The sequence below is a fragment of the Humulus lupulus genome, chromosome 2, assembly GCF_963169125.1.
Source record: "Humulus lupulus chromosome 2, drHumLupu1.1, whole genome shotgun sequence".
In the NCBI taxonomy this organism is placed as follows: domain Eukaryota; kingdom Viridiplantae; phylum Streptophyta; class Magnoliopsida; order Rosales; family Cannabaceae; genus Humulus; species Humulus lupulus.
The window spans coordinates 162,667,216-162,739,304 of NC_084794.1; the positions used below are offsets into that span (position 1 = coordinate 162,667,216).

At 42.5% G+C, this 72,089-nt stretch overlaps 1 protein-coding gene across 5 annotated transcripts; it reads right to left on the minus strand.

Annotated features, from left to right (window-relative positions):
• Positions 1–20,609: 20,609 nt before the first annotated feature.
• LOC133818671 (uncharacterized) lies at positions 20,610–44,201 on the minus strand. Of its 5 annotated transcripts, none has more exons than XM_062251690.1 (12): positions 42,850–42,928; positions 40,846–41,558; positions 40,688–40,747; positions 38,064–38,878; positions 37,834–37,965; positions 36,976–37,709; positions 22,196–22,280; positions 22,012–22,110; positions 21,870–21,911; positions 21,551–21,694; positions 21,275–21,457; positions 20,610–21,192 (listed from the first exon to the last, which is right to left on the minus strand). In XM_062251690.1, the coding sequence occupies exons 6-12, from the start codon at positions 37,194–37,196 to the stop codon at positions 20,869–20,871; spliced, it is 1,098 nt and encodes a 365-aa protein (XP_062107674.1). In that variant the 5' UTR covers positions 37,197–37,709; positions 37,834–37,965; positions 38,064–38,878; positions 40,688–40,747; positions 40,846–41,558; positions 42,850–42,928; the 3' UTR covers positions 20,610–20,868. The 5 variants fall into 5 exon arrangements, 2 of the variants coding, with proteins under 2 accessions (XP_062107674.1, XP_062107673.1); XM_062251689.1 differs by having other exon boundaries at positions 21,816–21,911; XR_009886022.1 differs by lacking the exons at positions 20,610–21,192; positions 21,275–21,457; positions 21,551–21,694; ... (3 more) ...; positions 40,688–40,747; positions 40,846–41,558 and adding an exon at positions 30,872–32,046 and having other exon boundaries at positions 32,132–37,709; positions 42,850–44,201.
• Positions 44,202–72,089: the final 27,888 nt, after the last annotated feature.

Here is a 72,089-nt window from a genome sequence, read left to right on the forward strand (position 1 = left end):
CATTCATGTGCACTATGTCAATAGTAAACGGTCATTCGTGTGCACTATTTACAAAAATAGTCTTACTTGTCTTTTATTACCATTTATTAATAAGATTGTGTTACATTTACCTTGTCATATCATATCTTGCTAACTATTACCAAAAAATCCGAATAATTTATTTTTTATAAAAAGTGTAGGTTTTTTTTATATATAATTCGATTGTTAGTTTAATAAAAAAAAATCCAACCTAATTGACCTGCTTTTTTTATAAAACATAATCCAAACTAGTTTTTTTTTTCAAAATAATCCAACTATTACAAATCTATTTTCTCCACAAAAGTAAAATTATTACTTATTTTTATATTAGAAAAATAATATAAATAATGAAGACAATTACACAATAAACAAATATAAAAAATTAAAGATTATTGAATAACTCATTTAAAATATTACCTAACTATTATTGTTTATTTTATTTTTGTTTGAATGAAGTTATGTTTTACATTATAGTCATTCAAATAATTTTAAAACTAACTCAAATTATTAAATGAATGAATATTCATGATACAATGATGGTGAAGCTTGTAACATATTGCATTTGAAAAAGACAATTTTTTTTTATGGAATTTTTTTTTTTTTGGTCTGAAGACATATTTAGTCGACATAAGAAAATGAATTTAACTTCTATGATTGGGAAAAGAGTTTACAAGCACAAATATATAATACATGCTTCCTCATTGTACCCATTATGCACTTACCACTTTCAACCAATTAAAATCTATAAAAAAGAGTCGCACGGGTGCGGGTGTTTCGTACGCCCGCACCACAGATTTTTCGTATATATATATAGGGAAATTCTTTAGTGCGGGCGTACGGAACGCCCGCATATACAGTTTTTAATATATATTAGTTTATATATATATATATATTAGTTTAAGTTTTGTGAGACGGTTTTAAATTTAGTTTGATTGTAGTTAGATTTTTACTGTCAGATTGTATCAATTAGTCATTGTTGTTGTATCAATTAGTCAATGTAGTCAGATTGTATTAATTAGTCAATGCTTCTACTATTAATATTAATTAGTTTATGATATATAACCTCTGCTTTTTTCTTTGTTTTTTCAAAGTTCACCCGTGACAGACAAAAACGTAAGTTAAAGGCCAAATATATGTATATGTATAGATTAGTAGCTTTCTCTCTACATACGTTCAGGTAATAATTAAGATCAATTAATCAGAACCTTGAATTTTACTATATTTTATTTAAATAATGACTTATTTTATTTATAAACACATGGAATAATTTTTCAAAGTGGCATCATAACAATATTATTCTGCAGACTGCAGCGGGGAATGATAAAAATATTAGCTACCAATAATATCTATGAAGCTTAATTTATTTGAAAGTTAATTAAAGCCATTTTTTTTTACTTTATAATCATATATAATACTCATGAATAAAGTAATATTCCAGTTAGGATTTGATTAAATATTCCAGTACTAAAATTATTATTAACGGTTATTTTAGAATATTTATAATAAGATGGAGATATTTCAGGCCAGACAATTAGTAGAGAAATAGTATATATATAATTATAGAGAAAAGAATACAAAGTAAACGCTAGCTATAATATATAGTTTTGATTTTTAAATAATATAATGGTACGTACCTCAAAATTTTGATGAAAAAAAAATATTATTGTTAATCAGAAGTAAAACCCTATAAATGCATCTTTTGGTTATTATATTCTTAAATAAAAATTTTTGAAAAAGTAAGCTACATTAAGCTCCTACTAATTCAAAACCCCTCCACCCAGAAATAATATTATAATAATTACATGTTTTCATCCTTTAATGTTCACTTCATTAAATATATATATATATATAAATCTTAGAAAAAGCTCTGAAGTGATGTTGATTTAAAAAAAAAAATACCCTATATATATATACCTAAACACTAACCACTTTCATTCAATTTTGAAACCATAAAAATATCTATTAACTATTTTGTTTTACTTCAATAAAGCCAGCCGAAATCTCCTCTTCATAATAGTAAAATAATATATATTTTTTTCAATACCAATAATTATCTACGCCAACAACTTCTTTTACAATTATCTTATTATTATTATTACTACATGCACGTGATTCCCCATAACACATTCTCACCAAAATAATATAAACCATTGATTCATATTTCAAACTTCTAAATATCTTAACCATCTAACTATTTAGACTAGCTCCAAATAACTCAATTCAAATTGAATTCTGAATATCAAAGGAAATATATATATATATATATATTCCACTATTAATTAACTTAAATACTAAATACCATCAACTTCTTTGAACATAAGAAAAACAATCAACGTATTCCCATTTTAGTCAACATATATGTATATAGTCCATTAACTAGATTTTAATTTAATTATCCTTAATTTATCTATAATAGATATTAACAACTATCTTTAAACTTAAGGAATTTAAATAATTAAATAGAGTATGTTCTAAACTTCAGACAAATACCAATTTTTTTGATAACCTAGTTCTATGGTAATCTATGCAATCATCTCACTTTTTTCTAAAATTAATTAAAATAATACCACAACTAAAAGTATTATTTTAAATTAACACTATTAATGAACATGTCATAACTAAATAGCAAACAATTAAATAACTGAGCTACTTGGATATTACACTAAAATATAGGCTATTATTAATATAACACTAGAAAATAAAATTAGTTAGAGTTAAACACTTAACATCTTGTGTAGAAAAAGCCAACTTCCAATTTTGGACTTTTACCGACTAAGTGAGTTCCAATGCTATTGTTTCATATATTGTAAAAAAATTTGTTATATCTAAAAAGTGTTATCATTGATAATATAAAACATTCTCGTAATCTATAAAAAAAAACTTGGATATTTATTTAATTGTTGCCCATGCTTATTTCTCTCATCTTTTCACACGTGATTGATAGGTCATTCATGTCCACTATTACAAAAGTACAGTTGTCATTCAAATGCACTATTTTAATAGTAAGTGGTCAATCGCTAGCACTATTTAAACAGTTAATGGTCAATCATCTTCCTTGTCTTTTTCTCTGAGTCAAAGGTACTATTATCTACTATTGTCCATGTCATTTTCTATAAAGTTCACTCCTCCCCAATGATCAAAATTAGTATATTTGATAAATAATTAACTTATTTTATGCTGTCAAACAAAGAATAGCATAATATTACAAAAATAGATAAATTAATATCAATGCATTTTTTTTCAATAATCTCACACCTTCTTTAATTATTTTTCCTATAATACTATTCACAGCACTCCCATCATTTTAAATAAAAAATGATCCACCAACTAGTGATCATGCAAAATGAAAGATAATTCTTGAACTCCCCCGACGTGCAATATTGCAATAGTCTATGGTCATTCGGTTCCACTATTTATATGAAAATTTATTTCTTATCTATTAACAAAGACTATCATTCCCAAGATTTTGTACTATTATTATGATATTATATGTTTGTCTTGATATTTGTGTTTCTCCTCATCTATGATAAATATAAGTAACTATTTAAGTTGTACAATGGTGTCATCCTCGCATGCACTTAATATTATTTGTCCTCTTCTATCTCATGAAGATCAATTTAATTATATACTATTTAACTTGTGCAGTGGTTGCATTCCAACCATAAAAAGTACTTACACGTTGTAGTACTTACCCATGTGAGTTGTGAATTGTCAAAATATAATAACAAGTTAAAAAATAATTACCTATGAGTCATTTCCGTGAAGTTGAAACAAGAATTAAAATAATGTATTTTTTTACAACGTTGTTGGGAAGAAGTTGGAAACGAGTGAAACATTACACATAATTTATGGTCCACGTTTATAATAATGTAAAAAAATCACAAATTTTAGTAAATCATTTTAAAAGTAAATAGATTTTCTAACTTGATTTCGAAAACAATAAAACATAATATTAATATATTTATTTTGCAAAACCCATGAAATCATCTTTTTTTCATAACTTGTTTAATTTTTTTTCAACAGGACACATTCATTGCTAATCTAGGGTAATATTTTAATATAAATACGATATAACAAACATTTAATAGAGAACAAAGATTCCATTAGAGATAAATCATTGCTTAACAAATTACATTAATATTCTAAGAAAGAGAAGGGATTGAAAAACATATTCTGAAATATGTAGTTCAATTCTCAAACAACGGAAATAAAGTATTAATAAAGACTACTAGATGAGCCACTAAAGTTGGCTAATTAGTTGGTTTAGGGTGATAATATCTCCCCCCATATCATCCACCAACCTCTCTAGAGAATATACACGATCTTTTAACAAGTCAAAAACACGTTGCATCTCGTTCAGCTGACCATTAAGTTGATTCACCGCAACTTCAATTTCTTCGTGCTTCAATTGCAGTTGGTCATAATCAAACTCCACTTCTTCCGCGGCCCCGCAAACACATCTTTCTGCATCAGCATACCCATGACAATGGGGAACATCGGGGCAGTTCTGGTTGCATTGGTTGTTGGTGTCCATAGATGAACGTTAGGAAATAACTAGCAAAATATTTAATAAGAATGGTTGAATGTTTAGATGGATGATTGTGGTTGAAAAGTAAATGTAGGATTTTTGTATTTGTAGGCAAAGTCCTTACCATGCTCCCAACAACTCCCCATGGTCTTGTCAAGTCATGCCATATATAATAATAACATTAAACCTCATGCACACACGGCAATTTAATGTAGTGTAAGGATGTGTTCGGAGCATATAGGGAGGATATACTTCAACATTAATATGAATTAAATTTTTCAAGATTTTGGGATGATTAGTTTTGCATGTAAAGTAATAAATATATATTTGGCACTGGAATGATTACTTAAAATAGAAAAACAATGAACTTAAAATGGTAGAGGCAATCACCATAGCACATAATAGAAATAGTTCATACTTAAAATACCAAAAGTCTACAAACCACAGAAATTAAAAACTAAAAATATTGTAAATAACATAATCATAGTATGATATATATCTCCCCCTTGCCATCATTTTCGTAGAACGTTGTTCAGAGTGTTCACGTTGTGCCCAAGTCTCTGTTGTTTGAACTCTTGTTTGGATATAGCACTCTTCAAATCTGCCATTTCCTTTTCTGTCGCTGCATATTTTGCCATTATTTGTCCGGAAACATGCTCAATCTGCTCATGAAGAGTGGACTGAAGAACCATATTTCCATACAATCTTGTGCAAGCATCACAACGCGTACTGACCATCGGGTGCATATACTCGTCCCTACCACTTCGCTGATTCGTTCCATCGGTCGAAGCTGCGCTCGACTCTCCGACGATTTCCTTTCCGTTGCGCCTGTTCATATCCTATCACTTCTGAGTTTTCTCTAGTAATGGGTTATTGTAAGAAGTTTGAGCTTTATTGGGTTGAGGCAACTATTGTTGCTTCTTATATCGTAATTTGAAAAAAATAAAATATTCCATCAAAATTATTTTGATATATTTTAATAATTTTAAAAATTTGTCATAAATGCAGAGATAAATTAGGTGTCATAAAAAAACTACATCCACCATTGTCATAATCACACATTTATGTTGAGTAGTTGAGTATTGAAGTTGTAAATTTTGACCAAATTGGAAAGCGTGCAATTGGGATGGGTGATAGGTAAAAGACAAAAGTAATATTGACTTTCCATCTCCAACCATTCCACCAAAAGTTAACCGAAATAACTTATCTTTATTAATATATTATTTATTTAATACTATTTAATATTATGTGAAGTATTATTAAATGTAACTAAAATCATCACAATTTCTATGAGCAATTAAATAATTTAATAAAATTAAAACTATTAATTATTGAACATGACATAAGTACTGTAGATTATTAAAATTGGATATGTCCCTGTTATCCCCATTTCCTGTCGTGGGCCCGGGACGATGGTCCAGGGCCATGGTCTGGGTGATTCGATATGGGCCCAGCACAGGCCTGCTTAGTACGGGAGTAACCAAGGACGACGGTCCAAGTGTGTTTCCAGACTCGGATGGTGTCAAGGAAGATGATCCATGACAGTCGCCCAGAAGACGTATGGCCAGTTGGGGATACGGTCGCGGTATACGCAAAACAATCCCGGAGCCTGGTAACCGGTCCGGGGCTATGGTAAACGAAGATTGACGAAGGTAAACGAACCCGGGTCATGTCCTCCAGGTTGGCAAGAAAAGGCATCCATGACCCTGAAGCCGCCCCACGACTCGTGGGGGTTGTCCCACTTTTCACCTGCGAAAAAGGCCACATCGGGATTGCACGCCACTAGTTCAGACCTGCGCTTCCAGTACACTGACTAGCTTTCTCCAGTACAAAAGGCCTACTAATTTGGAAATCACATCAGTTGTACTCACATTTTGCTACTTCCAAGCAAATTACTCACAATTTTAAAGATTTTGACTGTGTCTAGTATTACTTATAGTACTAACATCTCCAATATCTCATTTACTCACTCAACATCCCTTGTAATGAAGAGAACAATAGAATTTATAGTCACTATTTGCAACCTCCGAGCTAACAACCTACGTCCACTTAGTGTTATTATTGATGTTGAATCTCAATGATGTGATCAAAGAACTATGGTTCTTGAGTTTCAAAAGCCTTAGGAGAATTACAACAAAATGGTGGATAATCACACTTACGCTCTTTCTATCATTACTAAAAAAAAGGTTCAGAAGTCCCTTCCTTGAGCCCTCTCATTCATATTTATAGGCTGAAGGGGGTTACCTGAACCATTCAGCCTTAATATCAGTGTATGAAGGCAACAAAGAGGAAATAATAAATGTAGTTATTACAAGATTACATGTCTTTAAAGGAAATAAACCAAAGTATGTGACCAAGCTGGTCGCATCTAATCGCGAGATCTGATGAAGCAAGAAGGAGCTGGTGTATAGTCCAACAACACCTTTTCACTTTGACGCTGCCCCGTGCCGACCACATGTGAGAAATTATTGCCACGTCATCATAAGCCATTTTTGAGTAAACACCCACTTCGTTACTCAGGAGCCCTAATAATGAGGAAAACACATCAATTATACCCAAAAATGGCAACCTCCAACCTAATGTATTTGTAACCATTAATTAATTAGGTGAATAGGTATAATATTTGGAACATTTGACTATGGCTAGTGCCACTAATAGTGCTTGTTCCATGCATTTTTCGACCTACTACCTGTACGCCCTAAATATCCACGAGTTATTAGTGAGCTGGAAAGGGGCATAGCCCTATCAGCCACGTGGAAGCCACCTACCTGGAGCTGCTGTTACGAGTCTCTACCTCTTTAGCTCGAGCTAGCCAAAATTTTAGTAAGAATACTCAAAGGCATCGGGTCAGCAATGTGGACACCACGAGCTGGGACTACATGAAGCTCAAGGTGCGACCTGGAGCTAACACCTCCGACCCTTTATAAAGTCAACCACGCAATGTAAACGTGCGCATATCAGACATCACGTGTCTACTCCATTCCTGAATTCTCGAACACGCAGCATAAACGTGCGTGTTCAGGCACATCACGACTAGTTTGGGCCATGCGGCCCATTATCCCCATTACCTATTGATTAGACCACACTTCATTGTCAGGTTTTAGGAATTAATCATGAATGTCACAGAAGTGACATGATGGGTAAGAAGGTCACGGGATGGCCCCCTTTGCCAACACTCAGGTGTCCTCTCCCTATAAATATGGAGACCCTGGGCATTGCAAAGGGTTGGCTTCTAATTTGTAAAGAAATACCCTGTAGGGAATATCAGAGATATATCAATAATATTGACTAGTGGACTAGAGGGATTTTAACCTTCGAACTACCTAAAAAAAGAGTAAACGAGTTACAACCTCCCTTTGATATTATTCCCATATTACGGTTCATCATTTAGCACGAATCCGTCTCTTTATCCATATAATTATCTGTTGCTGAAGAACTGCGTCAACACTACCCATGTCAGCATCCGATATACTTCTCGAGAAGTTCTCGAGGGGGAACTACCTAGTTGACAGGTTATCGACTTACAATCTTCCAAACCTCTGAGGAAAGGCCTCGGAACCCTCTGTGAATTTCTGAAGCGTAGCTGGTAGGGGGCTCTGAGTTTGGGTCAGAGAAGAAACATTTACAGTGACTCTTCAAAGAGCCCTAGAAGTCCCCATAACGACCTCACGAGATTCTCAGAGATTCGATGGACCACATTTCTAAGAGTGGTCTTAGGCACCTTTTCCGCTAGGATTTTGGGACCACCTACATTTTAGGGTAGGAAACCGCCCTGATAGGCCAATGGCGAAGCGACATGTGTGATAAAAAATAAAAACTAAAAAAATCTATCTATTACTAATTAGTTTGATTAAAAAATTATTTACAATTTTAAAGCTACTAAATTCAAAAAAAAAGAAAATAATATTATTACAAATTATTAATAAATTTAAAATTAACTATTCTGAATTAAAAAAATGGATAAATTGAACTTTTTAAAAATAACATCACTCATATATTTGATATGTAAAAGAAAAAATAAGTTTGATAATTAAAAATTATTTAACTAATTATAAAAATAATTACTAATAACTAATTAATTACAAGAATAATTATTAAGATCAACTTAAAGTTGTAAAGATATAAAAGTGTCAATAAGTGTAAAAACAATTAGTATAAGAAATCATAGATAAAACTTATCTCTTCTTGTTCTTTCATTTTTTTAGTATACTAAATATGAGTTTGAATAATAAATGACTAATTGTGTTTTTTGATGTTTTTTAAAGTGGTATGTCCTAATGTTTTTTTTAAAAAGTAAACACATGAAAAAATTAATAATATAAAAAATAAATGTGTAGGAATTTTGGGTTCAATATCAGCTAAATGCGTAGGATTTATTGGTCTATCAAATATCTAAAACAATGTCCATAACATACGATCGACCCATTCTTAATTTATATTCTATATGGACAACATGTGGAGCATAACAACATCCTACAATAAAGATAATAAATAGTCAATATACCAAGCTCACACTTACACACTCGTTAAATTCTTAAAATAAAAAACAAGGGTAAAACTACTCTTGCTTGTCCCCACATGTAAAAGGAAATGCTACACAATTATAATTTTTAGATTTAGTCCAATTATTATATTTTGTTTGTATATAAGTGACAAGACAACTCACTAAAAGTCCATGAACATGTGAAATTACTATAAGATGAATTAAATGAATAGTAATTAATCTTGCAGTGTAGAAGAATGTAAAGTGCACGGTCCCCATGATGAATGATAACTATTCACTAAATCAACCACTTTGTATAGATATCCAACCCATAACATCATATTTTCATATGTGGTGTTACATAAAAGGGTAAAATTATCATATTTTAAAATGTTATTCTAACACTATTTTCCTATTACCTTTCTAAATTGCTTTTCTTTTTAATTTTCTCAGTTTATGTTTTAAATATTCGATTAGCTACTATTTGTTTTTTGGAAGTAATCTTAATTAAAGTATAATTATATTATAACTTGTATATTATATATGAATAAATTCATAAGTTTTATATGAATAAATATACAAAAAAAAAATTGGGAATTGGTTGGAATGTGTTCGTATTTATTAATAAGTTTTTGTTGGAATGCACATAATGAATCAGAGCACGTGGAGCCCTTTTTTGTTCTTTCTTTTACAACTCTAAAACATTTCTTTTTCTTTATAATAACTCCAATGTTGTAGCTAGAAGGGTTGCCATAGTCATTTGTGGGTCCCAAGTAAAAAAACTGGGTCCCAAGATCAGATTATTGGCAAGAGAGAGTGCCAAAAGTTGGCAACGTTGCCCAACTTGTTTTTTATTTTAATAAAAATATTTTTGATTATGTGAATGAAAGAGAATACAAAAGTATTAATATTTTAATTTTTTTGCCAACATGGGAGAGTGCTAGCATTGTAGATGCTCTTGTCAAATGTCTTTGCACTGTTGAAGGTGTGCATTAAACTTCACTTGTGACTTGTCTTGTCAAATGTCACATCATTCCATTTCACAGGTGGAGTCGCCTCACACGCATGGCCACAATACTTTTTACACATAGAAGTGCTACTAATTTTTTTTAAAATAATTTAACAGACACATGCTTACAACTTGACAAGTAGTTTTGTTTGATACTCAACTAATATATAAGTAAGTATTATAATAGTTAACTTAATAAAATAGTGTCATTTACTTTATTTATATTACCCAGTCATCTTTTTTTTTTTAATAAAGGAATTACCTATAATTGAAATAATTGTAGAAGTATGAACACGAAATTTTTTTGCTTCAATTATTATGTTTGTATTTAAATTTTTTAATTTCATTCATATGTGCGTGTACATATTTATATCAATTATGGGCAAGTCCTTTTAAAAATAAAAAAAGTAACTCACTTCGTAACTAATAGTATATATCATTGGAAAAAAATATTAGAAAAAAAAACCCTGATAATAGCACTTCTCTTTTACACGTGTTTCTTAAAACAAAGTTACCACCCACGTCAGAAGCATGGCCTAAATCTATGGATCCATCAACTCATTTCACAGCCTAGGTCCCACGTCACAAGCATGGCCTGCATAGTTGTGGATTAGACTATTTTAACTAGTTTTGCTAACCTTCCACAAACAAGTGCGAAAAAATCTCCATCAAATTTTGGTCTGTACAGAAAGCTCAAGTGAAAAGGATTCAATCAATGAACATGAAAATGAAGAGAGTTCAACAAGCCGCCAAGGCAAACGGTAGTCATATTGGAACTGTTAATAGTGCTGATCAAAATTACACTGACACTGTCATTGTTGACTCCAACACGGCCATTGATGAGTTCGATAATCCAATGTGCAAATGCAAGAAACTAGCAACTTTGAAAGTTTGCTGGAGTCCAGTAAATCCTGGAAGAAGATTCTTTGGATGCACGAACTATGTATGTGGTAAGGTCAACTTTTTTCTTGATTTCTCATATAAGAATGATCACATTTCTGCTTGTACGTATTATAATGAGTTGTTCTACTGATTCATAGCTCAATACTTCACCATATCCATGTTGCGGGTTTCTTAGATGGAAAGATCCACCGATGTGCCCAAGGTCAAAAGAAATTATACCTGCTATGCTGGAGAAAATTGAAAGGTTGGAAAGTCACAAACTTAACACAAACAACAACACAGTAAAGACTGATAAGATATTTCTACTATTCTTAATCTTGGGCTTCAGTTCTATCTTCATAATGTTTGTGTTTGTTGTAACTAATGACTTGTCCACAAAGAAATAGAATTATGATTACTTGATATGTTCCAAATTTAGTATAATGAATGTTTTAATATCTATAATTTACATGGAACTCTATGATAAATTTCCGGTGATAGTACTTTGATGTGTCGAAATTTTGTTGGTTTTCAATGAGTCACATGTAAATTATGGGCATATATTGGGGTAAAGTGTAGCATCCAAATGTATATGAAAATTTTAATTGACTCTCTACAAAGGCATAATTTCAAACATTATTCCATAGGGGTTGACTAAATGAAAATTATTTTTAAATCCTTGAGTTTTATTCATTTGTTCACCTTCTAATGATATTATTACATGGTTTCATTTTTTTTAACCTACAATAATTAAAATTTAATTTTCCCATAAATAAGACAGAAAAGTTGGTTTGGTAAAATTTAAGTTTGTTTAAATTTAATGCAAACTCAGTGTGCTTGTTATATACTAAAATCAGCTACTAAGGGCTACATAGTAATATAGAAAACCACTCTGCTTAAAAAATCGTGTGCTGTCTTGTCACATTGATATTGGTCGAAGTTTCAAGTATGATATTATGCTATCTGCCAAATATTTCGATGGAAATCTAGATCCATCGAGATTAGTCGAAATATGACACAAATCTTATGCAATCTGCCACAAATTTCGACGAGTATAGATCATAGGAGATTGGGGGAAATTGTAAATTGCACAATTTGCAATAATTTCATAGTTTTTGAAAAGTGGAGTTAAATATTCAGACGAAAATCTCGGTTACCTTCATTTTATCAGATCTGCCAAATATTCTGCCAAATATTTCGATGGAAAACTAGATCCATCGAGATTGGTCGAAATATGAAACAAATCTTATGCAATCTGCCACAAATTTCGTCGAGTCTAGATCATTGGAGATTGGGCGAAATTGTAAATTGCACAATTTGCAACAATTTCATAGTTTTTGAAAAGTGGAATTAAATATTCAGACGACATTCTCTGTTACGTTCATTTTACCAGTAAAGAAAAGATTGTAATATTATATACCTGGCAGTGGTAATAAATTATAGTCACTACTACAAAATACCCTTTACGGGAGATTATTTTAGGACACACATAAATGCAAGTCCTTAAAAATATTTTTCGAGCTTTTAGAACACTCATTGAAAGTAAAAAAAAAATACATTTTAGGACTCGCAATGAGTGTCTTAAAAAAATAAGCGCGTCCTAACAAAATCTAGGCTAAAAAATTAGTGTTTTATTTAACAATTTTAAGGACTTACTTTGGGAGTCATTAATACTATTTAAGGACTCCCTTAAAATACTTGGGCTGAAAAATTGTAAAAAAAAATAATGAATAGTATAAGTTTAAAAATAAACTAAATTATGGTTAGGGGCCAATTATGTAAATATATATTTATAAAAATTATATAATTATTAAAAAACCTTAAAACTAGATGTTTTGTGTTTTTAAATATTTTATATTATTAACTTTTATAATAATAATAATTTTTATATCAAAATTAAAATTTATGCTAGCCATAAAATCAGTTAATTAAAAAAAGGGTAAGAGACACAATTGTTTTCGAATTGGGGCTTTGTTTTTAATTGAAAATTCGAATTGGGGCTTTTTAGTTTCAATCCCATACAGTTATGTTTTTTGCAAGCGGGAAATACCAAATTGTTGGGGGGCGAAACTAATTTTCATTTGGCTCCTACTAAAGTGTGAAAAACTGGTGGTAACAAAAAGAAGAAACAAAAAACTGGTGGTCTCAACGACAATTCACCCTTCCGCCTCTCATTCTCCATGCTTTTTGCCTCTCTGCTTTTCTTCATCACTCATTTTATCTATTCTCGTCGGTGGTCATGGCAAACCCAGATCTCCAGCGGTCCAACCATCATGTACAGTTCGTGCTTGTCATCTTCGTTGCCATGAGCATCACGTACGGTTCATCCTTCAGATCAAGTTGATTCACCAGTGGGTTCTCTCCTGCTAAGGTTCTCTCTCCGTCTCTCATTTTATTCCCTTTAGTTGTCTATTTCTCAGTGGTTTAGATTTTGTTTGGATGTTTAGTTGGAACTCGGTCTTCCATTTGAATATTATTAACCGATGCTTTGTTATTTTATTTTATTGATTTTGGTTTTCGGGATTTAACTCGACTTGGGTGAATATGGTCAAATCTCATTTGAGGAAATTCATATAGTGTAGTCTTTTTGGATTAATTTATGGTGCTAATATCAGTACTTGAAGCTGAATTTTTTTAATCAATTTTGCCAAAATCTAGTTTGTTGTTTTGCTCTCTTGTTTGTTAAAAAGAGATGAAATTGACTAACTATTGAATCAAGTTCACATGTTTTATGAAATGAAAAATTGGACAGAATTTATATCTCTACATAGTTTGGAACTTTTATTTTGTTTGATCTATTTTCTGCATATTGTGAACAAGAGCTGAGGTCGTGTTCGGTAAACTTTGTTTAAACAATTTTCTATTTAAATCATTAAAAATATGATAACAAAAATAAGAAACACGTTCGGTAAAATATTTTTACTTTAATTTTTTAAAAATTTTAATTAAAATTTCAAAAATTTTGAAAGAAACATTTTATCACTTAAAAAAAATTAAAAAAATTTCAGATGGTTCTTTCTCACGATTAGATTCAGCCTCTTCAGCTTCCTCCGTAGCTCTTCTTGCCCTCAATGACCTCCTCTCTTCCACATGTGAGTTTTCATTCTCTTCTCCATTACTATTTCTCTCACTTTCTCACGTTATTGGATTTTTGCCATATTTTTTTTTGATTTTTTTTGTTTATGTGATGGGTACATTTGGATTTCTTCTCTGATCACAAACCAATCGATGATTTCTATTTTCTTTGCCTGCTTGTTTCTTCTCTGATCAGAAACCAAGGGACGTGTTGTAAAGGGTTTGGCTCTTGTCGTTGGATCACAGAACAAGTATGCCCAACTATCTCTATCTTCTTTTATTTATTTATGAATGAGGATTAGGAATTTATGGTAGAGTTTTGATTGGGGGTTTGAAAAGATTGAGTATTGTTGTGTTATATATGGGATTCTGGTTTTGATCTATGTTTCGATTGCATATTCAAGCTCTCTTTTTTCCTTATTTTTTATATGAAACAATGTTATGAATTGTTGTGCAGCTGGACTAAATACACTACGATTCACTTGTCAAAGAAGAAAAATGTCATAACTTGACTAAATACAGTTAGCAAATTTATTTAATCTGTTTCAGTTAAGCGTTTTGAATTGTTTTACCATATCTGTGTTGGTTTCCAAACTTGTTTAACTAATTAGTGTTCTTACCATATAACTAGCTCTAAGATGAATGCTTACAGTTTTATCAACTTATTGAATATCATTTTACATTAGAAAATCTGCACCTTTTACCTATTCCAAAATCAAATCCCTCTTGCTGTTCAAATGAATATCACCTTTTGTTTTCCTTTTTACTAATGGTCATAAACTAGTCACATATTCACATCAAATATATCAGCCTATGTTGAAAGGGATTCTGTCTGACAAAGTTTGAAATTTTATTTTTTATTTTTTAATGATTTGAATCAAACAGATTGTGGTTGTTGTTGAAAGTAAGAAACACAGAAGGTGATCAAGTTTCAAATCATTATTATATTAGCTTTAACAGTGTTCTTATTTAAACTTCATGTTGTAATTTTGCATTGGTAATACCATCCTTTGTTTTCTTATGTTCAGTGCCTAAATTTTTAAGGCCAAAGTACACCATTAACAATTGGTGTGTCATTCTGATAATAGTTGTTTGCTTGATAGACAAGAATCCAAAGTTGACAACCAATTATTTGTAAATTATAATCGCGTGAAGCACATGATCCCCTCAGTAAACCCAATTCTAAAAGCATTTTTTTTTCTCTTTCTTGGATTTTAGGCTTTGGAATTTGGAAGCTGAGATAGTCAAAGATTGATCACATGACACAGCTGCATTCTATATTAGATTAATAATAGTAAGCAACTAGTAAGAAGATTTTAAACCAAAGATACTCTCTATCTCTATCTCTTTCTCTCATATATTCTGATCTTATTACTGTATAAAATAAGCACTTGTGCTCATCATTGCAACAAACCAAAACATAGGAAAATTACAAGACATCTTCTTCAGTAAAAAAAAACCATGAAATCATTGACTGCAGCTCTTTTTGCCATAACCCTGCTGCTCTCAGTTTGGCTCAGTATTATGGCACAAGCAAGAGTTATTCCATCTTCTTTTTTAACTAAACTTCTTTAACTAATTAGTGTTCTTACCATATAACTAGCTCTAAGATGAATGCTTACAGTTTTATCAACTTATTGAATATCATTTTACATTAGAAAATCTGCACCTTTTACCTATTCCAAAATCAAATCCCTCTTGCTGTTCAAATGAATATCACCTTTTGTTTTCCTTTTTACTAATGGTCATAAACTAGTCACATATTCACATCAAATGTATCAGCCTATGTTGAAAGGGATTTTGTCTGAGAAAGTTACTAGAATTCTTCAACCAAACTTCTACTTAATATGATTATGTGATACAATGAGATTTATTGCACCAAGACTTGGCTTGCCCTGCTTTTAATATACTATACTCGTTTCCGTTTCTTTGGTTCTCAATTTTAATATTCTTTGGTGCACAATCTCAACTCCATGCTACACAAAAGTTGCACATGTACACAGGAGATTAACTACTTACAACTGATTATTGTATATCAATGACAATGTATGAGATAAACATCTATGAAAAGAATGCTTTCTTGATTGTTCTGATAGGCAGTACATAAAGAGCTTACAAACATAGTATTAGTAACTTTTCTCTAACTCAGTGTCCACAGATAGAGTAGTTCTACTTCTTAGTATGTACAAAATAAACATTCTTCAACCATTTAGGCCAATCTGAGTAGCAAACCAGGCTCCTTGATTGAGAACACGGCAGCAGCGGTTTTCGAATGCATATCACTAAAATAAAAAACTAAGCAATTCTACCTAAGCCAATGGTTCCCTCCTTGGTTGTTTCTACTTATTTTTCTAATTCATTTAATTGCTCCAAGCATATCTTCAAGACTGATTTCACATCTTCACATGTAGTTGGTACTGATCGAAGTAGAATCACTACTTCGGTTTGTTAAAAGAATCTAAATTTTCATGTAAAGATAAATATGGAACCATCTTAAAACCATACAATATCTCTAACAGATTAAGTTTGTTAGTTAATGTAGGCTAGGCATAAATTTCTTCAAGTTTCTTCCATATATGTTTGGTAGTGTTCAACCCTAGAACTTTCCTTGTCACATTATTGGATAGATACATTTTCTTATTGATATGGTTGTTGGTTATTTCGCAGATGTCAGACCTCATAATTCCCGTGGAGGACCAGTTTCCGGGCCGGATCACCTACCGAGGAACGTCGGCGCTGCAGAAGTTGAAAGACAAGTTTAATGAACATAATCTTCTTGAGAGGGCTAACAAGTCAGTATTTAAGCAGTTCTTCACAGCGCCGCAATTCAAATTTTCAGGGACACTCATACATGGGCTGCTTATGAGAAAGATACCCTCAAACAAGGTGCATGAGGTACAATTCTGTATCAGTTGTGAGCGGCTCCGGTTTGGGACAATGGAGTTTGCAATGATCACTGGGTTGTCTTTCGAAGCACCAGACACTAAGAAATATGAGAAGCTTACTTTGAAAAGTGGAAGATTAGTGGAGCTGTACTTTGAAGGTGCTAATAGAATTTTGTCAAGCAAGTTGGAGGAGGTCTTTAAGGCTTGCAAAGATGTAGAAGACACCTGGAAACTCGGACTATGTTTTCTAGTTGACAGCGTCCTATATGGAAATGAGCCTGTCGCCGCAATCGAAAAGGACTTGTTGCTAGTCGTTGAAGATCTTGATTTTTTTCTATAACTACCCTTGGGGGCATAAATCGTTTGAAAAGACTTTAGGTTCATATCGCAAGGACATGAGAAAACAAAGAGCTGAGTATTTGGAGAAGGTTGTGGAAAGTACAATAAATTCGAAGCAATGTAAAGGCCAACAAATTCATGCTCAGTACACATTATACGGATTTGCTCCAGCAATTCAGTATTGGGCTTATGAGGCAATACGCGAGGTAGGATTGGAATGTGAAACATTTACTAGCAAGGATATTCCAAGAATGGTGCGATGGAAAAGCGTGAAGATTTTCACTGCCGTAGATGTGGCCAACATGCTGAACAAAGATAAGGTAAGTGTTCTGTTGCGGTCTTTCCACTTTCTAAGACTAATTATTTTTTTAATTGAAATTCCAGTAATTGTAGTCTTTTTGTGCTTGTTCCACATTTAGTACCACTGTTGTTCTACTTTGAAGCCTACATCGGAGGAGAGACCACAGTTGGCGAAGGTAACAGGAGTGTAGAGTCCAAGAACTTTACTTAGCTAATTGTTTAGTAGTATTATAGTATGTTTAGTGTTATCTTTGTTACTATGGATTTTTGGTTCAGACCGGGAATTATTTGGACACTCATAGTAGTACTTATAGATTTTCTAAGTTTAACCTATAGTTTAAGAATATTAAGTATAACCTAAGGTTTGATTATGTGACTGATATTAAGGATTATATTTATTATATTATAAGGTTTAGACATCAACCAATAGGATTTTAAGCACATGTTATGAATGGTAATTAAGGATTAAGTATTTTGGAGGATTAAATTAAATAAGGGTTAAGTTTGAATGATATAGGGTCAGTCAGCAGCTTTGTATACGTTGAAGGCTTAGTCAAGGCTGTTTACTCCATTCAAACTTAGCTAAAAATGTGTAAATTCGTGTTTAAATATTCAGCGTGTGCCGATATATCGCAGCTATAGGGGGCGATATATCGCAGCACGTAGATACGGAAAACACGAAACGATGCACGGTCGCCTCGGGCATACTGGCCCAGGCGATATATCGCCTACAGGGGGTGATATATCGCCTCCTCCAGTATGTTTTCAAATGTTTTTTAATTCATTTCCTTTCAGCCATTCAAACTCATTCAACAGTCCAGCATCTTTTGAACAAGTCTTCAGCCTCTACTGAACGATTATTCAAATGATTTTCACCTAAAAAGCCATTATTTTTATTCAAGTAAAATCAAGATATTTTCATTCCCAAACTCTATAAATAGGACCTAGTACCCAGCCATTATTCACCATTTGCTCTAAGTTCAGAAGCTGCTTGTGTTAAGTGAGTGTGAGAGTGTAAACACCTGGTTTGGGGAAAAACTATAAGCTTAAACATCATAAGCTTATCAAACACTTTGGGAAGTGAGTTCTATAGTATTTCGGTGGAGGTTAGATTGATCTTGCAAATCTTTGAGGTAACCAAAACTCTAGTTCCTTTCTGTATTATGTTTCCTTTCTCTTGGTCTTCTACTCAATTTCCTAACCTCATTCTTATTTTGGTTAGGGAGTCCAAGTTCTTAAGCACTTAAGTTGTGGTAAGCATATTTTCTTTTAATGGTTTAGTCTTCCTATTCTCTTTCATTTCATCTCCTTTCTTTAGACTCACTCTTGTTCATTATGGTTTTAGGAGTGTTCCAAAAAGTCCCAACTCAGTCCATTTTATCCCGGTAACTTTGGTAAGGAAAATAGGCTAGAATCTATATGTTTATGTTTATGTTATCATATGTGTTATGTTATGATATGTTATGAATGTGTTATGAATTTGTTATGCATGTGTTTGTTGTAGGCTTGGGCTTATGCCCTATTTGACTAACAAGACCCCAAAAAGATTGTGGGCATATGCCTATTTAGCTGGTAGGACCCCACTAATCTCATGGGCATAAGCTTGTTTAGTCTATGGGACCCCAAGTAATAATGGCCATTATAATAAGTGTATTATGTGTTATGATACGTCTTTACGTTATTATGAAATTATGTTTATGTTTATGACTATGTGTTAGATTTTTCCTTGCTGGGCATTAGGCTCATTCCTTTCTGTTTATGTGCAGGAAATAAGCTTTAGAGGTGGAAAGATTCGTGACGCTTGGAGGATGTGTATCGATGATGAATGGAGTCAAGGGGCCGAGCGTTATTCGATTCGAGGATGTAGTCTCCTTTTAATTTTTATGGTTTTATATGTATTTTCCGCATTTTCTTATGTAATTCTTTTCATTTAAATCATGTTTTGTTTTTAAAGACAATGGGATCCCAAATTCTTCTTAGCATTCTGTTTATTTGTAAATAACTCTTATTTTGCAAGTTACTCAATAAATTATGGTATTTTCGTAAAAATGTAAGATTTATGTATAGTTTCGTTAATGGTCCAAATAGTCTAGAGTAGTGGGTCGCTACAAGGAGACCAACACATGGACACCTCCCACCTACGTAAGCTCGGGGGAATAGATCATTGTGTGGGTCGAACACTCACGGAGCACGTGATAATGGAGGATGCTTGGCTTGATCGCATTGCTGGGGATGATGAAATGATGGAGGATGATTTCACACAACAAAACCAGGAATCTCGAACATACTTTCATGGCTTATCGGAAATGGTGAAAGACTTGGCCGAGGTTAAGGTAATGCAATTGGACTTAAAGGCTCAAGTTGCCAACATATTAAGTGGACAGAGGGATATGCAGAATCGCCAAAAAGAGACAATGGATAAGCTCGACAATCTACTTTTATTGGTGCAACAGTCTGTTGGGGCGCGATCGGATAGGGAAGATAGCTTGCCTGACAGTATTCTTGGACCATATCAAGGTGATGATGCGGCGACAAATAGTGAGACTTGTGCCAAAAGCCATGCTGAACACGATGATGATGATGATGGTGTCCCTAGTGTTAATTTTAGAAGGCCATCACAGCGACGAAGGAACAATTAAGACACACATGTTCCATCTAGTGAAATACTGAAATCATGTTCGAACTAATAATTTTCCATTTTAACGTTTCAGTTCTCTCCTTAAATTCATATCTTATTGGAAAATAAACTTTCAAATTTCTAAAACAATCACCCCCTCACAATTTCCGTGTGGTTTGGATGAAACAAAATTAGATTTCTAAATTTAAATATCAATTCAACAGAGAAATACAAACTGCTAATAAATTCGACTGCCATCTAGATCCATCTAGATTACCCAAAAGTAAAAAAGAAATGTCAAATAACTTCCAATTTTGAAGATAATTTTTTCTTTCATTAATTGTTCTAATCAAATGATTACCGCATAATTTATTTATTATATTTTCACCAAATACAAATTGAATGGTGTAGTTTAGGGCCACAATTGTGGTGGCTTTTCCTACTAAATTTAAATCTGTACACAATAGTTTGAATAGAAAAAAATTATTGGATATATAGTAAGTTTGAATATTAAAATGGAATTATACTTTTTTTAGACAAGTTAACTTAGTACTTAATTATTACACATCAACTCAGTATACAAACATATCTACTTCGTACTGGCCAAATTTAGAGGTTACGACCTACAATGTCGATTGTAGACAAATGTATCTGGACCTAATAAATCAAAATGCCTATTAAAAAACTGAAACTAGTTCTCCTTTACAATTCCTCAACCCTTTCCAACTTGATTTAATACATCCGGGAGAAGGAAAAGTGGGCATGGCTAATACCAAAAAACATAGATGGTTTGATTAAGTATTCCTCATACTTAATTCTCTTCAGTCTACCACTAGTCCTTGTTGGTACTGGATGTGTGGGAATGGAGTTCTTCGACTTCAGCTTCTTCGTTGAAAATCTGGGGTCCGAATGGGTCTTCACAGGGCTACCTACGGGTAGAGGAGTCTGTTGCATGTAGTATTTTTCCTTGTCAGCGAAAACAACCGCCCTCACCTCGTTTCGATCATGTTTTACAAGCTGACATGCTATCTTCAGCCGCTCATCCACTGGAGCAAACTGCAAGGACACATTGATTAAAATGGTTAATTTCAGTGTTAACACACAGGTAGACGAATAATTAATTTTAACAACTACATACCGGAGACATGGATTCCTCCCGTTTGAAGGACTCCATAAACTTCATGACATATACTCCACAATCGTGCCCATTGTCCTGTTGGGGTGTACCGCTCTTTATTGAAACCTTGAAGTTGGAGAACTGGAAGTCATTTTGTTTATGTTGCTTTATCTCGGACTTGAAAAGGCGATCAAGAGTACTTAGCTGACGTGCAAAATGTTTAGTAGTCATGAAAAATTAAAAAACAAAACTTTTGAAAGGAATAACAATGACAAGGGTGTTTGGCCATATTCTCACCATCTCTTTTGTGGCTTTTGTGCTTACGGTTTTGCTTCTGGCAGCAACAAGGGGGTCACAAATATCAGCACACCTATTGATTATATTCACCGCAACTAGGAACCAATGATTGACAATCTCAGTGACGAACACGGGTACAAGCATCTAAGAATACATCAAAATTAGATGATAGTGAGGCGTTCATTAGATTATCACCATTTCAGCAGAGGGGATATTGTTAACTTTAACAAATACATTTTATGAAAGGATTAGGATTAATACAAACCAGTTCACATAAGGAAAACTGCCCAAAGTGGAAATCAGCCCATTGTTGGCTTACGGAGTAATCTTCCACTGGCCTCCCTTTCCCCAAGTATGCCTCCTATTATATTCACGACGTTTGTCAAATTGCATCATACAGCACAAAATAGTAAACATAAAAAGTGGGTTGAATTTCCGTTTATGGACTTTAGGTGAATTACCGATATTTGAGTGGGCATATACCAAATGGAAGTCGTTTGAGGAACCTCTTGTCGCTGCCTTTCCTCGTGTGTCAACACCCGGGAAAAGCAAGTAATGATCTAAAATCAAGAAACCACAATGTAAATGTTAATGATCAAAGTAATCACGTCGGAAATATAAAATCCACATGCAGTAACGACTTACATCACCAGAAATATCTCTTTCGGGAGTCAAGGTCCACATGGAGCTCCTGAACAGTTCCATCTTCCCAAACTTCACCAGAGTGTAGCTGAAATGAAGGAGACAGAAAAAATAAAGGCACATTATTAATACACCTCTGGAAGGTATTTAAATTTTATTTAATCAACTAAAATGGTATAACACTTTGTTATCCAGATTTCCGGATAGCGTTTAGATGGATAGCCTCGGGGAAGCAGAATTATCAAAGTCTTTCACGAAAGGTGACCAGAGCTCGCGGATGGACAGAAAGGCTTCGCCTCTCCCGTTTAGTGTCAAGCTTACTCTTTCAAGCAACCGCGACACGGAAGCTCGTCAATTCTCCCGAACTCCCGAAGGGATATCCTTCGGGGAAGGTTCTTCCAGGAGAAGCTCTTCAGGTTACCTTCACGGATACAGTCCCGTGCCTCGCACGAAAGAAGACCAAGCGGCCGAGTCATGGAGGAGGCATAGTTGGAGTGATATCCACCTGACACAGGATCCCGCCTGACACGCCTGACAGGTCGAGGCCGCACACATCCCAGCACGCCTAAAAGTACCATTTCACCTACTGTTCCGCTGACAGCCTGGAAAAGACAGCTGCCTTTGTGCATTCCCCATACTTTCATGTAAATATACCCACATAGAGCCTGGTAGCCAGGCGACTACGGTAATTGTATCCCCTATTTATGGCTGGTGTAATTAAGGCTCAGGGGGGCAGAGTGAAACCCTAATCCAAAACCCTAGCTATAAAGACCTCATCATTTTACGATAGGAGGGGGTCAAAAAAATTAAAGAGCAGGAAATCTGCCAAAAATCTCTCTAGCTTCATCTTCTTCAAGAGAACCCGAGAGAAACATTGTGAGTTTGTGAAGGTCTTATACACCAGCCATTTCACTGTAATTCACTACAAGTATAATAACATCGACTCGTGGACTAGGGCTCGTTAACGCCTGAACCACGTAAAAAACCTGTTTGTTTATTTATATTTCTGCACTTCTACAGTTCTTATCTTTTTATTATTTTGTTTGTATTCGTTTCTGAAAAACTCGGTAAACATTTTGGTGCTTTCATTGAGAGCTGTAGAGAGTTGTTAGTCAGCTCTTTTTCTGTGTACGTTTTTTGTATTCACTCCGTACTGAAAAGATGGTGACTACGAGAAAATCCGCGGTACAGAACGAACCCCCGGTAGCCCAGACCGAAGGAGAAAGTACCCAAGACTCAGACTACCAGGGTGAAGACCCGACATCCCGCCAGGATCGGGTCAGCACTGAAGATACGACATACTTAGAAAACGAAGAAGAGTATGTCCGAGACGGTTACTACAAAGACGGCTACTACTACGAGAAGGATCCAGAACTGGTCCAAGTAGCCAAGAAACTGGTGGCCACTAAGGCCAAGCTTGCTGAGCAGGAGCGCGTCTCCGAAAAAATGCAGCGCATGATGGAGCGCCTCCGAGGCAAGCTTGGAGATCTAGGCGACTCGGACGAGGACGCCTCTGTTTTAGGTGGTGCTGATGCCACCATGCCGGATCCAGCCGTTGCTGGACCATCCAAAGCCGCCCTTAACAAGGGCAAAGAAAAAGTTGGGGAGCCTGTGCGCACTAACGCCCCTGCACCTCCTAAAGGCGCGAACCACCAGGCCAACAGCCCCCCCCCCCCCGCGCGCAGAAGGTCTCTGGCGCTCCTAAGCCCAGACGTCCTTCAGCCCCAAGGGGGCCCTCTGTGCCTGAAGGGCCCGGTGCTAAGGCACCCAGGCCTAGGGGAAGGAACAACCACCCCAGTGATTCCGTCAACTAGGACGGTCGAGCTGCGGACACGCACTCCGAGGATAGCTGGTCCACGGTGGACCTAAGAAGAAGGTTGGAGGCCAAGTATGAAAAGACCAAAGGAGAAAAGGCCCGGCCTCGCGGAGATGACCTGCGAAATCATCTCAACGACAAGATCCGGGGACGTGACCTCCCGGAGAGTGATACAAAGAGGCTCGAGGAACAGATAGCTGCTTTGACCAAGCTGGTCCGGAAGCAAAGTGGGGCCCTGTCAGACTCTGAGGAGGAAGACCCGGAACCATGTATTCGGAGAATCGCGGAAACTCCCCTCCCGAAGAACTTCAAAATGCCTCATATAGAATTATATGAGGGGAGGACAGACCCGCGCACCCATCTAGCTAAATACAACAAGATGATCCAAGTGGCGCGCGTCAGTGAGGATGCCAAATGCATGTGCTTCTCACTCACCCTTACCAAGTCCGCAGAGGACTGGTGGAAAAGATTAGCTCCCGGATCCATCCACAGTTGGAAGGAGCTACAATCCGTGTTCAGGAGGCAGTTCATTGCTGCCCGGGACCATGACATGGAGGTTGGTTCCTTAACCAACATCAAGCAACTACCCAATGAGAGCCTCAAAGCTTTCATTCAAAGAATGATGGAAGCTGCTGCTAAGACCAAGGTCAGCGATGATATGAAGCTGATCGCCCTTCAATCGGGGCTTACCGTCGGTTCCCTGCTATGGGGGGAAATGCAAAGGAGACAGGCAGAAACTCTGTCCGAATTCATGTCGAAAGCTCAGGGAATCATCAACCTTGAAGATGCCTACCAATAGGCCTTTGGAGTTCCCCCAGCTCCGATGCCCTCCGTGACTACGCCGAGGTTTGCTTCGCAAGCTCCCGCACCAGCCCTCACTTTTCCAGGAGCCCAGTTCACTCCAAGCGTGTATGGGCCTTCCGCGTCTGCTCAGACGCCGAGTCAAACCCATTTTTCTGGGTACGGAGCTGTACAAACCGGATGTAGTATCGCTCCCGGCCGGTCGCAACCGCAAGCGGAAGGCCCAGAACAAAATCTGAGCCAATCGCGGAATAAACGAGGAGGAAGAAACTCCAACCGGGGGGACCATTCAAAGAAACCCCAGAAGGACTATGAGCCCAAGTTCACGGAGTACACCAGTTTGATAGACTCACGAGAGAATGTCTATCAAGCGACCTGTAATATGGTCAACTACAGGAAACCCCCGAAAGTGTCTCACAGAGGAAGGCGTCCGCGAGACTCCAATAAAAGGTGTGAGTTCCACGGAGACGTGGGGCACACCACAAACGAGTGCCTTCAACTGAAGGATGAGATCGAGTCCCTGGCAAGAGCGGGACACCTCGGTCAATGGGTGAGGATACCCATAATCTATCCCGGACAAGGAGTAGTTCACGGAGCTGCGTTCTCTCCGGGACAGAGGGGGACCGCTAGCGCTCCTGGAGCCAGTCACCCCCAAGCTCCTGGATCCCAGTTCCCAGCGCTTCCTGCTCCGGCCTCTCCGGCACCCATTTCCATGTTGGCTCCCGGACCCGGAAATCCATATCCGCCTGGCCTTGCTCCGCCATCTATTGACGGACACGTAGCCACCATTTCCGGCGGACCACACCTTGCCGGAAGCACCCGCAACTCCCAGAAAAGGTACTTGAGGGAGTTAGAACACACCGGGGAGATGTGCGCCTTGGTTCAGTCACCTGCTCAGCGTCCCCGAATGATGGATCTTCCCATCACCTTCACGGAAGATGACGCCCGACATGTGCACTTCCCCCACAACGATCCCCTCGTCATGGAAGCCCAGATTGCCAATAAGAATGTGTCACGGATCCTCGTCGATAATGGAAGCTCCGTAAACATCCTCTTCAAAGCTGCCTTCCACGTGATCGGATTAACCGAGACTGATCTGACCCCATGCCCCATCCAGCTTCAGGGGTTCAATGGGGATGCACTCATGCCCTTAGGGAAAATTCAACTTCCAGTCACCCTCAGAGGAGACAGCGACACTTGTGCCTTCAGGCACTACACATTCGTGGTGGTCGACTGCCCCACGGCGTATAATGCCATCCTAGGCTGACCGGTCCTAATCGATTTTGGGGCAGTAACCTCAATACGCCACTTATGTTTGAAGTTTCCATGTGACAACGGGCGTATCGGCACCCTCAGAGGGGACCAACGAAGTGCACGAAGCTGTTATAACGTCTCCGTCCGATCCGTCTACACGATCCAGGAGGCGACTGTTGCCGCTCCTTTGGCGGAGAATCTGCCAGAAAATGGGGGTGCCCAAGGGGCATATGTTGACGAACTCGACCCTAGATTGGGGTCGAGAGGGCGATAGAGCCGATGGAGGAAGTCGAGGAAGTGATCCTCAACTCGGAAGATCCCACCAAAGTCATTCAGGTGGGGAAAAACCTTCCATCGGCCATTCGAGAAAAGATCGTGGCCACTGTGAAGAATAATCAGGATATCCTGGCATGGTGCCACGCTGATATGAGGGGGATTAATCCTAATGTTGCGTGCCACGCACTCAACATCGACCCATCTGCAACTCCCGTTCGCCAAAAGAGGAGGCCGTTAGACCCAGTGAGGGCCGAAGCAGTCAAAGCTGAAGTGGACAAGCTGATGTCCATAGGCTTTCTCCAAGAGTCACACTATCCTGTGTGGTTGGCCAACCCGGTTCTGGTCCCGAAACCCAATGGGTCCTGGAGAATGTGTATTGACTTCACGGACCTAAACAAAGCCTGCCCAAAAGACTGTTTCCCTCTTCCGCGAATCGATCAAATGGTAGACGCTACTTCCGGGTATGAACTCTTATCCTTCATGGATGCATACTCCGGGTACAACCAGATCAAGATGCATGTCGCGGACCGGGAACACACCAGCTTCCTCACGGACAAGGGTGTCTACTGTTACGTGGTCATGCCTTTCGGTTTGAAGAATGCTGGGGCGACATACCAGCGCCTAGTAAACAGGATGTTCAAGGACCAGCTGGGGAGGAATATGGAGGTGTATGTAGACGACATGTTGGTAAAATCCAAGACCTCCGGGGACCACAGTGACGACCTTGAGGAAGCTTTCGCCGTGATCTGAAAGTACGGAATAAAACTGAATCCGAAGAAATGTACTTTCGGGGTCTCGTCGGGGAAGTTCCTCGGTTTCATTGTCAGCTCCCGCGGAGTGGAGGCCAACCCTGAGAAAATTCAGGCGTTCATAGATATGCCTTCTCCCCGAAAGCATAAGGATGTCCAAAGCGTTACGGGAAGGATAGTTGCTCTCAGCCGCTTCGTATCTAAGGCCACTGACAAATGTGTCCCCTTCTTCAATGTTTTGCGAGGAAACAAGAGGTTCGAGTGGACCCCCGAATGCGAAGCAGCCTTCCAACACCTCAAGGAACATCTAACTCAAGCTCCCATACTGTCCAAACCTGTCGAAGGAGAGGCGTTGTTCTTGTACTTAGCTGTGACCAAGCATGCCGTAAGTGCCGCTCTCGTCCGGGAAGACGGCCGTCTCCAGCTCCATGTGTATTACGTGAGCAAGAGGTTACTGGACGCCGAGTCCAGATATTCAATGATCGAGAAACTCTCCCTCTGCTTACTAATCGCTCCGCGGAAGCTAAGGCCCTATTTCCAGGCACACACCATCAGAGTACTCACCAACCACCCTCTCCGACAAGTCTTGCAGAAGCCCGAGTCTTCTGGCAGATTACTTAAATGGGCCATGGAGCTGAGCCAGTTTGACATCCACTACCAGTCACGTGTTTCCATAAAAGGTCAAGCTCTCGCAGACTTTATGGTGGAATGCTCAGGAATGAATGACCTCCCGGAAGATCCTGTCCCGGAACTTCCCACCTGGAAGGTCTATGTAGACGGAGCCTCAAATGAAAAAGGAGCTGGAGCAGGAGTTATCCTAATTTCTCCCCAAGGACATCAGCTCCAGAGCGCCATCCATTTCGCGTTCCCAGCATCCAACAACGAGGCAGAACACGAAGCCATGCTAGCTGGATTACAACTGGCCAGGGAAGTCGGAGCCCAAAAAATCGAAGTATACAACGACTCCCAACTTGTGGTAAACCAAATATCCGGAGAATACCAGACGAAAGGCGAAAAAATGGCTGCCTACGTGTCTCTCTCCCGCGGCCTCCTGCAGCATTTCAAAGGCCACCAAATCCGCCAGGTCCCCCGGGACCAGAATTCACTCGCAGACACACTGGCCAAGCTTGCAACAGACCCAGAAATTGAACAATATGGCCTAGTGCCCATCGGGCACTTAGAAGCGCCTAGTACCGAGACACGGAGGGTAAATGCCATCATCGACCATTCCCATTCCTGGATAGGACCCATCCTCAAATTTCTCACCACCGGAGAGCTCCCCACTGATAAAGCTGACGCAAGAAAGCTCCAATATCAAGCTCCCCGATACGTGGTTATGGATGGAAAGCTTTACCGCAGGGGGTTGTCCATACCCTTCCTTAGGTGTGTTGCCGGAACTGAAATCAGCACCATCATCCATGAGATTCACGGGGGCTTCTGTGGCGACCATACCTCCGGGCTGAGCCTCTCCAAAAAGATCCTTCGTCAAGGATACTTCTGGCCCACCATGAAGAAGGATTGTGTGGATTATGTCAGAAAATGTGAGCAGTGCCAGAGGTACGCCAAGGTTCCGCGTGCGCCGCCTACAGAAATTACCTTAATGACCAGCCCCTGGCCGTTTGCCGTTTGGGGCATTGACCTAGTAGGTTCCCTCCCAACTGGAAAGGGTGGAGTGAAGTATGCCATAGTCCCAGTAGACTACTTCACCAAATGGATTGAAGCTGAACCTATGAACACGGTCACCTCTAAGAAAGCACTGGACTTTGTCATCAAGAATATAGTGTGTCGTTTCGGGCTTCCGCGAAAAATTGTGTCCGACAACGGAAAGCAATTTGACAGTGAGCATTTCACGGACTTCTGTGCTTCGCATGGAATCATCAAAAGCTTTTCCGCAGTCGCCAGACCTCAAGCCAATGGGCAAGTGGAAGCAGTGAACAAAATCTTAAAGACCACGTTGAAGAAAAAACTCCAAGCATGCAAGGCTCACTGGCCGGAAGAGCTTCCGCGAGTACTTTGGGCCTATCGCACAACAGAGAGAACTTCGACGGGGCACACACCTTATTCCATGACCTTCGGTTGCGAGGTCGTCATCCCAGTAGAAACTATGATCCCCTCTCACAGGCAGGACACCTACGACCCTACCCGGAACCACGCCCTTCTCCAGGAATCCCTGGACATGATCGAAGAGCTCCGGGAGCAGTCGCAGGTCCAACTAAAAATGTACCAAGGCAAGATAGCCCGACACTTCAACACAAGAGTCAAGAGTCGTACATTCGAAGTTGGGGACCTTGTCCTACGGAGAGTATTTCCTGCTACGCAGGATCCGGGAGTGGGAGTCCTCGGACCCAACTGGGAAGGCCCCTATGAAGTCCAAGAAAAAGTGGGCCATGGGACGTATCATTTAAAGAGACTCGACGGATCTAAAGTCCCTCGCGCCTGGAACGCGGAGCACCTCCGCCGTTACTATCAGTAGGCCCCGGACTATCTAGTCGGAAGTCCTTGGTAGACGTAGCCAAAATGTAAAATATGGAGATAATCCTCCCAGCTGTAAAACGCATGCCTAACAGGCTAATTTAATAAAACACGGAGAAATTCACTCCGCTTTTACTGCATTTTTTATCCCTTTGTTCCAAGCTGCGGTTTAACAAGTGGCCACACGGTCCGGAGACGTCCGGACCCCACGCTCACTTGGGGGGGTATACATGGCTAAGGCATAGCCATACGCCCCTTGAACAAAACATACAGAGAACACCACTTATGTGTTAGCATTGTGTTTGAAAATTTTAAATTGTTAAGCTTAAGTTGATTTGTTGCCATGAACATAAATGCATTACGTGTCATATGTGCCTTATGTGGTTATGTGAAAATTGCCATGCAAATGTCTGCCATTATGCATCATGAAAATTATCTCCTGCGTAGCCCAGCGATGAACAGGACTGGGGGTTGAGGCACCTTCAGAGAGCTACGCCGAAACACCCCCAACTCCCTGACAAGTCCTTCGCAGAATACTCCGTGACCGCTGTAAAGCTTTGCTTCGCAAGTTTTAGCTCCAGGTCTCATAAAGTAATGAATAGCGAGATCCGCGACCGCGGTAAGCTTTGCTTCGCAAGCTCCAGCTCCGGGTCCCGCAAGGCGAAAGATGGCAAGATCCGCGACCGTTGTAAGCTTTGCTTCGCAGGCTTCAGCTCCGGATCTCACAAAATAATGCATGGTGAGCTCCTCGACCACTGCAAGCTTCGCTTCGCAAGCTTCAGCTCCAGGAGCAGATATGATCGATCCCCCAATTACAGCAGGCCTTGCTTCGCAAAGCCCCTGCTCCGGGATCGCACATGGTAGGCGTGGCAATTTCCCCGACCGCAACGAACCTTGCCTCGCAGGGCTTCATGCCAGGTCCCTGAAGTCGGCCACCATGAGGTTCGCAACGACAATTTGTTTTGCTTCGCAAAGATCTAACCCTAAGTCTAACGACGCTCACCAAAAGAACTTCCGTTCCGGCACCATGGAACGGCTCAGCTTAGCAATCCCAGCAAACAGTATAACTATAAGTCCCGGGATTGGCTATTTGCCTTAGGAAAGCTGAAATACGGCGAAAGGAGTCTGGCCGTTGAAACCAAGAAACCTTCGTAACCTAGAAACTACGTGGGAAAAGACATTAGCCGTTGGAGCTTCAAGTTGGAAATGCATAGGTTCTGGTCGTTGGAACCAAAACCTCATACGCCCCTACAGCAGTTTCTACCGTATAAAAGTCTACCCTAAATGCAAAGTTAAACAAAGAGCTCGGCAGAAAAGGAAAGAAGAATGCTATAATTATGGCAAATATGTCTGCAATGAGAAAAGAGTACAGGGAGCTTCGCCCCAAAGAAAAATACAAATGAAAAATAATAATCAGTAAAGAATATTTTTTACAAAAGATAAGACCCCTTCAAGCACTGGGGGTGGCAGCGGCATCCACGACCGGGGTCTCGGAGACAGCGGTTTCAACTGGGGCTGGCGGAGTCAGTTCATTGGAAGATGGAACGTCATCAATGGCAAGTTCAGAGGTCCCCGCCTCTTCGGGATCTTCTGCCTCAGGGACTCCAGCAGGCTCGTCAATGTTATAAGTCTGGACGTACACCTCTGGGCTTTGATCCCACGCCTGTATCTTTTCCCTCATGGCGGCGACGTCCTCTCCCAGGTAGCCTACTACCTCCGGGTTTATTTTCCAAAGTTGGTGCATGAGGACCACGTGGGATAGATTAATCGTTCTATTCAGCACCACCTCGGCATTTTCCTTCTCCTTCAAGCGCTCCGCCTCAGAGGTCGCCAGCTTTGCTTCCGCGACAACCAATTGAGCCCTCAGTTTTTCCAGCTCGGCCTTTGGATGCATCCCGCTCTCCCTTAAGGGAATCAATCTCCTTGCGCTGCACCCTATTTTGATCCAGCAAGGATTGCTTCTCGGTCAAATGCCCCCTGACAGTAAATTGCAAGGCTCCAATCTGTTTATCCTTCTCAGCAAGCCCCAACTCCAGCATAGACGCGAGATCCTTGCTCCTCTTATGATCTTGCTCCTCCTCGTGCAGCTTATTCTGAAGAATGGCGTATTCCTCGTTCTACTTAAGGAGGAGATCGTTTTTCGATTGCAAGCGGGCATCCAGGGTGTCCTTCTCCCCCCTGGCCTGGGATAGCTCTTCCTGGAGCTTGGAGTTATGGGCCTTCAAGTCATCCGACCGCTGCTTGAACTCATTCTTCGCGCTGGCCCGGTACTCTCGATATTTGGCAAGATATTTCTTATCCGCCTCTTCCTCGGCTGTGCGCCGGGCCTGGCTAATCTTCTCCATAGCCTCCCCCTTCATGCCCTCGACCTGTTGGGTCAGTTTCTGCTTCTCCGCCTCCAAGGCCTGGCGACCCGCCTGGCTCTCCTCCAGCTGAACCAGAACTGCACCCACCTCCCGGAACGAGCGTTCCGCGATAAGAGAGGCCTGCAAGGAAAAACAGCAGAATAAGTTAAGCAGAACTAAATGTACTAAGACTAACGACCCCAGAACACAGTAATTGATAGCTCACCCCAGTAAGTTGCTGCTTTACGGCATGTGTCAGCAACAGCGGGTCCTTACTGCTACTGATGGCCCATTTCTCAGAATTGAGCTCGCACAAGCTCAAGGCCATGTCTTCCATCATCTCCGCCCCGAACGGCGCCAAAGCACGCCCGAGTCTAGGCACCAGCCTCTTCTCCAAGGCTGGGCCATCTAGAACCGCTCCAGCCGGGTGAAGGGATCTCACCCCTTCTGCCAGCTCAGCTCTCTTCACGGCAGACAGGTTGTCTGCCCTTCCCTGAGTAACAGCTTTCTCGGCCTCCAACCGCCTCTTCAAAAAATTATCAGCCCGTCTTACACCCTCCAGGAGGGCAGCGGAGAAACGGGTTGGTTTCTGAGGGAATTGGAACTTCAGGCCAGGCTGAGGAAGGCTTGTTTGTTGAGAAAGTGGAAGAGAAGGAGAAGAAGGAGACCCCGGAAGGGTGGACTCCCTTTGGACTGGAGGAGGAGGTAAACGGGGTATTGGGGACGGTAGGGAAGAAACTACCGCCCCGGTTTGTTGTTGCTGCTGGTGTTGCTGTTGTTTTTGCTGCTGCGATGGCGGAGGTGATTGCCTTTGTTGTTGCTGTTGTTGTTGCTGTTGCTTTTGCTGCTGCGGTGGCGGAAGTAATTGCCTTTGTTGTTGCTGCTGATTTTGCTGTTGTTTTTGCTGCTGCTGCGACGGTGGTGGTTGTCTTTGCTGTTGCTGTTGTTGTTGTTGTTGTGGTTGCTGCTGGGTGACAGTAGTCTAGCGAGGACTGCGCGCAGCCCGGAGGTCTCCATCACCTCCGGGAGAAGAATGTCTGAGGCGTTTCTTCTTGTCGCCCTCAGCCTCTCCTCCGGGGCGCTTGCTCGTCCCGGTCGTCTTCGCGGGGAACACAAGCCCTTCCCCGTCGCTGCTACTACTCGAGGCCGCCATGGTCTCGGAAGGCCCCTTGGCAGGAGACCTCTCCACCGCCGGAGACACTTGCGCCTCGCCACCTGTCTTCTTGGATGTGGCAGCTTTACCTCCCCTACCAGCTCTGGCTTTTCGTCCTTTCCCCTTGGACGGATCTTGGCTGGTGGCGGCCTTCTTGATAAGTAAGGTGACTCTCCCCAACATCTTTGCTTCGGGATGTTCTGCAAGCAATGCACGAAGCAAAGTTAACCAACCAGCAAGCGATGTGAAGAAAGATAAGCAGAAAACAAAACATGCAACAACATAAAAGCGCAAACAAGTCCACCAGCGGGGAACAAGAAACAAGCAAGAGAAAAGTTTGAAAGGGACGACCATGCACGAGAAACGTGGATGGCCTTCCCCGAGCAAAACAAGACATCGCTTCCTGCTCCAGGAAGCTCCCGTGCTCCTCGAAGTCCGGGAATAACATGCTGAGGGAAGAAGGGTCAACCATGGTGACACCTTCTGACAAACTATCGTCACTCAAACACCCGAGGAGCTCATCTACCCTATCGCAATATCTGCCAAAGGGTATCCTACGCGGATCTAGCCTAAGGAAGCGGGGATCGAACCCTATCTGAGAAGTCCGGGAAACCTCAGGCAGGCTGGGGGTGTGGATCAATCGAAAGCTATTCTTACCTTTCCCAGAAGTACCAGCTCCCGGAGTCCCTTCATTGGGGTAAGCTGCGGCGTAGCGAGCCTCAATTTCTTCTCCGCCCAACTGGGGGATAAATTATTCTCGTCCTGGGCCGCCTGACAGATCACCTTGGACAGCTTCAGGGCAATCTGCTCCCGGACGTCAGCTGACACCTGACTTTGCCCCCTGCCACTCACTGGCTCAATATTTTGGAACGAGGCGAGTAGCCCATACTCCCTCAAAGATTCGGAGGTCACAAGTCCTTCCACCTTCAGCTCTTCCTCCGAGAGCCCCTCGTAGAAGTTTGACCTCCTTATCATTTCCGCACAGCGAGGTGTCCGCGGGACGGCTTCTGCAGAATCCAAACACGGGTGTTAGAGATCCTCCCGGAAGGCAAACCAAGCGTGAAGAAACAAAGCTAGAAAAGAAAGGAAGGAGCACTTACCAGGAACTTTGAAGTCCAAAGACAGAGCTGGCACCCTCTTCAATGGGAAGCCAGTCGTCAGGAACCAGTACTCCCGGAGATCTGGAACCCTCGCGGTATGACAGGTGGGACACATCACGTCCGGATACCTCTCCAGCCTATAAAACCCCACCTTGTCTGCATGACCTCTCATGGGTTGAGACTTCAGCCCATAGAAGTATAGCACCTCCTCCGAGGTAGGGGCCTCCAGGTCCCGGGACTTGCAGAAGATATACCACCCCGCTAGAAGCTTGTAGCTGGGGGAATCAACTGGAAGGGGGCAATCCCCGCCTTCACGCAGAAGTTGGCAAAATAACTTCTTAGGGGCAAATGTGCCCCACACAATATGTGTGCCCAGCTCCAGGCACCAAAACCCTCGTGACTCTGGCTGGAAGATTCACCCAGCACCGACAGACGGTGCCACATCAGGCCCGGGATGTTCTTCAGGCCCGCTTCTGAGGAATACAGCTCCAGCATGCCGTAGTTCCTGAACAAGTTCGGCTTCTGGTCCATCTCCCAGATGGAACTATTGATAATCGGTGGGCTAGCCGTGGCCACCTTAGCTTTTGTTTTCTTCTTTGCGCCGGCAACAGGGGAACCCTGCTCCTGGGCAGATTCAGCCTCTACCGCAGCAATGACTTGTTCCTTTGAGGTGTTCGTCACTAAGCAAAAGAAACAAAGAAGAAAACACTCCTAGCAGTCAGCACCCTTGTCATACCCTAACGGCATTACAGGCGTCGGGGAGACCCTCCCCGAAAACTGCTTGGAGAGGCTCCCACCGAGCTTGCCGAGGGGTTGGCATCATGCCACCCGGATGACAGCAAGGAACCAGATTCAAACTTCGAGCCTAAGCCCGCCGAGAGAAATGTTTTCCCAGGGAAAGACACCCTAAAGGCGTTCACGCTTATGCCCTAAAATAATAAACCAGGACAGCACAAGCAGACGAAAAACACCTTTCCAAGAGTAAATCGGCAAAGCATGCAAAGAAATGACTTATCGACTCACATCAATCGCATGCCTATCAAAGCCCTATTCACGCATGCATATAGACGACACCGGCAGAAAACTCAACCCTAACAACTACCAACAATCTAAGGTTTGGAAGGAAAGAGCAAAGTAGAAATACTTACTGGTGTTCGGGTAGTTGAAGATTGAAGGAGTAACCGGGTCACTGCACCGCACGATCACGTGAAGTAAATGCTGCAAAGACAAACGACGATTCAAACCCAGAACTTCGGGGAACAAACCCACTGCCAAATCAAAAGAAAAGATTCTAGATTCCTTACCAAAAGAAGTGGCAAATTCGAAGGAAAGGAAGCTTGGAAGCTTGAGAGTTCGAAGATTTGGGAATCTGAAAATCTGAAAGATCGAGAATTTGAGAGCGTAAAGAGGAAGAAAGGTCCGTTCCCTCGTTTTTATAGCAGGAACGAAGTCCTTTCGAATTCTACAAATGGACGGTCCTGATCTTCCCATACCGCATGCATCAGATCCGACGGCTGGAGATGAAGCGCCGGTCCTATTTATGACTCCTCAGATGGGAATAAAGTATTTATTTCCCATCATTATACCATCTCGGGCCCGGTGTACCATTAAATACCGTCAAATCACTACTCAGATGCCTGACGCACGCATACTCAGCCAGTCGCCTCACGAACACGTCTTGGTCACAGAGCCATTCCCGGCATGACGCGTGGCCATTGCCACACTTGAGCACTTGAGTTCAAACAAAAGAAATTTCCTTTCTTTTTCATACTAACACTCAGGCGGGAAAAAGGAACCCTTCCAGGAACATAGGAGGTGACCCCTCGCCTAATCTAGAAACCAGAATACCCGGAGGGCTGTACAAGCTCTCGGACCTCTCAAAGCTCCGTGACCTTGGGGGGTAAATGTTATCCAGATTTCCGAATAGCGTTTAGATGGATAGCCTCGGGGAAGCAGAATTATCAAAGTCTTTCACGAAAGGTGACCAGAGCTCGCGGATGGACAGAAAGGCTTCGCCTCTCCCGTTTAGTGTCAAGTTTACTCTTTCAAGCAACCGCGACACGGAAGCTCGTCAATTCTCCCGAACTCCCGAAGGGATATCCTTCGGGGAAGGTTCTTCCAGGAGAAGCTCTTCAGGTTACCTTCGCGGATACAGTCCTGTGCCTCGCACGAAAGAAGACCAAGCGGCCGAGTCATGGAGGAGGCATAGTTGGAGTGATATCCACCTGACACAGGATCCCGCCTGACACGCCTGACAGGTCGAGGCCGCACACATCCCAGCACGCCTAAAAGTACCATTTCGCCTACTGTTCCGCTGACAGCTTGGAAAAGACAGCTGCCTTTGTGCATTCCCCATACTTTCATGTAAATATACCCACATAGAGCCTGGTAGCCAGGCGACTACGGTAATTGTATCCCCTATTTATGGCTGGTGTAATTAAGGCTCAGGGAGGCAGAGTGAAACCCTAATCCAAAACCCTAGCTATAAAGACCTCCTCATTTTACGATAGGAGGGGGTCAAAAAAATTAGAGAGCAGGAACTCTGCCAAAAATCTCTCTAGCTTCATCTTCTTCAAGAGAACCCGAGAGAAACATTGTGAGTTTGTGAGGGTCTTATACACCAGCCATTTCACTGTAATTCACTACAAGTATAATAACATCGACTCGTGGACTAGGACTCGTTAACGCCTGAACCACGTAAAAAACCTGTTTGTTTATTTATATTTCTGCACTTCTACAGTTCTTATCTTTTTATTATTTTGTTTGTATTCGTTTCCGAAAAACTCGGTAAACACACTTAATTGCACGATTCCATACCTCCACTCCAAGTATGGGCTGAACATCCATTTCGCAAGCTTCATCACCTCAAGTAGGACTGGCACATCTAGGTGAAAAGAGCCCACCACCTTTCCCCCCGAACTAGAGAAAACTTCAATGGCTTTCTCACCATAAGGACCTGTTTGCGCTAGTAATTTTTTTTTTGGGGACTTATTTTGTGGGGCTACTATCCCCGTCGAACTCCATGTGCGTAAGATCATGCACTACCCTCTCAGCCGCAGGTTCGGTGTTCTCTGTATAACTTTTTTTCTCACTAAATCCCTTCTTCTCTTTTTTTATAAACTCAAAATTCTTTCGTCTTTTTCCAACACTCTCCACCTCGCACTCCATTGTCGACTCTGAATCTTTAACCGCAACAGCCCTAATGATATCCTCAATGGTCTCTTTTTTAGTACGTTCTTCAACCAGGCTGGTTGTAATGGATAAAGCTATTTCACTCAACTTTTGGTCTAAATGCTTCTGCATTGCATCCAAACCCACTTGGACTTTCGCAGATGTTTCTTGTGGTAAAGTGAGTATGATTTTTCTCACTTCTGTCAACTCACTCATGAATGTGCCAAAGTCTTGCTTCAGAGAGCCCACATCCTGCCTTACACCATCTACAACCTGCCTTAGACTGTCAACATACTGCTTTGTCCCGTCATCAGCTACAGCAACAGGGGGGGACTTAGAGGTACCAACAGCTACGGTCCTGACCCCCTAGCAAGCGGAATCTGCAAAAATAAAACATAAAGAAAATGATCTTGAGCAATAACTACATAATTTTTTGGCATTATCAAGAATAGCACATCAAACAAACATTTCACTGAAATAAAGAAAGGAAAAAAAAACAATTACATTGTTCAATTGGAATCCTCCTGATTGTTGAAGCCACTTCTTCACTCGCTTCACTTGGATGTCCGTCCAGAAATCTATGCAAGGAATGGTTCGATCAACGTAACCGGAGTCAACGTGATCCAAATAGAAGAGCTACACCATAAAATAGTAAACAAAAAATGTAAGTTTCTATACGCTGGCTTTGATTACATTTAGTCATAACTTGAACAATTAAAAGACAAATAAGATACCTGGAGAAAGATTAAGCATCCGGACAAGTATTTGTACCCACCCACTTGGAACTTCCTGATGGACTCCATAAGGAACCGCACGCAGAATGTGGCCCAGTCTTTCAATGCTATGGAATTAACATCATGCAACACCTTCATGTAGGAAGCACTGACTTTATTTCCGGCCATTGGACACAGGATACTGCCGATGCATGCCAGGGAAAATCTTGCAATGAAGAGGTCGTCGGCGTCTTGTGACTCCCTCGGGTCTTTCTCCAGCTTCCTCAAGCAAACGCTGCATTCTTTTCCCACAACAGCATTCACCAAATCTGTTTTAGGAAGTGGGCCGATCATTTTAATCTTTGTTCCCCCATCTTTTATATTCATCACCCTTTCAAAGGCAGCAGCGTTGATGTAGAACTCCTTTCCATATATGCATAACTTGTTATCGGTCGTGTCAACGTTCTTAACCAACCATTGAATTAAGCTACTATTAGTGCTCGGACCATCAATCCTCATTAGAGAACCGAATCCTGTGATTGCAGCCACCTCCTTTTGCTCTGGCGACATGACTGATAAGATTCGGCCAATTCTCTCGAACGAGCACCGGGTGATGATGTCCCCAGCCTTTGATATTCCCTCATCCCCTGATGCTGCATCAGGACTTTTTTCTATTACTTTTTCGACCCGATCAGTCTTCGAGGTGGTTGTTTTTTGGGGGGGTAACGGGGCATCTTTCTCAGTTGGATACAATAGGTGGAACATGTCTCTGTAGAAACTTGTTCAATTTTATTTAATGGTGTAGAGTCTGCTTGGATACGGTCCCAAAATAGTAGCTGTCAAAATACAAATCAATTTATGATGTTAATATTCTTCACAACAACCTATAAACAACATACATAATCAGTTTTAACAAATTTGAACACTTATCAAATTCAAAATTAAATTACAAGTTCAAATATTAATGAAAAAAATTGGTCTTTAAATTAAAAAATTGCTTCATAACCTGATTTAAACCACAAATCTAGATGACCATCTAGAATAATCGACTACGATCTAGATAGTACATCACAAAAAATTAAATAAATCGTGCCGACTAATAGCTGCCCTAGATAAAAAAATGTATATAAAAAACGGTACATAAAACTTTTCCCTCACAAATAATTCTCCATCTGAGAATACGATCCAATATCGAAATCTATATTCCAACTGCACCAATTAAAAAAATTAACAAATCTCATCTCTTACTATGATTAGTCTCATGAAAAATACATTTTTAACCTCCAAGTTTTCAGACAAAATCCAAAATTAACAATAATTCTACTCTTACTAGTTCAAAAGATAAAATGTTCCCTTAAGAGTCTGAAAGTGGTTTATTTCCATGTCTGGGACAGTTAATGGAAATTAACTCGTGCATTTCTCTACCACTCAACATGTACACTCTAAAGTAGCATGGAAAAATAAAAGTGACATTCACTGATCTTACAATATTGATCTCCGGAAAATAACAACAACTGCTTAATTAAATATTGGTTAACTTTGTCTTCCTATAAGTGTCCATCATATGAGTTTCAAGTCTTAGCTATTCATTTTCCATGTATAGCTATTAGTTTATTCAATAGTTGTTTCATTGTTTCATGGCAAGAAATTAAGGTTCATATTGCAGTAGGATACCAACTTGGAAAGATATTGATAGCTATTGATCATGGGTTAGAAGGGCTTAACCAGGTTTAGGTGAAGTGTTTAATGCAGTAAATTAGCAACCAACAAAAGGTTGTCAAGAGTGGCTTTACTTGTTACTAATAGCACTAAGTTCAAGTTTTAATACTATTTGAATTTTTATGGTCGATGAAAGAAGACAACTATATTTGCAACTTAAGAGAAAATTAAAGTGAAAATGTTTATATTTGTTTTGAAAGTCTTATTGTTCTTTATCTATGTTTACTTTTGGTTCGATTGGTAGTTAGTATATGATTTGGATTTTGGTGCTTTTACATATATATTCATGATTTCTTGTTCTAAGGCATCATCTTACTCAATTTCTTTATGTACATATATCTTGTTTCATTGCCTCTACAAGGAAACAGAGACATTCATTCTTTCTTGTCAGGGTAAATAGTTTTTTGTTTGCAGGGATTTCAAGTGGGGACATGGCTTTTTCATCATTCTTCATTTGAGATCATTTTTTCTTGGTTTGATTGTAACTAGCAACTACACATATTAATATTGGTTTTCAGTCCCTTGGTTGTAATGGGGATTTGAAAAATGAGTTTTAAATGAATGTTTTTATGCTCATAATTTAGCTTCTTCGACTAACATTTTAATCTCCTAATTCTATATTCAACAAAAATGTATCACAAATTCTAAAATGCTTCCCTCGGCAATGTCCTAGATTAATCCTAAAAATGTCTCTCTCAAAAAAACAATTGATCACTATCACAAACAAAAATATGAAGCACTAAATCTTTACAATCAACCAATATTCAGCAACAGCCAGCATGCATTTCCCACTAATTTTTTTTAAAAAAAAAACAAATCAAATTAAAGGAGGATTTGAAAACTAACTCTATCAATAAATTAACTCAACTGCTCCATGCTCTCCTCTGCACTCTCCGAGACAAATTAAATTTTTTTATCCATCTTACCTTCGAAAATAGCAATGGCTCTCCTAGAGTTCAGGTACAGAGTTCGCTTCTTGTTTTGAGCTTCAATGAGGAGAGAATGAGTGACCGAGTTAACACAAAAATTGAGTTTTGAAGAAGCAAAACATAACACAATAACTGATCATGATAAACAACTATACCTGCTCAAACCTTGAAACCGCAAAACCTTGATCTCCACCAGAGGAATCCATTAAACCATACTAAACCATACCCAAAAATTTAATTACTAAAGAGACTATGTTTTTTTTTTAGAGAAACAGTGGGTTTTTCTTCAAGAAAGAATCGAGTAAGGCTGAGAGGAGAGAGACGAAACCGGTTGATTGAAGACTGAGTGAACAGTGAAAACACTGTTTGCCCCTGCTGACAAAAGGCTGCCATTGTCAGCTAAACTTTTTAATCACCAATTGAACCCCAGCCCTTGGATTTGATCCAACGGCTAAATGATTTTCACGGAATGGTTCCGTCCACGGAATAAAATCGGTCCCCATATATATATATATGTCTTTTAAAAAAATCAACGGCAAATCTTACAATGCGATCACCAACCAAAATTCAATAGATCCAATAGACTGAACTCCTCTTCTTTTTCCCCTCAAGAAATGAACAAAATTGATCCCCTTTTCAGCTTGCTACTAGAATTACGAGACATCATCTTCAATGTTATGTTTCTCAGTTCCAACGCAGTGTTGAAGAATGCATTACCTGGTTCTTGTTCTTTCAATGTTGAAATTAACACATCCTTTTTGTCACTGGCTATGAGTAATTTCTAAGCTTAATGAAAAGGAAAATCACAAAGAACAAGACATGCCATTTGTAGGTTGCAGCTTGTGGCTGGTCATCCACTACCGACATTCTAATAAGGTCATATTTGAAAAGTGAGAATAGACTAAATAGGAATTAATAATTTTTAGCAAATACTTTTATTATGAAATTGTGGTGAATAGTAAACAAAATTGTGGTGAATAATTATCCTAATATGGGATAACTTAATATCATTGAAAATCTTGGGATAATTTTATCCATTCAAATTCTTATCTATATCTTCATGTAAGTATTTGAAAAAAAAAAATTAACTTTGAATCCAATTTATTTTTTCCTAATTTATTATTGAGAATAGATCAACTCATCATTATTCTATCCAATTTCGCCAAATGCATCACTTGTCCATCATATTAGGTGGAAACATAACATAAAATTTTACTTCTATTTTATACACTCGAAGTTTCAACCAAATTGAAAGCAAAGGACTGAATGAAGCCCCAATAAAATAGAAATGTTTTACCAGTTGGGTTTTATCCGTAAGGGAAGCAATGTAGAGAAAAATATAATAATAGAGCCTCCAAATAATGACATATTAGTCACCAAAGAAAAAGGACAAAGGTTTAAAGAAAAGCCTTACCTTAAATTTATGATTCTTGAACTACAATATGTGCATGTGTGCCTACAATTGTATTTATTCATCTACTTTTGCTGTCAGAACAAAGAAGGTACGATGAGGGAGCAACTGCCACTAGTCTAAAATCAAAGAAGTGAGAGTTGTAGACATTTTCTTTTCCATACTCCAACCTTTACTCCTTGAGTAAGGGTGCACAGAACCACTAATGCTAAGAAAATGTTTTATCCATACCAGATTTCATCTCATCTCATGTGTATCCCTATTAGTAAGTACAAACTAAACGTGTACATAAAATCAATATGTAAATAGAGCCAGAACTTGCTTCATCTTCTAAATTCAAAAGAAGACAGAAACATAAACTGTATAATCGCAAAATGCTAGAAGCAAAAAAAAAAAAAAAAAGAAAGGATAGAGAACCAACAAAATCTTTGACGCTGTTTTATTCTGCAATAACACAATTAAAAAAAAAAAGTGTCCGTATTTTCAATTTACAAGGTAACTTTGAATAGTTTCACATCAAAATGGGACGTGAAATCAGACCCAGATCCTATTTTCTAATATACAAGCGAAGTAAGTATTGAATAATCATACATATTTGGAAAGTGAGAAGTATAAAGAATCTCAACATGGGTTGCTGCTAGCTATCACGAAAAAAAAAGTACTCCTAAGTTAATTTGAAGACAAAAGTAAACGACAAAAAGAAAGAAAGAAAAGGCCAGAAATGAATTGGGAAGAAATAAATCTGTACCTCATATAAGAAGAGTACGTAGAGAAAGGCAGCTTTGAATCATAAAATATGGTATGAAGAAGCCTGTGTGTGTGTGTTCTTGTTCAGAGCTTTTGATGAGATTCAATAAGCAATGCATTTAACATGATCTGAAGTGCAGCTTCGTAGACAGGCAAATCATAATGCATCCCGTCGACCGTACACCGAACTCCACAACTCCAACTCAATGATGCCATATCAAGCATCAAAAGGGGTCCCCCAGATTGTCGCAAAAGCTTACTTTTCCATAGCTCTCTATCATAAGCGCTTCTCATTTCATCAGTCATTTTCACCCTCTTCTCCTCCGTATTCAACATTGAGTTTATCAATGTCGGCATTCCAATCCAGAAAAGATGCGGCGATCTTACGGAGACGGACCCCGTCACGGGTCCATCCATTCCGAGCTCCGGCGAAAATGGCAGCAACGCAACCACGGAGTTTCTCAACACCCGTAACGAAACCCCGTAATCCGATTCATTCGTGACCCGAAGCATATGCCATAACCCTGAGCCCATGATCAAAACGTCGGGAGAGTTCCTACTTCGCTTGAATGCCATAACCAAATCGGTCAAATTGGATGCGTACGGAGCCCAGATGAAATCCAATCTCATCCCGATCTCATCGACCACAGTCCGGTAATCGCTGTGCCTTTTGAAGAGATCACTTCTCACGGACTCGACGGCTTGGGGTTTCATGACCAATCCCAGAAGCGAGAGGACGACGAATCGGGACTGGGAATCGCCGGCAACGACGACCCACGACCCATTTAGGAGATCAGAGGCGTCGGATCGGGTGAGCTTCTGGAAGGCACAAACCGAAACGGCGTCGTCGTGGGAGGACCAAGCCCACGACTTGTCGTATTGGGAAGAGTTGGGACGAGAGTGGGTGACATTCCAAACAACGTTGTGGAGGAGGGAAATACAAGAGTGGCGGTTGTCGATGATGACGACGGAGGAAACGGAGGAGACAAAGTCGGTCACGGAAGGGAAGTAAGGAGTGAGGTGGACGCCAATGGCGAGAGTGATGAAGAGGGCCCCACTGAAGAAAAGCATCTTGTTGCGGCTGAGATGCCATCCGGCCATGCCCATGGGTACCAGAACCACCACGAAGGCAGCCATGATACCCAATTGCAAAGCTCCCAACATTTTTGGTATAACGGAAGTTTATTAAGGAGAGGGATGAAATCAGATCTTCTTCCTCCGAACAAGTATTTTGTCAGCCATGGCTGTTGTTAGATTGAATTAGGATTCGTAAGCAGATAGGATATTGTGTGTGTGTGTGTGTGTTTTTTTTTTAATTTGATGTTTTGTTTCTTTATTCGTGTGTGGACGAGGTGGAGCTCCTTCCCAATCACATACGCATAGCTGTGCTCTGTCAAATTTTTGTTTTTTTAATTTTTTAAACATAAAAATATAAATATTATTTTATTTTTATTTCTTTATTTTTAAAAAATGAAAATATTTTTGGTGACTATAAATGTGTTTGATAATTTTTATTTTTTGTTTAACAATATAAGATGTTGATTTGAAGAAGAGAAAAAAAAAAGTCAAAAATGATTTAAAAAAATTTTGAAATTGAAAAAATTATACTTTCAAAATTTAATAAATTTTAATTAAAATTTTAAAAAATAATAAATAAAAATAAAGTTACCAAACACATTTTATGTTTAATTGTTAAATTTAAAATTATTTTTTTAAGTGTTACCAAACAATACTATATTTTTAGATTATTTTTTCATAAAATTAGCTGTGAAATAAAAAAAGTATTGTTAAATTAAGAATTTATGTATAAAATAATAAAAATTCATCCATTCCTACCGCTATGTTTATATATTAGGGAGATATGAGTACATTAAGGGACCTATATTAAAACTAGAGTAATGATATGTTTGACTTAAAATATACACATAAACATTACACACAGTGATGTGACAGTTTAGCCTAGTTAATCACATTTATTAAAAAAAATTTAAAACAGTGACGTGTGTAGTGTTTGAGTGCACATTTTGGATGCATATATCATTACTCTTAGAAAAATATAATAATGATTCACTAACAAGATTAAAATACCCCTATCATATTAACCCCATGCTTATCTTGTATTCTCTCTTTCTCATTTTCTCCTTCTTAATCATGTTAGCACCCACCACCCCCACCAAAGACCACCACAAAAAATCAAAGACCACTGATCCCTTGTAAAAATTGACATAGTTAAAGAAATATTCTACCTAAATCACAAATATTCATCATTAAACCCACAATAACACCAAGTTTTAGGATTCTTGGAAAATGAAATTTATAGTTAAATAATTTGCAACTTAATATAATGATGGGTATTGATTGTGAACATATATTTACACATTTCAAACAATTTTATTCGTGTTAATTTTAGGGTTTTTTCATATTGTATTCAAATACAGTTTTTTCTGGGTTTTTTGCAATCTGTATTTTTTGATAGAATTCGATATGTTTTGATGGTCTTTGATTCGTTATTTTTTATAGAATAGACATTGTTAGATAGTCCTCGATATATTTCAATACATGTTGTTTAGGTTGCTTTGTGCATTTCAATGGAATTTGATGGGCATTCTATGACTTTTTACTTTTATTATATGTGTATTTTGATGATGTTCAATGTTCCTCGATGTTTGGTTAATGTTAACCTTTATTGTATATTTTCGATTTTGGCTTGATAGGATTCAATAGTTTCGCATATTTTCGATGGTGGTTTTTTTTTTAAAAAATCACATTTAATAGTTTCATCACAAGTTCAAGAGTTCACATATTTGTTTCATATGATGGTGTTTGGAATCAAAAGGGGAAAAATAGGTTTTTAAAGGGGGTTCTACTAGAGTGATTTTTATGACAAGTGATGTAACTTACTTACAACTAGTGGACAGGTTGTATGAAGTACTTCCAGTCGATAGGTTGATTTTTTCAGCTGGAATTCGAAGTCCTTTATACATGCAATGGACTTCCTTTATCTCCTGTTCTTCTTACAATCTATGAGGAAGTATCTATATTCATTGATGAAATATTCAAGTTTATCCAACACATAATTTTGCATGTGTCACTCTTGTTCCAAATAGTATAATTATTGATCCATCTCCTTGTCCTAGTATTAATAACGAAGTTCGAAGTCAAGTCCAAATTTTGTTCCAAAAACAGATCCTGTTTCCAGTAAAAAATAAAGAAATTTCCTATTGAAGTTCCTACATTTGAACCTGAAACAACCATCCCCTAAGAGTCATTGTATGAGTATGAACCATGTATGAATGTTGATCTTATTATTGATTTAAATATTAATAATAAGGAAGATATGGGAGACGATAGTGAAGATGATAATATTATAGACACGCCAAGTCAAATGTTAGATGTTGTACATGTCTAACAAGTAGAGGAAGATAATCTACTCCCATTCGCACCGTCACATTGGGAAAGCCAAGGATACCGAACCCATTTCTCATAAAGTAGTCATCCCAGTAGAACTAATGACAACACAAAATGGAGTGTTCTATCATTTATAAGCTGTCCTCGGCTACTAGTGGTCGAGTCGCACCCTGTGTGCTAGTGTAACCCTTGGCACCCTTAGGCCGTTGGTTCACTAAATAGCTTGCATGGCATAATACCATATTTTCAAGCATTCACATTAGGGAACCCTTAGTCCCGTCACATATATTCAACCAGGTGCAGTTTTCTTACCTTTAGTCTTTACAGTTATTGTTTATGAGCAACACTCCTCAAGCACGATCCTTTCCCGAGCCTCAGCCTTTATCACCTCTTCTGCTGGACCACTTCACCAAGCCAAAACCAAGCTAATTCCCAAGCTTTCCTCCTTAATTCTGTCTTTAAACATCAAAACCATATTTACCTCAAAACCCAACCAAAACCCAGAATTTCCAACCACAGAAAAGGAAATTAAATGCTTACCTTAGCCCTGATTTAGTTCTTGATTAATTCTTGAGCTAAGCCTCCAAATCCCCACCTTAATTCTCAGAAATTCCTAGCTTGATTCACTAAATTCTCAGTGGCTTTCTCTTTGTGTTTCCTTGAATGAGAGAGTAGAGAGAAGGGCTGAGACAGAGTTGGTCTAATATTTCTATCTACTGTTCCCTATTCCTTTAGTCTAACCTTATCTCGTTAAGTAAATCCCGAGGCTCGGGGTGCCGGAAACGTCCCCGAGGGCAAAACAGTAAAATTCCCCAATATTCCCGCCTATACTTCCTAACCTCAAATATATCTCCATATATTTATTTTCATAACCCGATAGTCTAAATAACTACCCAATACCTGAAAATACCCTTGACTTATCCAAAGTCAGCTGTTAAGCCCTGTTGTGACTTTTCCCCGCTAACTAGCCCTAGGATCGCCTTGAGTCGTGCTCTGCAGACCTACCCACATAATAATGTGGTTCTCACAATTACCATATACACATATCACATTAAAGCCAATATAATCACACAGACATTATTAACCATATAATTATGCATTTAAATCAATAAAGTCACGCAAACCACATTTAACCCAGTAATGCCCTCCCGGCACACTAATCAAGGCCCTTAAACCTCATTATCGAATTTGGGGTCGTTACAACTATCCCCTCCTAATGAGAATTGTATCTTCGAAATTTACCTAAATAGCTCGGGATACTGATCCCGCACCGCTGTCTCGAACTCCTAGGTCGCTTCCTCGACCTTGCAATTCCTCCATAATACTTTCACTAATGGTATTGTCGTGTTCCGTAAGACTTTGTCCTTTCGATCCAAAATCTGAACTGGCCGCTCCTCATAGGACAAGTCTGTCTGCAACTCTAAGTCCTCATACTTCAACACATGTGTTGTATCAGAAACATATTTCTGCAGCATGGAGACATGGAACACATTATGAACTCCTGATAGTGACAGTGGCAAAGCCAGTCTATAAGCCACCTGTCCAATCCTCTCTAGGATCTCAAAAGGTCCAACAAACCGAGGGCTTAGCTTGCCCTTCACTCCAATCTCCTCACACCTCTCAGTGGTGAAACCCGCAGAAACACGTGGTCCCCAACCTGGAACTCCACGTTCCTACGCTTAGGATCAGCGTAGCTTTTCTGTCTACTCTGCGAAGCAAGCATTCTAGCTCGAATCTTCTCAATAGCCTCATTAGTCTTTTGAACTGGGAAAGGCGGTTTTGGTTTGGGAAGTGACGTTGAGGCTGGGCACGTGCGAGTTGTAATAAAGAAAGCAAAGGGAAATCGGAGGAGTTAGAGCAGGGCTAAAAGCGCCTGCCTGGAAAACAAACAGTCTGGGCCCAAATACCTTCTCTTACCCATCTCATCCTTATGAATGGGCGATCTGCACTTTCTTCCATATAACATCTCATAAGGAGCCACTCCAATCGTGGACTGATAACTATTGTTATATGAAAATTCGATCAACGGGAGATACTTACTCCAAGATCCCTCGAAGTCAATCACACATGCCTTAAGCATGTCCTCCAATACCTGAATCGTCCTCTCAAACTGTCCATCAGTCTGAGGATGAAAAGCTGTGCTAAACTTCAATTGAGTCCCCATGGCTCTCTGCAGAGCTCCCCAAAACTTGGAGGTAAAGATAGGGTCTCGATCAGACACAATAGAATTTGGAACCCCATGGAGACGAACTATCTCCCTCACATACAACTCTACATACTGTTCCACTGAATAAGTCGACCTCACTGATAGAAAATGAGCTGACTTGGTGTATTTGTCCACTATCAACCACACTGAGTCATGAAGTCCAACTGTCCTGGGTAATCCTCCTAAGAAATCCATCGTAATATCCTCCCATTTCCACTATGGGATACCCAAAGGCTGAAGCAATCCTGCTGGTCGCTGATGCTCAGCCTTAACCTGCTGACATGTCAAACATCTAGACACATACTCTACCACATCCTTCTTCATCCCGGGCCACAAATATAATGCCTGTAGATCCTGATACATCTTCGTGGTACCTGGATGAAGTGAGTATGGCGTAGTGTGAGACTCATCCAGTATCTCTCGTCTGATCCCCTCATCTACCGGAACACAAATCCGTCCCTGATACCGAAGCAAGCCTGTCTCAGAAACTGAATAATCCTTAGCTGTCCCTGCTAAGGCATGGTGCCTAACTTCCTGCAACTACACATCTACCAACTGACCCTCCTTGATCTGCTTTAACAGGGTCGACTGCAAAGTGATATTGGCTAATTGGCCTACCACAAATTCTATCCTTGCCTTGACCATCTCATCAACTAATTCCCTCGAGATTTGGGTGGAACTATACAACTGTCCTGGGCCCCTCCGGCTCAACGCATCTGCCACCACGTTGGCTTTCCCAGGGTGGTAAAGGATGTCACAGTCATAATCCTTAACCAACTCCAACCAACGTCTCTGCCTCATATTCAGATCCTTCTGGGTAAAGAAATACTTCAGACTCTTATGACCAGTGTATATCTCACACTTCTCCCCATACAGATAGTGATGCCGCACCTTCAGTGCGAATACCACTGCTGCTAACTCCAAATCATGAGTTGGTGGATACCGTTGCTCATAATCCTTCAGCTGCCGAGATGCATAGTGTACGCCCTAAATATCCATGGGTTATTAGCTAGCTGAGAAAGGGCATAATTATATCAACCACGTGGATGCCATGTACCTGGAGCTGCTGTTACAAGGTCCTACCTCTTTAGCTCGAGGTAACCAAAGGCTTAATGAGATTACTAAGGAGTCGGGTCAGAAGTATGGACACCACGAGCTGAGACTACATCAAGCTCGAGATACGAGCATGAGTTGGAACCTCTGACCTTTTATAAAGTCAACCACGCAATGTAAACGTGCATATATCAGACATCACGTGTCTGGTCCATCCCTGAATTCTCGGACACACAGCATAAACGTGCGTGTTCAGCCACCCACGACTGGGTTGGGTCGTGCAGCCCATTATCCCCCTTACCTATTGATTAGACCACACTTCATTGTCAGGTTTTAGGAATTAATCATGAATGTCACAGAAGTGACATGATGGGTACGAAGGTCACGGGATGACCTCCCTTGGAAACCCCCAGGTGCCCTCTCCCTATAAATATAGAGACCCTGGGAGTTGTAAGGGGTTGGATTCTATTTTGTAAAGAAACACCCTGTAAGGAATATCAGAGAGATATCAATAATATTGGCTGGTGGACTAGAAAGATTTTAACCTTTGAACCACCTAAAAAAGTATTCGAGTTATAATTTTACTAAGAGATCATTCATCTATTACGGTTCATTATTTAGCACTAATCTCACTCCTCATTCTATTAATTATCTGTTGCCGAAGAACCGCGTCAACAGTTTCGTGCTTTCATTGAGAGGCTGTTAGATTGGTGCTATCAAAAATACTCAATCCATGGTAGTCACTCGCTCAAGACATGATAACGAGGCAGACCAACGTGATGGGTAGGAGGCCCATCATGCCGCCATGTCCGATGATCAGAACCCTGAGGTTCAGCAGCGGCCGGGCAAGTAGCCACTGGGCCAAGACGACACTGGAAGTTTGGCTCCCCGACCACCCAATCCAAGCCCAGATTTCTACATGGCGGTAGAAATGGAGAATGCTCAGTTGAGGAGTCAGCTTGCGAATGCTAACCAGTAGATTCAAGAGGTTTTGGCCCGACTACCCCCTCTTACAACTGACGCTAATGTCGGAAAGAGGCAAGGCGAGACTCATAAGTCCTGCCGGGGTAATCGGTCCATGCCCAGTCGGTCGGTCAGACCCCCAACATCAAATTCTACTCCCACATCGCACCACCGGGAAACCACTTTTGAGGAACTACCTAGGGCTGAGCAGCAGTACAGCTGATCGGTCCGGACCTCAACTCCCAGCTCACTTCCGTCCTCGAGCGCACCCAGGAGGGCTCGAGGAAGCTCGCGAAGGAGATTCGGGGAGGGCTTGCAATGACAGCCCGCCCCGGCCAGCTGTTCTGCGCCCCGCTCAGACCACCGAGCACAGGACGCAGAGGATGGTAGAGCGGAGCAGCCACGACCTAACTTGATCCGCCCTGACGGGACTAGGATCGCATCCCTAGTCAGGCATCCTCCTTCACCAATAAGATACCCATCTCCTCCCCGGCCAGTCCGAGACATTCCGGCTCATGGGAGCAGTAGGAGAAATCCTCCTTCCGTCGGACCTTCCCATCGTAGTCGGGTGCCCAGAGAAGTCTCGGATCCTCACCCCAGAGGCGGGCTCCAAGCTTCTCAAATGGGAGCTATTGGACTGGAAGCCGTCAAAGTGATCTCTCCGGCGGAGACCTGCGCCAATGCTTGAGCTCGGTGCAAAGTCCTCAGGCCACCCCGAGGGGCGACCTCCGAGATCGTCTAAACTAGCAAAGGGGAGACCCAGTGGGAAACGACAGCCGTGCTCACCAAAGGGAAGACCTGTCTGAAGTACGCGACAGCGGGAACGTCCCATATAACCTATCTCAAGATAGGAGGGACAATAACCCGCCAAACGCGTGCAATGGATCCAGAGCTGTTGAACAACCCCGGAACAACCAAGGAAGTCAGGATAAAACCCTTGAGCATTTGGCTCAGATGGAGGAACAGATAAGGAAGCTCTTATCAGAAAAAGAAAAAGATGAGTATGATTCAGGGGATGAACTTGAGCTCTTCGCCCCCAGCATAGCAGCAATGGCATATCCACCTGGTTTCCGTATGCCGCACTTGTCCAAATTCAACGGAGACGGGGATCCGTCAGATCATCTGGGTATGTTCAATACCTTGATGATGGCCCAAAACATTGGTCCTGAGCTGAGATGTCTAATATTTCCTTCCACCTTGACTGGGCTGGCTAGACAATGGTTCAAATAGAGTAAGAAGCAATCAATCAGCTCGTGGAAAACTTTCTCTGCTGACTTCAAGAGAGCATTCCGAGCTTCCCAGGCTGCCCGCGTCAAGGCCGATACCCTGACAAACGTAAGGCAGTAACCCGACGAGCCTCTGAAGGCTTACCTGAGCAGATTCGCGAACGTTGCTGCTCGAGCCAGAGACTCAGATGACAGCTCCAAGCTCATGGCTTTGAGGACTGGGATCCTCGTCGGAGGAGGACTCTGGGAAAAGATACAGAGGAAGGGAGTCAACACCGTAAATGAATTCCTAAATAGGGCCCAGGGATGGATAAACTTGGAGGAGGCGCAGGCATCAGCCGCAGGAACCAGCCAGGCCCCTGAACAGTCCGCTGGAGTGGGAACGGACATCGTGGCAGCGACACAAACTATTACACAGAATAACCAGTTTGGTGGAGGCAAGAGAAAAGGGAGCAGCGAAGGCAACCAGCACGGCCCAAAGAAGAACAAGTCCGTAGAAAAATTTAAGCCGTTCTACGCGACTTATACTGAGCTCACCCATTCTAGGGAGAACATCTTTCTAACAAATCCTGCTCGCCTCCCCTGGAAGAAGCCGGAACTGTTGAAGCACCAGAAGGGTAAGTGAGACCCTTCCAAGTTTTGTCGGTTCCACAACGACATTGGCCACAATACCGATGATTGTAGGCACCTGAAGGATGAGATCGAGACTCTCATCAGAGCCTGACCCTTGGCTCAGTATGCATGGAATAGAGTTCCCACCAGTCATCCAGCTCCGGAAGTCCCAATAAGTCAGCCCGAGTCTCGGGTAGATCAGGACGTCCCTCCTCCCGTGATAGGAGGAGAGATCTCCACGATCTCTAGAGGTCCCCATCTGGCTGGCATAAGTAGAGGTGCCCAAAAGAGATATGTCAACGAACTTAACGCTCATAATGGGGTGGAGTTCGTCCTTGAGCAGCATCTCCCAAAGCAGCAACGATTGGAGAGGCAACCAATCATATTTACTGAAGAAGATGCCAGCCACGTCCACTTCCCTCATAACGACCCTCTGGTCGTAGCCGTTCAGCTCGCTAATCAGAGGGTTAGGAGAGTACTGGTCGATAATGGGAGCTCGGTAAACCTACTGTTCCAGTCTACGCTGGAGAAGATGGGTTTGTCTGTCACCGAGCTGAAAGCCACCTCCATGATGCTATACAGATTCTTTGGAGAAGGATCGGCGGCAATAGGAATGATCGAGTTGATGATCACCTTGGGAGAGGGACCTCGGACAATCTCAAAACTCCTCTAGTTTGTGGTCATCGATTGTCCCGCCGCGTACAATGCCATTTTGGGTCGACCTACACTAATAGCATTTGAAGCCATTACCTCCATCCACCACCTCGCATTAAAATTCCCCTTTTTCTCGGGGATATGCACGGTCTATGGCGATCAACTTGCTGCCAGGGAGTGCTACAGCATTTCTATGAAGGGAAAATTAAAACCCGGGCAGTTAACGATGACCGTCTAGGGCGGAAATGAGGAATCTCAAGAACTTGTGCCTAATCCTGAGATTGAAAAACCTCAGAATGCCAAAGGGGAAAATCTCATCTTAAGTGATGATATCAACCCCAGAATAGGCAAGGATAAATTCGAGCTCCAGGCTATCGAAGAGCTCGAGGAGGTAAATATCGATGCACAAAATCCCTCGCGGATGGTAAAGCTCAGGAAGAATCTATGTGGCGAAAGGAAGGCGGAGCTGATTAAGTTCCTGCAGGAGAACCTGGACGTGTTCGCATGGTCTCATGAGGACATGGTGGGGATCAGTCCGAACGTCATCATGCACACCCTCCACTTGGATAAAAGCGTGCCTGCGAAATCCCAGAAACAGAGGCGCCTAGGAACAACCTGAGCTGAAGCCCTAGAAGAGGAAGTAGCCCGACTCTTAAAGTGCGGATTTATCCGCGAAGCTAAGTTCCTGGTCTGGGTCACCAATCTTGTGTTGGTCCCGAAGCCCAACGGGAAATGGCGAACTTGCATCGACTTCTCCGATCTGAACAAAGCCTGCCCCAAAGATTGCTTCCCCTTGCCGAGGATCGACCAATTGGTAGATGCCACGGCGGGGCATGAGCTCATGTCCTTTATGGATGCGTATTCGGGCTATAATCAGATCGCTATGAACCCAGCAGACCAGGAACACACTAGCTTCATGACCCCAACTAATGTTTATTGTTACAAGGTCATGCCCTTCGGGCTGAAGAACGCCGGAGCTACATACCAGAGGTTGGTAAATAGGATGTTTGCCAACCAGATCAGTAAAAGCATGGAAGTGTACGTTGACGACATGCTGGTCAAGTAAAAAACTGCCGATAACCATGTTTCCGACCTGGAGGAATGCTTTAAGATACTGAGAGAGTACGACATGAGGCTTAACACGCAGAAATGCACTTTCGGGGTCGCATCAGGGAAATTCCTAGGTTTCATTGTCAATACTAGAGGGATCAAGGCAAACCCCGATAAGATCATGTCGCAGCTCGAGATGCCCTCACCTCGGTCGCGAAAGGACGTTCAGGGTCTGACAAGAAGGGTGGCAGCCCTTAATTGGTTTATCTCTAAATCTACCGACAAGTGTCTGCCATTCTACAACCTGCTCCGGGGGAATAAGAAGTTCGAGTGGACCGAGGAGTGCGAACGTGCCTTCCTCGACCTGAAAGCACATTTAGCCGAGCCGCCCGTATTGTCCAAACCAACGGCAGGAGAGCCTCTTTTCCTTTACCTAGCTATCACGGAAGATGCAGCTAGTGCCGTATTAGTCCGAGAAGAAGAACGGTCTTAGAAGCCAGTCTATTACATCAGCAAGAGGCTTTTCAGAGCTGAGTCCCGGTATCCGTTGATGGAAAAGATGGCTTTCTGTCTCATTACGGCCTCCCGAAAGCTCAGGCCGTATTTCCAGTCCCACTCAATACATGTCATAACCGATCATCCTTTAAGGAAGGTTTTGCAATAACCTAAAGCATCGGGACGTCTGTTGAAGTGGGCTATTTAGCTCAGCCAGTTCGAGATTTTGTACACACTGCGAATTGCAATAAAAAGCCAGGCCCTGGCTGATTTCGTGGCAGAGTGCACAGGATTCCGAGAAGATCCTGTAGAAGAGTCAGCTCAAGCCTCCTTAGCCCAGGCCTCATGGAAGGTCTTCATAGATGGCTTATCTAACGAGAACGGGTCCGAGGCTGGAATCATATTGATATCCCCAGAAGGACATCGATTCCACTTGGCGTTGTGATTCAGATTCAAAGCGTCCAACAACGAGGCCGAATACGAAGCTTTGCTTGCCAGGCTAAGGGTGGCCTAGGAGCTAAAGGCCAGCTTCGTTCAGTGTTACGGCGATTCCCAACTCATGGTAAACCAAGTGCTAGGGGAATACCAAGCACGGGGAACCAAGATGGTTGCTTACCTGGCCAAGGTAAAAAGCGAGCTGTCTGCATTTGAGCGTGGCTCAATCGAGCAGATACCGCAGGAGCAAAATGCCAACGCAGACACCCTCGCAAAGCTCGCTACCTCTGGGGAGGCGGAGACTTTAGGGTTAGTGCTGGTAGAATTCTTGGAAAAACCAAGCATAGAAGAAGTCGGGGCGAAGGTCGAGATGATCGATGCCAGACCGACTTGGATGACCCCCATCCTCGAATATCTCACAGCAGGAAAGTTACCTGAAGAGCGAAATGACGCTAGGAGGGTACTTTACCAAGCTCCAAGGTATACGGTGGTAGATGGGATATTATACCAGCGTGGACACTCTCTACCTCTCCTACGGTGTGTTCTGCCAGGCGAAACGAAGACCATTTTGCAGGAAGTGCACGAGGGTTTTTGCGAAGATCACACTGGAGGGCAAAGCTTGGCCCTGAAGATCTTAAGGCAAGGATATTACTGGCCCACTCTGTCAAAGGACTTGATCTCCTACGTCAAAAAATGTGACAAGTGCCAACGATTCGGCACAGTTGCCCGAGCTCCCCCAGTCGAGTTGAAGATGATCTCTTCCCCGTGGCCCTTCGCGGTTTGGGGAATTGACTTGGTTGGTGCCCTCCCTACTGGAAAGGGAGGAGTCCGTTATGCGGTGGTGGCTATCGACTACTTCACCAAGTGGGCAGAAGCAGAGCCTCTGGCAACAATCACTTCAAAAAGAGTCCTCGACTTCGTGGTCAAAAGCATTATCTACCGATTCAGGCTGCCAAAGAAGATCGTATCAGATAATGGAACGCAGTTCGACAACGACCTCTTCACCGAATTCTGTGAGAGGCACGGCATTGTAAAAAGTTTCTCTTCCGTGGCCTATCCCCAGGAAAATGGGCAAGTCGAGGCCATCAATAAGACGCTAAAGGTAAGCCTTAAGAAAAGACTGGACGAAACCAAGGGAGTCTGGCCAGAACAGCTCCACCAGGTGCTGTGGGCATACCGGACCTCATATCTAACGCCGACGGGTCATACTCCTTTCTCCCTGGCTTTCGGGAGTGAAGCAGTCCTTCCTGTCAAAGTAACGGTAGCCTCGCATAGAGTCTAGGCATTTGACTAGGACCGCAATCACGAATTGCTTTGCGCGTCCCTCGTCCTGATTGATGAAAGACGAGAAGATTCACAGCTACAGCGAGCGCATTATCAACAAAAGATCACTCGTTATTTCAACTCAAAAGTCAGAAAACGCGCCTTTAGCGTTGGCGACCTGGTCCTCAGAAGAGTCTTCTTAACCAGTAAGGATCCCAAAGACGAAGTATTGGGACCAAACTGGGAAGGGCCCTACCAAATAGCCGAGGTCATAAAAGAAGGAACCTACAAGTTAGCTCGGCTTAATGGAGAAGAAGTCCCACGAACTTGTAAGGCTTAATTAGAAAAGCCATCTTCTGTTTATTAAGTAATGATAATTAAATCTCTTTACATTACGGTGTATATTTGTGGATGTAATGTCAAGAAACCACGAAAGACCCTTTCCTAATTACTTGGGGGGCATATGTATCCTGGATATAACCAGGTAGTTCTAAAAACTTAGAAGTTAATTCAAATTGATTGATCGATGTTTTTCTTAAAAAGCACGAGATATCGATAAAGGATTAACGCGAAATAAGTTGTATCCTGGATATAACCAGGTAGTTCTAAAAACTTAGAGGTTAATTCAAATTAATTGATCGATGTTTTTCTTAAAAAACACGAGATATTGATAAAGGATTAATGCGAACTAAGTTGTATTCTGGATATAACCAGGTCGTCCTAAAAACTTAGAAGTTAATTCAAATTGATTGATCAATGTTTTTCTTAAAAAACACGAGATATTGATAAAGGATTGACGCGAACTAAGTTTTCAAATTAACGTCCTGGATATAACCAGGTCCTAAAACTTAGAAGTTAGTTCAAATCGATTGATCGATGTTTTTCTTAAAAAGCATGAGATATTGATAAAGGATTGATGCGAGCTAAGTTTTCAAATTAACGTCCTGGATATAACCAGGTCCTAAAACTTAGAAGTTAGTTCAAATCGATTGATCGATGTTTTACTTAAAAAGCACGAGATATTGATAAAGGATTGACGCGAACTAAGTTTTCAAATTAACGTCCTGGATATAACCAAGTCCTAAAACTTAGAAGTTAGTTCAAATCGATTGATCGATGTTTTTCTTAAAGAGCACGAGATACCGATAAAGGATTAACTCAAACTAAGTTTTCAAATTAATGTCCTGGATACAACCAGGACTTAACTCTTAGAAGTTGGTTCAAGTTGGTTAACAGATGTTTTTCTTAGAAAAGCATAAGATGTCAATCACAACACCAACAAAAACTAAGATTATTACCAAATGCATAGAAGAGAAATAAGATAGAGGCAAAAATATGTAAATCAATTAAAATAAAGTTAAAGAAATCAATTGTCTCGAGGTTAAAAATCCTCATAACATAAAGTTACAAAAAAAAAAATAGTAAATGATAAAAGAGGAGAAAATTCCTAAGCCCCGCCAGGGCGCTCTGATGAAGTCACCCCCTCACCGTCCTGCTCGGTTGCAGTCGGAGTCTCCCCGGTCTCAGAGGGTGCCTCTTGTTGGAGGCGAGCTTTGAACTTCCCCAGGAAGGACTCCCACGCTTCCGTCCCCAAGAAGGAAAAGTCACCATCCGAGTTGAAGGCCCAGCAATGGTACAACATGGTCTCCATGGAGGTGCTGGAGGTCGCCTTCTCCACCACAAGGGCAGCCTTAGCTTCTTCAAGTTCCACCTTCGCGGCGTCTAGGGCAACCTTGGTGGACTAGGCCTCCAGCAGCTTAGGTCGAGATGCGTCCAGCTCAGCCTGCACAGTCGCCAGGGCGTCTTTGGCATCATGCTCCGGTTTTTGGGCAGACGCAAGGGCGGCCAGGGCAGTCTGATGCTCGTTCCTCATCTCCTCGAGCCTGGCCCTGGATCGGGATATGCTCCGGTGAAGAGCCAAAACCGCCTGCAAGAAAGAAAAAATGTGTAAGGCAAGTGCCTTAGAAATAAAGCAAATGAAAAGAAACCAATGGCAGAGCTTACTTATCGTGAGGGTCATTCCCAATGAAGAATCCATCACGTTCTCAGGACTCCTCATCTCGATCTCTCGCAGGTCCCTCGGGGTGGCGTTGTAATAGTGGTCCACTGTGTAGCTCGCAGTTTCGTAGACCGTCCCCCGAAAGACCTCGAGGATTTTCTCTAAGGCCTGGGTGTTGACTAGGATGCACACCAGGGGAGCTAGGGTTCCCAAGGCCCCGGTTGACGCCTCCTTTTCCCGAGCAGAAACGGGAGGTCGCGGGGGAGGTGGAGCCATCTTTTCTGCAGCAGGAGGGGGTGGAGGCACCTTTTCAGTGGTAGAGGGGCCTGGGTTTTTCCCCTTAGCCGGGGACTTGGAGGATGTCCCAACAGTCTTCTTCATCATCCGTAACCTCTTCAACAAGGGCCCAGAGGGAGGATTTCCCCCTTGGAAAATGGATCGCAAGTTGTCATCCCCGGCCTGTGACATCTCCTCGGCTGAAACAAAGACAACAAAGTATTAATATACATGTGAAAATACTTTGATCATAAAGAAAAAAAGGGCTAGTGTATAGAGAAAGGTCCTACCCTTCGAGTTAGAGGAGGAATCTATTGTCACGACCTTTGGCCCCGGAGCTTCTACGGGAGAGTCTAAGGTAATGACCTCGCGGGTGAGAAGAGGTTCTGGATCTAGATCCGCCTCAGGGCTAGACTCCTCTAGGTACTGCCTAAGACCTAGAGCTACTACACCCTCCAGAAGGGAGGGCCACGACCTAAGATTGGTCCCATACTCCTCAAAGAGGGCCGACCTAAAGGCTAGGGTGTTATCTACTACTATAGCTCCCCTAGGGCGGCCCATGTCATTACGCAACACGAGCTGGTCAACACACTGGAGTAAAGTGATGTTGTGGTCTGGGTCTATTCGGTGGCGATGAATGAGCTGGCCGGGATTAAACCTAGCAAGCCTTAAGTCTACGGTGGCCCTATCTAAGTCCCTAAATAAGTAAGGGTTACCTTGACTAGAGGGGCCGGCTGCTGCTCCTGACTGGATCCTCGCCGCATTGACTTCCTGGGCGACCTCCAAAGCCCGCTTCCAGCATACGAGGGGCACCTCATCCTCCTCGTCCTCGTACTCGTCCGCGGCCTCCTCCTTGGGGATGGGCGGCATCTCGCAAGAAGCAGGGATGATCCGCGGCCTCCTCAAGGCCAGAGTCTGGCCAGGGGAGATTAACTTACACGCCAACATCGTCTCGTCAGACACGAGCTGGCGGTAGTCTTTTTCACTTGGGGGAAGCCCCGCCAAGGTTTCATACTGACCCCCAAGGGTCACCGACTTAGACGTCCTTGCGAAAATTTCTGCACTATAGTTTTCAGATCAACAATAAATGATAAGAGACGAATCAGCAACCAGATTACGAGCTAAAAGTCAGAAGAAACTTACGAGGATGGTTGAAGTAGTGGAATTCACAGTTGCAAAACCCCTTTGACATGAAGAACTAATCCTTGAAGTCATTGGGGTGGTTGGGCAGCTCGATGACCGCAGCCGAATTTGGAAAGTGGGTCAGATAGTAGAACCCGTCGCCTCGCTCCCGCTGCTCCAGGCTGGCTTTAAGGCAAAAGAAATAAAGGATGTCCGCCGGCGTGGGGACCTCCCATTCCTGCTTCAGGAATAGATACTTCAACCCAGCTAACAGGCAATATGAGTTAGAGGGAGCTGGAAGGGAGCCAACTTCACGTAATTTAAAAAATCCGTGAAGTACTGGTCCAATGGGAGGAAGGCCCCGGCCTTGAGATGCTCATCGCTCCAGGCGACGTACTCCTCATCGAGCGGCGCGCAGCTCCGCTCGCCTTCAAGGGGAGGTCGGGTGTAACGACCCAAAATCACTAATAAGGTTTAAGGGCCTTGATTGGTGTGCCAGGAGGGCATGTCGGGATTTATGTGTGATTTTATTAGTTAAATGCATGGTTATGATTTAAAGCATGTTATTTGACTATTTATTTATCTGAGATGCATGACTATGTGTATTAGTATGCATGTAGGCCCTGATTGTGTTTGAAGGGCATAATTGTAATTTTCGCCATGATTGGGCACAGCTGTATTGATATGTGATAAATGTATTCTGTGAATTGTACCACGTGAGTGTGGTGTTATTATTGTGATACACGTGCCGAGACGGTCCTAGAGAGAGCAAATTAACTTAAGAGTCACAACGGGATTTCTATACCCGGCTCGGGCGGAGCCTAGGGGTACCTTGGGAGTTTTATGGTTAAGTTGAGATTTAGCGGGTAATGGTTATTGGAGATTTAGTAACCTGGGTAACCATTAGTTACTGCTGAGAGTAACAAGTTCTAGGTAGAAAATGGTAGAAATGAAATAGAAGTAAAAGGACTTAAGTGCCCTTGAGGTTTAGTTAGGAAAGGATAGGCAAGGAGGGGTAAAATGGTCATTTGGCTGGGAATTTGATATATGGCAGCTGGGTATTAAGGGGTACATGGTTTGGGGCTTGGTCATTTGATGCTTTGATAAATTGAAGAGAAGAAAAAAGGAGAAGGAAAAGCTAGGGCATGAAGAAGAAGAAGATGAGTGGAGGAGCTGAAATTGGAGACTTAGGGGATGAAGGAAGCTTAGGGTTGGATTCTCTACTTAAGGTAAGGAAGTTATGCATAATTAAGTTTGATTTATGTTTTGATTTGTGAAATTTGAAGCATGGTTTAAGCTTTTCAAGCTTTGGTTTATGCTTTTGGTTTATGGGTTTAGATTTCTTAAGTTGAGATCAAATGGGTGGATTTTGAGTATGATTGTGTTATTGAGTTGGGTTATGATGTTTTGGGGTTGAGATATGTGTTTGGGATGGTTTAAGGTGAGGTTTAGAGAGTAAAATGGTGGTTTTTTCTGGGTTCGAAGGGTCGGGCCGCGGCATGGTTCTTGGTGAGCCGCGGCCCTTCGAAGAAGTTACATGCTGAAGAAGAAGGGCGGGCCGTGGCATGGCCCAAGCAATGCCGCGGCCCTTACCTGTTTTTGAGCCTTTGGGGGTTTTGTTTGGGGGCCATGCCGCGGCATGGGTGGCCTATGCCGCGACGCTTAAGGGATTTTGGGATTTTGAGATTTTAGGCTTGGGAATTTAACCTAGGGTGCTCGGGGTTGAGTCTTTTACCATATTTGGTGAAGTTCAACGTTCCGAGTACTAGAACTTGGCTTGGAAGCTCATTTAAGGTTGTTAATGGTGTCTTTCTTCATGGTTGTGACTAGGTGTTAAGCTAGGGCTCGAGGATCGGATCGTGCTCAAGGAGTATCGCCCGTAACTAACTCATTTGAAAGCTAAAGGTAAGAAAACTATAACACCCGTAGGATAGGGCATGGGCCCATAGTATGATTGCGGGGCACGACCCTATGTTTCATGTTGCATGATGAGACGATTGCAGGGCACGGCCCTATATTGCATCACATGTTAGGATGCAGACTTAAATGAATTAATATTCGTTTGAATGTTGTTGTGTTATACTATATGTGTGATTATAATAAAATGAACGGCAAGGGTCGAGAGCGGCGTAGGCCGGGTGCGGCAGCGGGGCCAGAAGTAACACTTAGCACATGGGATGCTATAGCCAGGGTAGGGCCCGGTGGATAAATGTGTTATCCTTACAGTGAGAACCGATACCCCAGGCTTCGGTAAGGCTTCTGGGGCGGCATGGCCGTGTTTGCTTAGTCTAATGGTTGACTTGTTTATCTGTGGACTATCTGATATGATTAACTGTATATTTGCATATGTTATGTTCTGCATGAGTTTTCTTGCTGGGCTTTGGCTCACGGGTGCTTTGTGTTGCAGGTAAGGGCAAAGACTGAGTCAACCAACCATGAGTACGGAGAGCGTGAAGCGACGCGTACATGTTTGGCCTGCCCGACTGCTTTGGTTGGGGGTTTATTCGAAAATGGCTGTAATAATCTATGATTTTAGTACTGATCAACTGTAAACTTATTTCAAGATGTAAATAGTTTTCAAACCTTATTTTGGGATCCCAAATGTCTATTACTAGAAGTTTTTATTGAAACAACGCATTTTCAAAGGTTACAGCCTTAACTTTTAATTAGTCACACTTTCGTTTCAAAACCTCAGTTAGCGAGATCATTGCACACTGTTTTGTCTTAAAACTCACTTAGTAACGGCTCTAAGGAAGTAGGGCGTTACATCGGGCGTCCAGGGCGCCCCTCCCTATCTCAATGTTATGGGAAAGCAAGATCTTGTTGACTTTCCCTGGGTGGTGACCTTCGAGGCGATCTTCTCAGCCTCGAAAAAGGCGTTGGGCCCGACCTCGACCTCCTTCTCCACAGTTGGACCGAAGTTGGGGATCGGGGAGTCCGTGACCACATCCTTTCCTTTGTTGGTTTGCTGAGAAGACGAGCTGCCAGCACTGTTTTTAGGTGCGCTCTTCTTAGGTCCCATCTGGTCGCCTAGCAAACAAAGAAGAAAATTTAGAAAGGGCGACCTAAGCATAAGAAAGAATCTAGCGCGAATTGTTTCCTTTACACGTGCTGAGGTAATCTCAGCCCGTGGCGAGTGAGACCACGTGGTTCTATGAACACGCGCCTGTGCTCCCAATGGGTCCCCGATTACTCGGAATCCGTGTGTTAGGAGGGTCAGAGTAAAAGTTTGCCTTGGAAGGAAAGTTTCAGTAGGCAACAGTAGGCAAAACCGCCTGTGAAGTGTGTCCCCTAAGCTACCCAGTTTTGCATCCTAAGAACTGGTTATTCCAAACAGGCATAAAAAATTTTACCCAGAAAATCACCCTAGAAATTGTATCCTATGAGTCATGCTCCTGAATGGTTTTTCCTACGGTCGATACCCCTAGGATAAGAACCTACACATAAAATACCAGGAAAAAAGACCAGAAGACAAGCAACCTACTGCATGAGATTGAAGAGAATATTTACCTAAGCAACAGTGAAGGAAAACATTTACAATATGCACAAACGGAGGACTTACAGAAATGTTTTGCTGTGAAGAGACTAAAAGGGTCGTCTGGGTTGAAATCCTGTTGGGATCGCTAGTACCGGAGTCTCGAAGTAGCTCTCATGTCTGAACTTCTGGAACGCTGGGAACAGTGATCGGAAGAAAGAAAGGATTTTGAGACTGAGAAGAAAGAAGAAGATGAACTTTTTTTCAAATGAACGGGTAGCCCATGCGAAAGGTGGCCAACCCTTTTATATACGTAAAAGGCCAAAGGATGAGGGCCGTTGGATCGCCTTGATGTAGGATACGAGGATCACTACTCGAAAGGTGAAACAATGGTCGAAGATAGGCTAGGCCATTTAATGCGGTTCTCGGAAGACGGACCGTCACCAACCACGATGCTCCACGTATTCGATACCAGCGTAATGGGCGGAATGTGAAAAGTCCACAAAGAAGCCTAAAAGCCCCCACTGTGGCCCCAGGTGATATCATATACCACGAGCAAGGGCTTGGGGGGCAAATGTACGCTCTAAATATCCACGGGCTATTAGCGAGCTGAGAAAGGGCATAATTATATTAACCACGTGGATGTTGTTGACGGTGAGAACTCGTCAACTAAGTTGAGTTGGAAAAAATTATCAAGTAAAGATAGTCAATAAAAAAGCTATAGAAATTTAAGTAATAACTCCAGAACAATGACAGAACAACAATGGAGAAATCAATCTTTCATTCACTCTCAAGCATTTGCTACAGTAAATTTTCCAACCCCCCTTCAGGTGGAGTTAGAGTTCATTTTATAGTAGGCTCTAATGGCCCTGGGTACATCGTGGTCCAGGGGACCAAGTGGTACATAAGTACTCTGTCAGGATTGTGGTTTCAGAGGTTGTGGTCGTGCATCCAGTACAGGGGTAGGCATCAGGAGGATGTCTCCACTGCTTGTCCGTATCCATGTCAGAGGACAGACATAGTGGCGCAGGTGGTAATGGTGTCGACTCCGACTCCTGGCCATTGACATACGGGCCATAACTCCTATCCTAGCATTCCCACTCCCCCACTGGTACGGGTGTCCGTACTTCGACATACAGGGTCTTAAGGGCCGTACCCAGTACTAGATCGTAAATGTATGTTCCATTCGACTCGTACCCGAACCTCTAAGCATTGGGGTCTCAAGGTATAGGGAATGGGACACTTGGTGCATGCAATGGTCGTGACGTGAGGCGAGGCTCTCGGGTCCTTGGCATGAGATGCCTAAACCACCCCGAGGTCACCCACGAGCATGGGTGATAGGCATGTGGCCTCGACATATGTCTAAGGGTGCGAGGCGAGACACCTTCCTCGCGAGCCCCTTGGGGGCGCGGCTCCCTTGACGCGTGGCCACCTGGTGGCGTGGCTCCCATGCCACTTAGACTTTGATGGCCATGGCGTGGCTCCTATTCCTTCGCGAGGCCTCCTTAGAAGGCCTATTGATGGCGCGGCTCCCTAGCTGCTTACGAGTTCCCTTCACGAGGCCCTCCCCCCTCGTGTGGCCACATGACGGCGTGGTTCGCTTGGGGCGTGAGGCCACGATGCTGGGGCGCGAGGCCGAGGGTGCTTCGGGCGTGGCTGCGTGAGGCTGAACGCCTACTGGGGCGCGACGCCGAGGGTACTCCGGGCGTGATTGCGCGAGGCCGAACGCCTGCTGGGGCGCGAGGCCACGGCGCTGGGGCACGACGCCGAGGGTACTCCGGGCCTGGCTGCGCGAGGCCGAACGCCTGTTGGGGCGCGAGGCCACGCGGGTTTGGACGTGAGGCCATGGGCGCTGGGGTGTGAGCCTGGGCGTGCGAGATCATCTCGCGGGGCACGATCCTAGGCATGCGAGGCCGTTGCGAGAGGGTGGTGGCTCGAGCGTCTCGTGGCTGAAGCATGCATTTAGGCCTTTAAGGGACCTTAGCGCACATCTTGGTTCTTTTATGGGCGTGGAATATTTAGCGTCCACACTTGCCCCCCAGTCTAGGAGAGGACCTTTAGGTGCTCTTGTAGACTATTCTCCTTAATTCTTATAAATAGTCCTTCATGCATGGCCTATTATTTTCACCTTACTTCCTTGGCTTAGTGGTTTGGAGAATCCTCCCTCTTTCAAGAGGTAAGGGGTTCAATCCCCCACAACCTCACTTTTGCCATAGTTTCCTTTATTTTATTTTATCATTTCATTTTCATCATTCACCCTTTTTTTTTCTTTATATAAGCTACTTTTTGGCACGTCTATTTGGAGACTAACACATCATTTTGGTCTATTCTTACAGACGCGTACCTTCGACCCTTTGGTGCTTTTTTGTCCTTCGACCTCCTTTCGACCCCAACAACACTCCATCTTATATGCTTGAGGTATATTTTCTTTTTCCCTCACATTCATTGGGTCCAAATTGGCATTGCTCGGGATGGGGTACCTTGGCCTGAGCTTGTAGTGAGTTTGACCACATGCATGCCCCTCTTTTTTATACCCTGTAGTGGGCCATTTAGGGCGTTTGCATCTAGAGATATTGAGCCTATTCCTTTGTGTTTTGTAGCCATCCCCTCATTTATACGTGAACCCCTTTTTGCTTTCGGGATGAGGTCTCATGGCCAGTGACGGCCCGTCCGACATACCTCTGGGGGTTGAATTTATTGACCTGTCCTCAGACTCAGAGTCCCCTGAGGAAAACCCCTGCCAGAACTATGACTCCTTAAGGCAGGCCCGTATCCGTCACCTCGAGTACATGGCTGAACTTAGGCGTAAAATTTGGGTGGTGGAGAGCGAAATTGACTCGGTGTCAAGAGAAGACGGGGCACCTTTCCCCCCAGACCTTAGTGACCATGTAGCGAGCCTTAGGATGACCCTTTTAGAATTGCAGAGAGAGTTGGAGTTTATGGAGGGACACCTTCCGTCCGAGCCTTCCTGCCCATCCTCGCCTGATGACTGTCATGAGCGAGCACATTTTGAAGGCGGGTGGCACCATCCCCTTGCACCCGTTTTTCGTAGCGGTCCTTAACTATTTCGACCTGGCCCCCCTTCAGCTGTCACCCAACAGTTGGTTGCCCCTGAGCTGTCTTTTTGTGGTGTTCAAGGAACTGGCTAAACGTGCTCCTACGGCGCAGGAGGTGCACTTCCTGTACAACCTCATGGCCTCTCTCAAGTCCAAGGGCTTCTACTACTTGCAAGAGGCCAATAACGAGCTCCCCTTAATAGAGGGCTCAGTGTCCAATACGAGCCCTCTCTCTATCCGTGAACACTTCCGCGCCACCCCCAGTAAGTACCCTGGTCCTCCTTTTCTTCTTGTTAGAACTTACTATTTTGTACTTATGTTTGCAATGACAATGGCGTTGATCATGCAGAGCAATTTTCTGTTCCCTCGGTCGTTGGGTCGGAGGCGGATGCCGTGAAAGACCTCATTAATGCTGACCCTGCCATAAGGAAGGCGGCATTCTTATTCACCATTGAAAATCTCAACCTCCACCAGTTGTCCCCGGTCTCAGACCCCAAGTTCTTGTGGTCGATTTTTGGGTCTAAGAAGACAATGGCTGGGCCGGCTGAGCCTTTCCCAGACGATGGTGAGGCTGAGGAGGAGCCGGGGGAAGCCCCCCTTGAACACGGGGGACCTCACCAGCGATCCTTGTCACCCGGGGGATGCCCCCCTTATGACTAATATGACCAGGACATGGCCTTCCCATCTCGAGACCAGCATGTCGCACCGGGGTGTTATGTTTCCCTTGACCCTGAGGGCTACGACGCCTTCCCTCAGGCTCCTCTCGACCTTGGACCATCGGGGGCTTACTATGCCGACCTTGCGGAGCCTCCCTCTGATCTACCAGAGCCTCAGTTTTCCACTTTCACCGCGCCCCCTCCCGCTTCGGCGAGCAGGTCGTCTGTCCTAATCCAGCCAGGCGCCCCTGGTGCGGATGGGGAGCCCTGGGTTGCTCGAATGGCAATGTCTTACGGACAGCGATACACCCAACTTGCCTCGAGCCTCCCCGTATCCGACTGGAATGGCCTTGGGAATGTGACTCAGTCGGACCTAGGGGAGAACCTAAGGCGCACCATGACTTGGGTGAGTTCCCGCACCTCGCGTCGACCCTATTATGTATAGGTGTTTATGCATATATATTTTTTTTGTTTTTGTCACTTATTGTTGTTGTTGTTAACTTTCTTGTGCAGGCCTATACAGTGGCTCTACGGTTTGCCGACTCGGCTGACAATCTTTCCGCGTCGTGTGCCGAGAGGGACCGTCGTGCAGCACGGGCTCAGGAGCTTGAGAGGACGCTCAATGAAACCAAGGCTAAGTTGTTAAGGGTTTGGACCAAACTTGCCAACTCGTTACTAAAGAGGAAGAAAGTGGTTGCCCAGGCCAAGGAGCTACAGGGCCAAGTTACCAGCTTGGAGAGCGAACTCCAGGGGGCCAAGGCCATCGCGGCCGCGTCGCAGCAGAGAGTTACCCAGTTGGAGGCCGAAGTCGAGGCTATCAGGGCCGAACTCCAGACGTTGCAGGAGAGAAATGCTTCCTTGGAGGCAGAGAAGACTACCACCGAGCACAGGTCCATAGACCGTGCCCTTTACAACGTGTGGAGGCAGGATCCTAATTTCGATTTCTCTTCTTTCGGTGAGCACGCCATCGCTTGAGCGGCCATGTGGAGCGCCCGCGGTAGGAGGCCCTGAAGTAGTTATTTCATAATATTTGCCAGCTAGCCCTCCATGGGTGTACGCTCTCTTCCTTTTTTTTTTTTTTTGTATTTTGGGCCTTTGTAATATGATTGTCATTACTACTTTCTTTTGCAACTCTTGTACTGTCTTCAAAACTTCCTTTTTCAATGTATGTATATATGTGTTGCTATCTATCTCTTATTCTACTGCATTTGAGGTCCTTTTGAGCCTGTATGATGGGGTTTGGTTGGTTCCCCTCTTTTATTTACCAGGCTGGAGGTCCTTTGGAACCCATGTGAAAGGGTTCACTGGGACCTCTTTTGGTGCCTCTTGATTACTTTTATAAGGATATTTTGACCCCTTGGGTTCTAGCTATCCTTTTATATATTCTTGCGCGCGCTTATTAATTTTTTTTTGCGAGAAGCGTCCTTCTCGTCGTTATTCATAGTACTATTTTTGCAAGGGTCTCTTTTGGGACCCTTTTTGGCTAGACGGCTTAGTGGCCGCTCTAGACTTATTATTGCCGTTACCATATATTTTTTTGTTAGTCCCTATGGCCTCCTTGATGTTCACAAGGGTAGCTAATCCTTGTGATCCCAGGAGATGCCTTGTAAGGACTTCGCTTAAGGCCCTGATATAGGGGGTCCTTCTGGGATCCCACGTTAAAGGGTCCTTTTTAGGGTCATGGTCTCTTTTTTAGGAGGGCGAGGTTTAGGATCCTCTGTTTTAGGAGGGCAAGGGGTCCTTTTTAGGATCCTCCGTTAGAGGGTCCTTTTTAGGTTCCCCTTGCTAGTTGCATGCTTTTGCAATTTATTTCGGCAGGCACTTCGGCTGATGCCCGCGTAGCAAAGAAAAGTACACATGAAGTTGCAAACAGTTTCATTCATAAAATTCTGGCTACAGCAATACATATGAGATTTTCATAGAAAATAAAAAAAACTCACACCTACTCAGGAGGTTATCTAAGTAACCTCTTTGATTCTTCTCTACCATACTAAGATAGCGTGCAACACTTGTCCTTTTAGCAATGGGCGTGGGTGCCTTACTGGTAGTACTTCCTAAGGTGCTTCACGTTCCATGCTCGAGGTATGATGGTGTCGTCCATGCGCGCCAGCTTATAAGTTTCGGGGGTATGCACTGAGCAACCTGGTAGGGCCCCTCCCAGTTCGCCCCAAGCACTCCTGCTCCTGGGTCTCGCGTGTTAGGGAGTACCTTCCTCAGCACCAGGTCGCCAACTCTGAAAGTTCTCTCTCGCACCCTCGAATTGTAGTACCTTGCGACGCGCTGTTGGTATACCGCCACCCTCATTTGTGCTTTTTCTCTCTTCTCTTCAAGCATGTCCAAGTTCTCGGCCAGAGCTACGCAGTTGGCCTCGTCTCCATACGCCTGTATCCTGAGGGACTCAACCTGCATCTCAACTGGGAGTACGGCCTCGCATCCATAGGCCAAGGAGAATGGGTACTCCCCAGTAGTCGTGCGTGGGGTGGTTCTGTAGGCCCACAACACATTTGGTAGCTCCTCTACCTAGGCTCCCTTCATCTTTTCTAGCTTTGCCTTCAAGTTCTTCTTAAGGACCCTGTTTATGGCCTCCACCTGACCATTGGCCTGTGGGTGTATGACCGCGGAGAAACTTCCCCTTATCCCCCTTCCCCTACAATACTCCTCGAAAGCTCCCCCCTCTAACTGGGTACCGTTGTCAGAAACAATTTTGTTGGGTACTCTATATCTATAGACAATGAATTTGTTGACGAAAGAGGTGATGTGCTTGGCCGTTATCTTCACGAGGGGTTCTGCTTCTACCCACTTAATGAAGTAGTCCACTGCTACCACCGCGTATTTCGCTCCACCCCTGCTTACAGGAAGAGCGCCGATCAAGTCTATCCCCCAGATAGCGAAGGGCCAGGGGCTGGTCATGCTGGTCAGTTCACTTGGGGGTTTCCGAGGGTAGTTGGCGTGCCTTTGGCATTTGTCGCATTTCTTGGCAAAGTCATGCGCGTCTCTCTCCATGGAGGGCCAGTAGTATCCTTGTCTCACGACCTTCCTAGCTGTGGAGGGTCCGCTCTCATGGTTGCCACACTCTCCCTCGTGTATCTCATGCAACACTTTCAACGCCTCCTCCCCTTCCACACATCGCAGGAGTGGCATTGAGAACCCCCTCTTGTATAGAACCCCTTCTACCAAGGTGTATCTAGCGGCCTTGTACACCAACCTTCGGGTCTCGTTTTTGTCCGCAAGCAAGGTTCCTTCCTCCAGGTATCTTTTAATTGGTTCGATCCACGACTCCTTCGGGGCACTAATCATATGCACGTCCGCGCTCATGATGCTGGGTTTGGGTAAGTACTCCACGGGCATCAACTCCAAGACATCACCGTCCTTGGTGGAAGCCAGCTTCGCGAGTGCATCAGCATGGGAATTCCTTTCTCTGGGGATTCGCTCTATAATATATGCCACTAACCGTCCTAGATAGCCCTTTACCCTTTCCAAGTAGGCTGCCATCTTGGGTCCCCTCGCCTGGTATTCCCCCTTTACTTGGTACACCACCAATTGAGAGTCGCTAAAGATACGAAGGCGCGTCACTCTCAGCTCCTGGACCAAATGCAAGCCAGCCAGGAGTGCCTCGTACTCCGCCTCGTTATTGGAGGCCTCAAACCCGAACCGGATCGTGCAATACATTTTGTGTCCCTTGGGCCCTGTCATCATGATGCCCGCTTCGGATCCTCCCTCATTGGACGCCCCATCAACATGCAAACTCCATTCCTCCAGACCCCCTCGCTCTTCTTCTATAACAGGCTGCTCCCCTTCTTCATTTCTTCCTCCATTCGGCTGATGGGTGAACTCTACTATAAAGTCTGCCAGCACCTGTCCATTGATGGAAGCTCTTGGGGTATACACAATGTCAAATTGACTCAACTCGATCGACCATTTCATCAGCCTCCCTGAGGTCTCAGGTTTATGTAAGACCTGCCTCAAAGGACTATCCTTCAGAACTTCAATCGCGTGCGCATGGAAGTAAGGCCTCAACTTCCTCGAGGCCACAACTAACGCATAGGCCAACTTTTCAATCTCTGGGTATTGGTTCTCCATGTCCACCAAACGTTTGCTGATATAGTACATGGGTTGTTGCTTCTTCTTCTCCCCTTTAACCAAGGCTACGCTTATGGCATGCTCAGACACTGCCAAGTACAGGTATAGCCTCTCGCCCTTCTCAGGTTTCAGCAACAGGGGTGGCTTCCCCAAGTGCTCCTTCAGCTTGACAAATGCCTCTTCGCATTTTTCATCCCAAGCGAACTTTTTGCTCCCTTTGAGGATGTTAAAGAAGGGGAGGCACTTATCGGTGGACCTTGAAATAAATCTATTAAGGGCCGCCACCCTTCCCGTTAAGCATTGCACTTCCTTCTTGTTCTTTGACGGGCTCATCTCTATCAGGGCCTTTATCTTATCAGGATTGGCCTCGATGCCTCTGGAATTGACCATGAAGCCCAAGAATTTTCCGGAGGATACACCGAAGGTGCACTTGGCGGGATTCAACTTCATTCGGTATTTCCTAAGTGTGTCAAACATCTCACCAAGGTCCTTGTTGAGCTCTGTTGTATTCTTGGTCTTTACTAACATATCATCAACATACACCTCCATGTTCCTCCCTATCTGGTTAGCGAACATCTTATTTACCAACCTCTGATAAGTGGCACCTGCGTTCTTCAAACCGAAGGGCATCACCTTGTAACAGTAGAGCCCTTTATCTGTAATGAATGACGTGTGCTCTTCGTCTGCTGGGTTCATTGGGATCTAGTTGTACCTCGAGTAGGCGTCCATGAAACTCAGTAATTCATGTCCTGCCGCCGCGTCTACTAGCTGATCTATCCTTGGGAGTGGGAAGCTGTCCTTAGGACAAGCTTTATTCAGGTTCGAGAAATCGATGCAGGTCCTCCATTTCCCATTTGGCTTTGGAATGAGTACTGGGTTCGACACCCACACAGGGTAAAAAGACTCACAGATGAACCCGTTGGCCTTCAGCTTGTCGACCTCCTCCTTTAATGCCCCGTACCTTTCTGGGTATAGCGCCCACCTCTTCTGCCTAACAGGCCTCACTTCTGGGGAGATATTCATATGGTGGCACATCACACCGGGGTCTATACCCACCATATCCTCATGACTCCATGCAAATACGTCTAGATTATCCTTCAAAAATCTTATCAACTCCTCCTTCACGTCATTTTGCAGGCTTCTCCCTATCTTCAATTTTCTTAACGGTTCTTTAGTCACTGTAACCTCCTCTACTTCCTCCACTGGTTCCGC

Bases quoted from the DNA above. Each gene is read 5' to 3' on its own strand.
- LOC133818671 (XM_062251689.1), bottom strand. From the start codon at position 37,196: ATGATCTTACGCACATGGAGTTCGACGGGGATAGTAGCCCCACAAAAT. The intron at 22,281-36,975 runs GTATGGAATCGT...CCTTCATTTCAG, and splicing joins AGCCCATACTTGGAGTGGAG to CTACACTCTGGTGAAGTTTG. The intron at 21,193-21,274 runs GTATGTAGTTGT...GTGTCCTTGCAG, and splicing joins GGGAGGAATCCATGTCTCCG to TTTGCTCCAGTGGATGAGCG.